The sequence below is a fragment of the Gossypium hirsutum genome, chromosome D12 (genome assembly GCF_007990345.1).
Source record: "Gossypium hirsutum isolate 1008001.06 chromosome D12, Gossypium_hirsutum_v2.1, whole genome shotgun sequence".
NCBI classification, from domain to species: domain Eukaryota; kingdom Viridiplantae; phylum Streptophyta; class Magnoliopsida; order Malvales; family Malvaceae; genus Gossypium; species Gossypium hirsutum.
Genome location: NC_053448.1, coordinates 60073331 through 60144279, shown reverse-complemented (window position 1 = coordinate 60144279; position 70949 = coordinate 60073331). Strand labels below are relative to the sequence as shown.

General features: G+C 32.5%; 7 protein-coding genes and 1 pseudogene across 16 annotated transcripts; 5 read left to right on the top strand and 3 right to left on the bottom strand.

The window, feature by feature from the left end:
- The first annotated feature begins 5684 nt into the window (after positions 1 to 5684).
- LOC107937280 (membrane protein of ER body-like protein) lies at positions 5685 to 11274 on the top strand. Of its 5 annotated transcripts, none has more exons than XM_016870133.2 (8): positions 5685 to 6342; positions 7024 to 7173; positions 7723 to 8370; positions 8638 to 9348; positions 9580 to 9801; positions 10011 to 10241; positions 10404 to 10465; positions 10615 to 11274. In XM_016870133.2, exons 1-8 carry the CDS (start codon positions 6006 to 6008, stop codon positions 11068 to 11070), a joined length of 2817 nt encoding a protein of 938 aa, XP_016725622.1. In that variant the 5' UTR covers positions 5685 to 6005; the 3' UTR covers positions 11071 to 11274. The 5 variants fall into 5 exon arrangements, with proteins under 5 accessions (XP_016725622.1, XP_016725621.1, XP_040963483.1 ...); XM_016870132.2 differs by having other exon boundaries at positions 10008 to 10241; XM_041107549.1 differs by lacking the exon at positions 7024 to 7173 and having other exon boundaries at positions 5737 to 6342.
- Positions 11275 to 12960: 1686 nt separating this feature from the next.
- Positions 12961 to 14757, bottom strand: LOC107937259 (probable receptor-like protein kinase At4g10390). Its single transcript, XM_041107547.1, has 2 exons — positions 13963 to 14757; positions 12961 to 13862 (listed from the first exon to the last, which is right to left on the bottom strand). Exons 1-2 carry the CDS (start codon positions 14627 to 14629, stop codon positions 13156 to 13158), a joined length of 1374 nt encoding a protein of 457 aa, XP_040963481.1. The 5' UTR covers positions 14630 to 14757; the 3' UTR covers positions 12961 to 13155.
- Positions 14758 to 29044: 14287 nt separating this feature from the next.
- On the top strand, positions 29045 to 32266 carry LOC107937286 (uncharacterized). Of its 2 annotated transcripts, XR_001694636.2 has the most exons (4): positions 29167 to 30633; positions 30717 to 31268; positions 31358 to 31728; positions 32094 to 32266. XR_001694636.2 is itself a non-coding variant. In XM_016870150.2 (3 exons), exons 1-3 carry the CDS (start codon positions 29686 to 29688, stop codon positions 31466 to 31468), a joined length of 1611 nt encoding a protein of 536 aa, XP_016725639.1. In that variant the 5' UTR covers positions 29045 to 29685; the 3' UTR covers positions 31469 to 31826. The 2 variants fall into 2 exon arrangements, 1 of the variants encoding a protein (XP_016725639.1); XM_016870150.2 differs by lacking the exon at positions 32094 to 32266 and having other exon boundaries at positions 29045 to 30633; positions 31358 to 31826.
- A 7154-nt stretch (positions 32267 to 39420) lies between these two features.
- LOC107937278 (trihelix transcription factor GTL1) lies at positions 39421 to 44074 on the top strand. Of its 2 annotated transcripts, none has more exons than XM_016870130.2 (3): positions 39421 to 40602; positions 41346 to 43038; positions 43147 to 44074. In XM_016870130.2, the coding sequence occupies exons 1-3, from the start codon at positions 40229 to 40231 to the stop codon at positions 43156 to 43158; spliced, it is 2079 nt and encodes a 692-aa protein (XP_016725619.2). In that variant the 5' UTR covers positions 39421 to 40228; the 3' UTR covers positions 43159 to 44074. The 2 variants fall into 2 exon arrangements, with proteins under 2 accessions (XP_016725619.2, XP_016725618.2); XM_016870129.2 differs by having other exon boundaries at positions 39422 to 40602; positions 43143 to 44074.
- Positions 44075 to 49350: 5276 nt separating this feature from the next.
- LOC121203347 (transmembrane protein 120 homolog) lies at positions 49351 to 53719 on the bottom strand (annotated as a pseudogene).
- A 3111-nt stretch (positions 53720 to 56830) lies between these two features.
- On the top strand, positions 56831 to 58820 carry LOC107937289 (uncharacterized). Of its 2 annotated transcripts, XR_001694637.2 has the most exons (3): positions 56832 to 57188; positions 58068 to 58379; positions 58625 to 58820. XR_001694637.2 is itself a non-coding variant. In XM_016870154.2 (2 exons), exons 1-2 carry the CDS (start codon positions 56970 to 56972, stop codon positions 58299 to 58301), a joined length of 453 nt encoding a protein of 150 aa, XP_016725643.1. In that variant the 5' UTR covers positions 56831 to 56969; the 3' UTR covers positions 58302 to 58575. The 2 variants fall into 2 exon arrangements, 1 of the variants encoding a protein (XP_016725643.1); XM_016870154.2 differs by lacking the exon at positions 58625 to 58820 and having other exon boundaries at positions 56831 to 57188; positions 58068 to 58575.
- A 5548-nt stretch (positions 58821 to 64368) lies between these two features.
- LOC107929599 (probable cinnamyl alcohol dehydrogenase 1) lies at positions 64369 to 66842 on the top strand. 3 transcript variants are annotated; one of them, NM_001419171.1, is made up of 7 exons: positions 64385 to 64497; positions 64827 to 64923; positions 65031 to 65144; positions 65235 to 65465; positions 65730 to 66015; positions 66110 to 66260; positions 66331 to 66799. In NM_001419171.1, exons 2-7 carry the CDS (start codon positions 64835 to 64837, stop codon positions 66525 to 66527), a joined length of 1068 nt encoding a protein of 355 aa, NP_001406100.1. In that variant the 5' UTR covers positions 64385 to 64497; positions 64827 to 64834; the 3' UTR covers positions 66528 to 66799. The 3 variants fall into 2 exon arrangements, with proteins under 3 accessions (XP_040962491.1, NP_001406100.1, NP_001314233.2); XM_041106557.1 differs by having other exon boundaries at positions 64369 to 64497; positions 64831 to 64923; positions 66331 to 66842.
- Positions 66843 to 67313: 471 nt separating this feature from the next.
- Positions 67314 to 68911, bottom strand: LOC107929586 (60S ribosomal protein L9-1). The gene is made up of 3 exons (NM_001419170.1): positions 68456 to 68911; positions 67712 to 67834; positions 67314 to 67615 (listed from the first exon to the last, which is right to left on the bottom strand). Exons 1-3 carry the CDS (start codon positions 68828 to 68830, stop codon positions 67529 to 67531), a joined length of 585 nt encoding a protein of 194 aa, NP_001406099.1. The 5' UTR covers positions 68831 to 68911; the 3' UTR covers positions 67314 to 67528.
- Positions 68912 to 70949: the final 2038 nt, after the last annotated feature.

Here is a 70949-nt window from a genome sequence, read left to right as displayed (position 1 = left end):
AATAAGGGATTTAAATTCTTTCAAGAGATGAACATGAGATTCTTCATTCGAACTATAAAGCAGAATGTCATCAATGTAGATTAAGGCATTTTCCATAAGGGGTTGGAAAATCTTTGTCATCGCCTTTTGGAATAATGAAGGAGCAGTCTTCAATCCAAATGGCATGACTTTCCACTGGAAGTGCTTATTAGGGATACAAAACCCCGTTTTAGCTCTATCATTTGGATAAATTTATAATTGCCAAAATTCTGCCTTAATTTGAAAATATCCTTGCTTTAGCCAGACTAGAGAAAAGAGAATTTCTATTTGGCAATGAAAATTTATCATCTTGAAGGAAATGATTAAAAGGTTGGTAATTAATTACCAATCTTAACTTTCCTCTGACTTGTTCAGATCTTTTGTTCACATAAAAAGCTTCACATGCCCATTGAGAATTTGATGGCTCAATCAAATCTTGTTGTTGTTCTTGACATTCTTGTTTTGCTAACAACAAGTTATCTGGATTCATACCCATATGGCTGGCTGTTCTGCTAACAACAAGTTATCTGGATTCATACCCATATGGCTGGCTTTTGTTGGGTTTATGTTTTCATTTTTCTTGAATGGGAGGGTAATGAAGAATTCAAAATTTTTCTATAAAGGGTTATGACATTTGAGTTGGAATTTTGAATGAAAGTTTGCACAAGATTTTTCTTTAAGCTCTTGAACAATTTGGAAAATTTTTTCTGACTGAATAGAGAAACGTTTAGGTGTGAAAACAAAAGGATGAAACAGATTCTTGAAACGTACTCCATCAGGAAGAATTCTTAAGTGTTGGGCTTTTGCATAGAAGTCAAAACCTACTACAATATATTTTTCAGGGAGTTTTGAACCCAATACTGTAGTTCTAACACAACAACCTGGAAAGAACTGAATGGTAATGGGATTACTAATCAAGTGAGTGGTAAAAGAATGGTCTACAGCAGAGTTAAAATACCTGACATGTAGTTTCTACCAATCTGTAGGTAGAACATTTGGGTTCATAATGGTTTCTGCTGCTCCAGTATCTATAAAGTCAATTATAATAATGGGTTTACTATATTTGTCTAAATAGATTTTAACAGGAATATGGGGAACTAGTATCCTATTGTCATAGTCCTTTTGAACTTGGGTTTACTATATTCATCTTTTTGTAAAATTCAGATATTCATATGCTACAAGCCCAAGTCCATACATCCAATCAAGTTTGAGTTTGTTGAACAACCAGATGAATTAAAATGGTTTTTATGGTATATCACTCATTTCTACCATATTTCCATTCAGTTATTTGTTCCTAATCTTCATTATTATCAGATAAAAGTTGTTCAAGGAAACATTGAACCTGAACATCAAAATTTATTTACTTTTATAAGCTGGTTTCATCCCTTAACACGATGGTTAAACATGATAGATCAGTCTTATCATGAAAAATCAAAGTGTTATATGGTAATTATTTTCTACAAGCCTCAATATTTCATGCAATGTGGAAGATCAATCCAACTAGGGTCTTTTCCTACCACTTGGATTCATAAAGTTTTCTCTGATGATATTCGAAATTCTAATACTCATTATAGAAAGATTCAGAAATTCCTTTGCCTACTCAACAAGGTCATTTCATTTGAAATATGGCCTCCTACAGATGTCACTGCTCCATGGGATACTTGGCCAGTTTAGCATAAACTTTATGATAAAGAAACCATTCAAGAATATTATGAGAGTATTCTAGATCCAACGGAATGGTCACAAGACTATCCTTGGCACTGTAGCCAAATCAATCTCTACAAAATAAGGATTCAAGATTCTCAGTCATAATATGAAGATAAGGATGAAGATTTTAATCCAGATGCATACCATGATGCTCTCCAGCTGGAAATTTATCAAAAAAAAGCAGGAAAAGCAAGATCGTATCATTGATCTTAACCTCACATCAGATGAGTACACCGACTATTATTAAAGGAGGAATCTTACTGTTGGCTTTCAATAAAGATGTCCTGTACTGTTCTCTTTTGTAATTTATAAATGTACTTTCTATAGATAATATAGAAAATTTGTAGTCTAAATATTATATATTGTAAAAAAAAGAGTCAAGAGTGTCTAATTTTATTATTGTTTTATTGTTCAATTAATCATATTTGATTGTTGATTTTTATGCAGATAACATATATATTTATTTAATTACTTAATTGCTACCATATGACTTTTTTTCATATTTATAAATATTTCTCCATATTATTTTATCATCACATTTACCTCAGGTAGATTTAGTTCTTAAGTAGGCTTCTATATGTATCAACATGTATCCTATTTTAAGATTAACACATGTTTTCTAAGTGTAAATTCACTTGCATGATAATGCAAACTCACCATGTGCGAACTCATATTGACGAACTATGCAATCCATCATTATAGGAGTAAAGGAGATTGAGTCGATCCCAGTCGAATAACCAAGTAGCAGGTTGATAATGGCAAACACCATAACAAGTATAAACGTAAAATGTTGATGTCAATTTATACCATTTCCATGTTAACACTACATATGGCCGTATTATCATTTTACTTTTTTTATTAAATAAATATGTTACAAGTTAATTACACACTTAGGTTAGTTTAATTTTTTATTTATAATTTCGTCCTTTGCAAGTTGTATAAATTTATCTTTTAGGTCCTTAATATTTTAATTTTGATTCAGTAATGTTTACTATAAAAAAATTCTGTAAAAGAAATTGTAATTGACGTTAATCAATGTTTGCAATACTAAGGTAGGAATATTACCTCTTTAAAGATTTCCATATATTTATAATGTAAAAGGTATGTAGATGTAAAGACAATTTTAATGGAGTGATTAAAGGGATGTTTTTGAATAAATAATTTAAAGAATGTATAATGGTGAATTTATTATATGGACATAACTACTAATAATTAGCTAGGAAAATTATGTTTTCTTTAGAAAAAGAAAACTATGTTATAAATACAATTTTATTTTATTTAATATTATTGAAATATTTAACTCAAAATTTATGGTAAAAGCTCATTTTTGTGTCATTTATTCCGTAATTCATATTGTAAAATACGTTTCTAAATTGTTTATAAACATTTTCTTTAAATTTATTTATTGCTTAATATTTAATATAACTTTTTGTATTGCATCTTTCTTTGTACATATATATTTAAATTTTTTATGTATTTAATTATATTGTAAGTAATTTATTGCTTTCTTTTTTTTTGTGAAAATATAAATAAATAATAACATCAAAATACTACGAAAAACGAAATCAATTTACTAAATCAAACTTTTAAAGCTATGAGCTCCTCGAGAGCTTCGTTGAAAACCTGAACACCTTCATTCCTGTCTGAAGCCATTTTAGCTAGGAAATCTACATTTTTATTCTCTTCTCTAAGAACATGCCTTAACCTCTATTGTCCAATATGCTCTAAAACTTAAACAATTTTCCTTACCAAGGCGGAATTTGAAACTGCCAATTGTCTACCTTAAATGGTTTTGATCGCCTCTAGGCTATCAATGTATATCATCACTTTATCAAGTTTTCGCCTATGAGAAAGAATCAAACCATCCAAGATCCCCCCACATTTCAACATCAAACACTGAGCACTCTCCCAAATAACGATTGTAGCCAAGAATTAGCTATCCATTATGATCTCACAACACTTCCCCTACAAAAGCAATGCCAACACCCAACTTAACCGCTCTATCGATATTCAAGTGATACCAAGTACCTGTATAGGAATGGTTTGAATCGGTTACATGCTGTCCAGATAGGTTTTTCATATGAGCCAAAGTATATTATTTCGCCCAACTAATAGAGACTTTTACAATCTCATGAGAGTTTCAAGTTATTCTTTGAAAATTGAATAAGTTTTTATTTTTCTAGATGCGCCAAGCAATCAACCCAAATAAACAACGACCAACTAATCCCCACAGTAGGGACCCAAAAGTGCTCATTCAAATTATTTTCCAACCAATCAAATAAGTTGTTGTAGAAAAAACTACTTTGTTTATTGTTAGGCACAATCTGGCTCCAAACATCTCTTACTGTTGCACAATCTCTAAATACATGTAAAATATTCTCTGCCTTACTTTTTCCTCATTAGTAAGGAGTCGTTGTTTGAAAACGAGCCAAAGGAATACCCTAACTCGTTGTAGTCCTTTATACATCCAAGGGACTTTCCACATTTTTCCTTTAGTGTTCCATGAAATCTCCCGAATAGTCTGATATGCACTTTTAACTGAGATTGACCTTGTTTGAGTATTTAACCAAGTGATTCGATCTGGCCTCGTTGAAGGATGAGGAGAGGGAATGCTCACAATTCTTTTAACAAAATCCTCCGACAGCCTAACACGAAACATCTTAAGATTCCATGTGTCCTTTGCTGTAACCATTTCATAAAGCCGACAATCTGATATAATATTTCCATGATAAGGTATTTGTTTAAGTGTGGAATCCAAGAATCCTTCCAACACCAAATAGAGCAACCATCTCCTACAGACCACATTAAATTTTCACAAAGTAGAGTCCATACATTAGAAATGACTTTCCAAATTAACTTAAATATAATATACCATAATATACAATCACCACTTCAATATGGATTACAATTGATCTGTGTATCGCACGAGAATGCACAAAAGTTAAAGTTTTCAGAGTTTATCATACTAAATTTTTTTTTCTCTTATTTTGCTTTGAAAGAGTTTTTGAAAATATATGGTTTCAAATTTATATGCTCTAACATGAAATTAGTTATATTTTAATAAAATTATAATTAACTCATTCTATTTAATTCAACTCAAATTTCATTTTACTCGACTTGATTTGAAAAAATTTCAAATCAAGTCAGGATGATAAAATGAGACACGTCGACTTAGTTAACTTAAAAATTTTTTACTTGATTCGATCGAACACTCACCCTAAATATGTAACTAATAAAAGGTAACTACTGTTTTTTTTTAAAGTTAACTTATTTTCAATAAAGATAAATAATTTATTTTTTAAAACAAAATATTATTTTTCTATTTACAAGTAAAAAAAATCTGGCTTCTCAGTTCTCACCCACATAAACGAATGGAAATTTAGTTATATATAATAATCTTAAAAGTACATTATTGATGTAATAATTAAAAAAATAAAAACATTCCTGGTCAAATGACACTACCATGTGAACAAGGCAACAATTATTCACCTAACAATTAATACGAATTAAATTTTCAAAAATTAGGAATTTCATTTTTGTATTTATATTTTCAGAAATTTAATTTCTTTATTTTAAAATTTTTTAAAATTTAGATTAATTAATATCTTTTCTAATTAGATAGTTATTAAGTGAGTATTTTTTTAAAAAATATTATAACAGTAAATTTAATAAAAATAATTAAAAGGGATAATAATTACACTTGAATTTTGGAATATGAAATATATAAAAATAGGGACCAAATTCTTAATCTTTGAAACGTACCTAGAATTTATTAGCAGGAAAATCATAATGAAGGCAGAGACAGAAGAAAATGGTGGATTGAAAGGCTGGCAATATCCAGTGAGATGGGACCGTACTAGATAGGGTTTTCAATAATCCAACGGCTCATAATTTAGGATCTAGATCAAGTTCATTATGAAATAAAAAGTAGGTGAGTGTGGCTTTTGCAAAAATGGCTACCATCTTGTGTCACAGTTATAAATATAAGCAAATAAATAAATAAGACACGCGATCCAGGTGGGTGAAAGACCATTTAAGTACCCCCCCAACCGTAGACTTTTCTTAAAGTCATCTTCCAATAGCCTCAATCTAGCTTACCCCACTTTAATTAATTTCTTTAATATAATGTATTAGGATTATTTGTTTTTCTTTGGCTATATAAGTCGTAGAGATAAGTATTTTGTTTTTCACAAGTACCAACTGAGGAAATTACTAGGTGAGGTGAATACTGTGTGTGAGTTGTGGTGGGGCTGTACCATTGATTACTTGGAAGTGAAAACATGGACATGATGGCTAAACCACAACAGCAACTTGACACAGAGTTTGTCAATAAGAGTTCGTGGCTAAACCAAGAGGATGAAGAAGAAGAAGAAGAGGTGGGTGTGAACCTGTTAACAAGGCACTCTAGCTCAAGCCATCCACCGCTCAATGGAGTCGGAGCTGAGGATGAGTTTGAGCCTGAGCCTGAGCCTGAGCCTGTCCCTGTCTCCGCCCCTACCAGTGGAACCACAAGTGAAAGCTCTGACCAAGAGGAGGAAGACAAAGGCGGTGTTCGAAATGAAGAGATGCGTGGTGAGAAGGGAGATGGAAACAGCATTTACTATGACAAAATTGAAGGTACCCAATTTTCACCATTCTCTGTTACCATGAATATATGTTGGTCTCATATACATAATCATTCTCATGCTTATTCCAACATTGGGTTCATCTCTTCTCCTTCCCCTGTTTAATTTTTAAGTTCTTCAATTGTTGTCATCCTTTTTGTTCATTGATTGTTGTATGCCCACAAAAAATAAAGGTTTTCTTGCCATTTTACTAGCAGCCTGTTGTTCACTGGTCAAGTTGGTGAGGACCACGAGGTTTTGGTTTCTTTTGCCTCCTCCTACACGTGACTAATTCTGACGCTCAACCTTCACATTTATTCACCATTCTCGGTTAAATTTTCATTTTCAGTTTATCACTCATTTCCCAGAGGAAGTAAAGGAACTAGTTCTCAGTATCATTGGAAATTTGCATAAAGGCCATTGAAAGATAGTTAATTGTTATAAGTCTTTGATTGGTGATTGAAGAGCTTCACTATAACATATTGCTACCGTTTCTCTTTGTTTCTTCTAGCCTCTGACGATAAAAACAAAAGAACTTACCTTTTACTAGCCATCTTATTCTCTTTGAGTTCACTTTAATTGGATTTTCTCTTTTTGTATTTATCTTATTCTTCCACTTGTTTCACCATCGTTATCCTCTCTTATATCTGTTATTAGTGAGAATGCAATTGGTTTTCATTGTTTGTGGCTGAAGGAACATGGAAATGTCGCCATTGCAATTGGACCCATCAAAATGGAAGTCCGTCTATAGTTGATATCGAGAGTCATGAGGGGTACTTCCACAAGGCAATGAATACAAAAACGTTAAACCAGTGGGGACCCTGTTTTAGTTTAGAAACTAAAGGTCAGTAGACTGTAGATGCCAAGATTAATGCAGGAATTGTGGCTGGTAGCTGCTGGTCAAGATTCCATAGACTGAACTGAACCTCGTCAAATGGGTTATTGTAGTGATTTGTGGTTAGATATTTTCTTTCATTATAGCTTAAAACTGGACCAGTTGCTTTAATTTTCCTGATGTTGGGTATCTCTTGTTAGATAATATTCCCGGATTAAGTTTATCCGACAACAAATGTCGAGCTTCAGTTTATAATGTTATGCTGATTCTGTGTGTTCTGCTGTGTATGAGTTTTTTTGTTTTTGTCATTGCTGGCTGGTAAATTCCTTTGCACTTTTGTTGTGTGTATAGATATATTTACATACTTCACTTTCCATCTATAAAATGTGACTTTTGGTGCACATTCTAATAGTCCAATTATCAGTTGCAAGTTTAGAAATTTAACTAGATCATGGCTTATTATCTGGACATTTTTGTTCAAACTGAATTGTTTCTTTATATAGAAGGTGCTTGACTGGAGTTGCATAACAAAGTGTTCATCTGCTTTCATGTTTGCAGGCGCTGAATCCATCGATGAAACTTATGAAATGCAATCTGAAATTACAAAAACCTTGACCATGGAAGTCAGTCATCAAACGGTGAGAAATGTAGAGGATCAGAAAGGCTTTGGTTTGAGCCCTGCCCCGGTTGAACATTTACATGAAGAAGCAAATGGAAGCTTCAAGCATTTTGAAAAAGAGGCCAAAGTAGATGCCAATGTTGACTTAAATGGAGAAATCAGAGAGGATTTGTACTGTCCAAATGGAAGTTTCAAGAACATTGAGGAAGAGACCAAAGATGCTAACATTGACTTAATCGGAGAAATCGAAGAGGATTTGATGGACTTAGATGTTGAAGGGGTTTTAGAGAAACAAAATACACATGATTTGTACTGTCCAAATTGCAATTCTTGTATCACAAAAAGGGTGATCCTTGTTAGAAGAAAACCTAAAGTTTCAATACACCACAAACCAAAGCGTGGCAAAAAGCCGGATCTGATTCCTGCTTCTGCAGGTTTTATTGTCAGTGGTGACACGCCTGAAATACATTCAGATCCTAGTCCAGCAGCAGCACCTGACGAGCAAGATGCCAGTAGAGAACAAGAACAAAAACAAGAACAAGAAGCATTCAGCTGCTTATCATGCTTCAGCCTTTTCATTCCTATAGGTATTACATTACTTATGTCACATAATCATCTAAGTATCTTACTGATCATTAGAGTAGAAACAACCAACGAAGGTGTAGATGCATTCAATGGTAACCTCACATGTGTGCAATTTCTATTTTCACGCATGCTTATATGTTACTTGTTAGTTCCTTGGTATGAGTTTCGAATCAAATCAATTTAGCTTTTTAACTTGACAAATTTTAGATCATTACCATGTAGGGTGTTTTATGTGCATGAAACCTAATTCCATTCTTTAAATCTTGAAGGAAATGGTTGTTTCAAGATCTTTCAGTTCTTCAGAGGGGGGAGACAGACTGAACACACCCAAAGTCTACAAGAGATAAGGCAGAGGGAACACTCAGAAAGTACCGAAGGAACCAACCTGAGTGAAAACAATCTAAGTCCACAAGGAACAAACCTGAGTGAAAACAATCTAAGTCCACAAGGAACAAACCTGAGTGAGAACACACCAAGTCCTTCAGAGATTAACTCGGAGGGAAAAACACAAAGTCCTCTAGAGATAAGCCCGGAGGGGAAAACACAAAGTCCTCAAGGTATTAGCCAGAACGAGTACCCAGAAACTCCTCAACTGATAAGCGGCAATGATGACACACAAAGTCCTCAGAAGAGAAGCCATGATGCAAACATGAGTAGTCCTCAATGTATAAACAATAATGAAGATGCACAAAAACCTCAAGATATAATCTGGAATGGAGGTACACAAAGTCCTCAAAAGAAAAACCGCGATGCAAACATGAGTAGTCCTCAACATATAAATCCTAATGAAGATGCACAAAAAGCTCGAGATATAAACCGGAATGAAGATACACAGAGTCCTCAAAAGATAAGCCGCAATGAAAATGCACAGAATCCACAGGATGTAAACCAGAATGACAGCAAGCAAAGACCTCAAAAGATACCTACAGAGAAAACAAATTGGATTTTATCTATTTTTGGATATTATAAGAGCAAAGGAGGTATGGTTAACTTTACAATCATTAAAAGATGAAAATCTGTTATGTCTATTTGCTATTACTGTCTTTGTATGTTTATTGTTTACCTCTTTCTCTTTGCTTGGAGTTCATAGTTACTTTGAAGGTTTCAGATTGCCTTGGAAGGGTTTAGATGAAAGCCTTGACCATCTTGGCTATCACCATCTTATCATTCTTACTAAGAGTGGTCTATTTGTGCTTGATATGGAATATTAGAATATCTACCTGTTCAAGCTGGTCATGCTGTATCAGTGCAAAGTGCTGCAGTGCCAACCCCATCAGTTATCAACGGTGAACATATAGATGCGACAGCTATAAAACTCAAAGAACCTGGAATAAGTGACATATTTTCTTCGACAGACAGCTCTCTACTTGGCAAGCTGAAAGGTGAATCTACAGTGCAGAAGCCAGATGCTGACTTGTTTCAGAGAAATATTGGTATGTGCATATTTGGGTGTATTTTACTGCTAAACCATCCTTTTCACATTTGATTTTAACTCCTTAAATTGTTTCTTTTAAACTGGAAAAGGATTGATTTCTCACTTGTATCGACTCATATACTTGATTGTCGTGGTGCAATGTATTGCATGTTAGATTCGCTGAAGTTTCTAATTATCTGCATCTTCTGCCATTGCAATATGAAGCAGGTGAGAATGACATAAAGGATATTGAAACTGGGTTACTCGAGCCATTATTACATCCCAGTGTGGAAGTGCCACCTTCGTCTCAAACAATAACAGAAACTGAATATAGAGGTACTGATGCTGGTGAAGTTCGTGAATGGGAAATTCTGAAAAGTATCGTCTATGGTGGATTAATTGAATCAATCACAAGTTTAGGGGTTGTGTCTTCTGCAGCCGGTGCTGGTGCCGGTACATGTAAGTTTTCTCTCTTTTTCCCCTCTCCAGATTATATCAAATAGTTCGAGTAGATGCATGTTTTGTCATATTCTCTCATCCCTTATCTTCACATATATATATAATGTAGAATATTTCCTTGCATGGAACATACTAGACCCAGTTTTTGCTTTGATATTGCAGTGAATGTTTTGGCTTTGGGAGTGGCAAATCTGATTGGAGGACTTATCATCATTTGTCATAATGTGAGTATCTTTTCCCTCATGAATAACATTCCTTGTTTACAATGATGCTTGATAAAAGTTGTCTATTAATATGTACATTGTAATCTGTAATAAATGCCTTTTAATTAATATATTGTTCTGCAAATCTCCTTTCACTTATAACTTTACAGCTTAGGGAACTGAAAAATGACCAACCTCGAGCTTCTGATGTTGAGGAAGATCGGTACCAAGTGCTGTTAGGACGGAGACAGAATTTCAAACTGCATGCATTTGTAGCTATTTTATCATTCCTCGTATTTGGCTTGGTTCCTCCTGTCGTCTATGGCTTCTCGTTTCGCAATAGCGATGATAAAGACTTCAAGCTAGCAGCAATGGCCGGTGCTTCTCTAATATGCATCATTTTGCTTGCACTAGGGAAAGGTCATGTTAGAAAACCAAACCGAGCTTATTTCCCAACTGTATTTTATTACCTCAGCCTTGGGATAACGGCGTCTGGCATCTCATACGTAGTTGGTCAACTGTTGAAAAAACTCGCCGAGCAGCTCGGTTTGTTTGACTCGAGTTCAACTGTCAGCATGCCGTTTTTGGAGACGATACCAATGGAGATGGGAAGGGCATCCTATTGAAAGTTATGGGATTGGATTCCGAAGGAATTTTGAAGAGAATGATGGCATGAGAGCATCAATTCTCAGTGAGTCACATAGCATGTTTTTAGCTTATTTCTTTTTTGTTGGTACATTTTATATTCTCTTCAGCGACTTGCATTTTTAGCTTTGAGGCGACGAACAAACTTATTGAAGAAATAAGTAAAATTTCCCGAAAGTTCTTCACGCCATTTTTTGCACTCTATTTTTTTTTGGTAACATGGCTTATATTATTCGTTAATAAATTATAATAAATACTTATTTTTCTTTTAATTTGCTATTAGGTCCTTTTAAATTTGGGTACAATAGACTGATATAATAACTCTTAAATTTTAAAATACATTTTCATTTCTTTTTAACAGTTAATGTTTTTTACACGGCATCACGCATTTCACTTTCAGTGATTTATAATATAAGTTTTTTCTTATATTTTTTATAAATTTATATATTAGAAAAAATTTATTGGCATACATATTGTTGTCAAGGAAGTGAGTTCGAATGCGTTGAAATATATTTTCCTTCTATTAATATACCGAAGAGTAGTAATTTTAGATATTTTATAAAAAAATAGATATGAAATTATTAAAAAATTTATTTGATTAAAATCGATCAAATCTTTTCCTTATCTTCGAATAAATAGGCACGCATTCCCGTAAGGATTAAGGACCGTAACGTCCCAATCACTGTACAGCCAAACACTAAAAAGTTAAAGGTTTAATATATAATCTGGTATTTGAGTTTTTGACTTTTTTTAATATGGTACATATAATTTTTTAATCAATGTGGTACTTATATTTGACAAAAAGTTACACGTATTGATACTTGGAGATAATGATGTTAATTTTTTAATATTTAATTAGGGTTTTAGAGTTGATTTGATAAAAATTTACAATTAACTAAATAATATTAGTAATTAACTTTCATTAAATCAACTTTAAAATTTGAATTGAATCACATCCATTAGACCGCATTTGACAAATTAAATACAAATTTAAATAAATTCATAATTGACATCAAATTTATTCTATTATCAAAATCATGATAATTTCAAATTTAATAATATTAGCAAATAATTTTTTATCAAATTAACTTTAAAACTTGATTAAACAATTTAAAAAGTTAACACTGTTACCTTTGAGTATCAAAATATGTAAGTTTTATCAAATATAAGTACCAGGCCAAAAAATAACACAAGTATTATGTTAGAAAAAAGTGTTAAGCTCGAGTACCAAATCATATATTAAGCTAAAATGAAATCATTTATACCAATAAATTAAATAATACTTTTAAAAATTAAATAAATAAGATACATGATAAATTTTTTTCTATTTTGCTTATGGAAATAAAAAAATTTCACTACTAATATATTAAATAAAAACTTTTACAACCATATAATTAGATAATATGACAAATGTTTCTCCTACTTCAACCAATGGTCGAGAGTCATTCCTCGTTTTAAGCATAAAGTAACTTTAAAAACTCATTTTTCTATAAAAAATGTAGAAAATAATAAGTAGATAAGTGTTACTTATCATTTAGTGTTAGATTTTAATTTTGATTTAAATTTAGATTACGATGAAATATTTAAAATTAAAAATAAAATGTAAAACATTTTTTAAAATTTAAAATATACATTTATCAATAATATAATTATATTTAGTAATTAAATTTAAATAATATATTAAATAATTTTAATTTTCAATATTTATTTTTTCAATTTATCACATAACTTAATTAAATTCGATAATTTTTAAACAAAATTTAACACTTAGAATTATACCAAATGGATTTCAAATTTAGTAGGGATTGAACAAAAATAAAAAATTTAGAAAAATAAAATAAAATAGTTTCCAGTTGCAGTACAATTAGTGATATGAAAATTTGAACCATCTTACATTTACTACAATAAAATAGTTTTTTGGTCTAATTTAGGGGCACACATTCCAGACCAGGACAGGCCCTAACTATCCTTTTTACCTACGCAAATTTACTTACAATAAAAAAAAGACCAAAGTATAAACAATTTTCACTTTGAACCCAATCGACAACTATGTTTGTCACCATCAATTAGTTTTTATGGCGGCAATCTTTGGCCGGCGACAAGAGTAAGTCAATGGAACCCATTTTCTCCTTCATTATTTGCATGATTTGCGAAGCTGATGGCCTAACAGTCGGCGACTGGTGAAGGCAAAGTCCAGCAATTGAAACCATAGCCTTAGCTTCATCCAAGTCAAATTCTGCACCCAAACGTGGATCCACCAGCTCCGCCACTTCCACCGCCGTCCCAACTTCACTAATGGCTTTTAAATTAGGCGCCATTATCGACGTCAATAATTGTCCCCTTTCGAGACAAAAAGCTTCCATCCCAGTAACAAGCTCTAAAATAATAACACCCAAGCTGTAAACATCGTTCTTTTTGGAAGCCAACCCGGTTCTCAAGTAATGAGGGTCGGTATAACCCGGTGACCCTATCATCACTTGCTTCGTCGTCCTGGAACACGACGGTGGCATCACCGTCGACGAAAAACCCATCTTCGCCGACCCGAAATCACAGAGCTTACAATTAAAACGCTCGTCCAACAAGATGTTTGAAGCTTTAATATCGCCGTGAATGATTTGGAGGGTACATTTTTCGTGTAAATATTCGATTGCTTGAGCGAGTTGATAAGCTATGGCCGTGCGGGTCTTCCATGGAAGTACTTCGTTATTCCTTTCGTGTAACTTTTCTTGTAAGTTTCCATTAGGAATGTACTCAAACACCATGGCCCCTTCTTCTGAAAAAATATTAAAAAGTTTTCAATTAATCCAAAAAAAAAAAAGAGACTTGTCCTCTTATCTTTTTGAAGAGTAAAGCAAAAGACTCACGCAACGCACCTAGATCATTGCAGTAACCAAGAAGTTTAACGATGTTGTCGTGTCGGAGCCGGAGCAAAATATCCAGTTCTTGTTTAAACACTTGGTTAAGTCGATCACCGCCGATGTGGACTTTAACTGCACCTTGTCTTGAATTACCAGACAAGTTAGCCAAGTAGACATTGCTAAACCCTCCTTGACCAATCACAAGTGAGAAATCTTTAGTAACATTCTTAATCTCATCCCAACTGAATTTCCTAACAAACCCTTCACTGCCGCCGCCGCCGCCGACCGAATCTTTTCCCTTGCTTTCGGTTTCTTCAGGTTGAGCGGCTGATGTGGGTTTACTTCGTCGGAGTTTCCTGAGTTTAAGGAATCTGAACAAGAACCCCATGGCAAACAAAAAGGCTAGAACCAAGACAAGAGAAACGGTGATGAGGATGTCGATTTGAGGGTGAGAGTGGGGTTGGGTTGTTTTAAAAGAGGGTGTGGGTGGGTCAGTGCCGGAAGTGTGGGGAAGAGTGGAAGCGACGCAGAAAGTGAGTGGAGAAGATGAAAGGAACAATGGTAGTAATAAGAAAATGGATGGGAAGAGACAAGAACGGTAGTACCAGCAGACAAAATTTGGAACACATAAAATCCATGTCCTTATAACCTTAGATTTGTCAGTAGTCAAAGATGTAGCCATGGAGACGTGCACAATCCGACAAAGCTCGATCTAATATTCCGATCTAGGACGAGGGAAAGAGAAGAGAAAGAAACAAAGGATGAAAGCCAGAGAGAGGTTCTTCTTTTTCAGCCTAATAAACCATTTGAGTTTGACCGACCGGCTATAAACATATTTTTTTAATTAAAAAAACACAATTTTTTTCCAATATTTTTAAAGATTGAGAATTCCTTTTTCCTTCATTGGTTTAATTTATAATTTCAAAAAGTTAATCTTTTATTTAAACATTTAAATTAAAGTGTTGATTTTGCTAATTTATCGTTTCTTGACATACAATTTAATAATAGCATTTAAAGTTTTTATAGTATTCTTATTATTACTCATAACCCCTAAACTATTAAATAGGAAGACGATTTATGTTGAAATTTTTTTTTATGAGCACAACAACACTATCAACTCAGAAAAACTCAATTATTATTTAATTTAGATTAAGGTAATTAGATTAAATTTTCAAGTATTTAAAATTTTTTAATTTCTTTTTTTACATTATTAATTAAATAATTAAGAAGAAAATGGCATAACAATCAAAGTAGTCAGCATTGCATCGATAGGTATACCATCTTCTCTACTAAAATTGGTACGTATCGATATCGGTCTATTTTGGTGTACCATTTTAGACTTATCGATATTTTAAAAAAATATTTAATATATTCAAATAAATTAGATTAAATAATTTCAAATATAAATATATTAATTAATTATATAAAATACTCATCAATAAATTTCACAAATAAAATTTCATCATTTAATAAATCTAAAATATATAAAGAAAAAAAAAACAACCCACACATTAAATAACAAAATTATACACAACATTATTTAAAAAAACCTACGATAAAATCACCTCATACTAAATATATAAAATGAAAACTTAATAAAAAAAGATAAACACAGAGTTATGTTCCGAAAGTTTTAGAATTTTTTCTTTCTTGAGTTTATTTGTTTTTTTAATTTTTTTTACTTATTAATTTTCGTTAACCTTAGTTAAAATTAAAGTTTAATATTTAAATTTTAAATTTGTTTAATAAAAAGGTTTTAAAGTTGGTAAGAAATAATTTTTTAGTATTATTTATGCATTAGTCGATGTGAAATGTTTTAGTCAGCGTAAACTATACAAATCAAAATTTAAATCGGTGTAAGAAAAATTTTTAGTTATTCTAATTTATTACAACCTACTACATTAATTAAGACCAAGGGCTAAAGATGATTCCCGCGTTGTTACGATATTTGCCGCGGATTAAGAATTAAAACGTTAACAAACCAAAATATTCAATCCATTAAAGCAAGATTTATCAAAATATAATTAATTTCTTTTTAAATTAAATGAAAGGATAATTAAATATAGAATAAAAAGAATCTTATATGTTTGTCTAACGGTTAAAGTGTTTATCGTGTTAAGTATAATTTAAATTCAAATCGTACCAATCGTGTTGCTGTATAATTTATAAAAAAAACATTGTTAAAATAAAATTCAAATAATCATTTAATCCATTAATTCACGTAAAATTAACATTAAATCTTTTATTTTAATTAATTGAAAATGGAAACCAACCCCTCTACTCCGTGTATTGTTGTAATCCTCGATCGATTAATAAAATTTTGTACACCTAACAAAAATAAATCAAATCAAAGCTTGCTTAGGAAAACAACTTTTGAAGGGTTTGTGTTAGACCCTATAACTCATTTTTCATGTGTGTATGTATGTGTGTCTATGTATTTTTTTTTCTTTTTCATTTAATTGATATTTTAAACTCAAACTTGTTGAAAAAAATTAACTATACATGTTGTTCATGCTTGGTTATTATATCGTATGATATAAAATAATATAATCAATGTTAAATCAGTTGTTACGAAAATTAATTTAATCAAAGATTTCACATAAGTGTCCTTATCAATCTAACAACCCAAGCCTCTTTTTTTTTTTTTTAAATAATATCATAGTGTACGCATTATTTATGATGTCAATGGTCGCACGGGGGAATTGGTCATAATGTTTTCCCTCAATCATTTGGTTGTTGTCTTTTATAATGAAAACGCAATTACAAGTCACTATTTTCCCAGCAGCCGTCCATAAGAGTTAATTCCAACAAATGTCCTTAAATTATGATTCCCATTCTAAATTCATCCTTAATTTTCAAAACATTTTAATTACATGTATAAGCTATGACCATTTAGGTCCAGAATCTCTCTTTTTGCTTTGTTTTTAGTAGTTTTAAAAGTTTTCTTTAATTATTTCATTTTAAATTATGTCGCATAAGATTTGGTGTGTTGTTTATGTTGAATATTGACAATATCCCACATTAGGTAAAGATAGAAAGGGAGGGGGTTTTGGTTTGTTATATATAGAACCCTTCCCCCTTAGGTTTCATCATCCCAAAAATCCAAGTAGCTAATTGTAACTTGGTGTTGATCTTCTCTATTGTAATATTTCTAGAGGAAATATTAATTTGGTAGTGTCCAAGGACGTAAGCTAAATTGGTCGAACATCGTTAAAACTCTGGTATTTTATTTCTTATTTGTTTGCTTATATTTATTTAGTTATTATTGCTATAAATATCTAAGTGAGTTCTGTCTAGTTGTTGGGTTTTAAGCGGGACTATTTGTGACCCCTCCAATTTAACTGGGAATTTTCTTAGTATAATTGTTGGCATAATAATTATCTAAATATTTCTGATAATATTGTTATTAATATTATCGTCGCTTCCGCAACAATTGGTATCCGAGCCAAGGTTTTGTAGTATGCTCTGTGTTTGCAGCTTAGTCTGATCTTACACATCAGAAACATTTCCTAAAGCTTGTGGGTATTCCGCATTTGGTGGCTATTAAATAGAAGCTATGGCAAAAATGACAGAAGAAAAACCATCCATATCAACAACTTCCACCTCGTACATTTTGTCGAGGGTTGGAACTGCAAATACGAGATTTGCAGTGGAAATTTTTTATGGAACAGGTCATTTCGGCATGTGGCAAAGCGAGCTTCTAGATGCCCTCTTTCAACAAGGTCTAGATATTGCCATTGAGGAAGAAAAACCAGAAGGGGTTGATGATAAAGAATGGGAGACCATCAATCGATTGGCATGTGGTACAATTCGATCATGTCTTTCCAGAGAGCAAAAGTATATATTCAGTAAGAGACTTCTGCAAGTAAATTGTGGAAAGCATTGGAGGAGAAATTCCTGAAGAAGAACAGTCAAAATAAGTTGCATATGAAGAAAAGACTGTTTCGTTTCAGTTATGTTCCTGGTACCACGATGAACGAGCACATTACCAATTTTAATCAGCTGGTGGCTGATTTGTTGAATTTGGATGTGACTTTTGAAGACGAAGACTTGGCGTTAATGTTGTTGGGATCGCTTCCAGACGAGTTTGAGTACCTTGAAACTACTCTACTTCATGGAAAGTCGGAAGTAACTTTCAATGAAGTAACTGCTGCATTGTATAGCTATGAACTACGCCGAAAGGATAAGTTGAAAGGTTCAAGTGAAGCAGCAGTGGAAGCATTGGTAACAAGAGATCGTCAGGAAAGTCAGTCTAAGGGGAAGAGAAGAAAGTCCAAAGGTCGAGCTGTTGCCAAAGATGAATGTTCCTTTTGCAAAGAAAAAGGACATTGGAAGAAAGATTGTCCAAAATTGAAGAAAAAAAGGGAAGACTCCGCAAGATGCAAATGTTGCAGAATGCAATAGTGAAGCAGAGTCAGACTTTTCTCTTAGTATGACATCTTCAACATCACATGCAGATGAGTGGATCATGGATTCTGGTTGTTCCTATCATATGTGTCCCATTTGGGAATGGTTCTTTGAATTTCAAAAACTAGATGGAGGGGTTGTTTACATGGGTAATGATAACACATATAAAATAGCCGGGATAGGTTCAATTAAACTGAGGAGTCATGATGGATCTACTAGAATTTTACGGGATGTACGACATGTCCCAAAGTTGAAGAAGAATCTCATCTCTTTGGGGTCGTTAGAATCTAAAGGCCTAGTGGTGACAATACGAGATGGAGTTCTTAAAGCAACTTCAGAAGCATTGGTGATGTTGAAAGGCATAAGAAAGAACAATCTGTATTACTACCAAGGTAGTACAGTGGTGGGGACAACAACAGCAGCAATTTCGAGTACCAAGAAGGATGCTGAGGCAACACAGCTGTGGCATATGCGTTTGGGCCATGCTGGTGAAAAATCCTTGCAAACTCTAGCCAAACAAGGATTATTAAAAGGTACAAAGACTTGCAAACTTGAATTTTGCGAGCATTGTGTTCTGGGAAAACAACGAAGGGTGAAATTTGGCACTGGGATTCACAATACTAAAGGTATTCTGGATTATGTGCATTCTGATGTATGGGGACCGTCCAAGACTCCATCACTTGGAGGAAGACGTTATTTTGTCACCTTTATTGATGATTTTTCCAGAAGAGTTTGGGTGTTTCCTATGAAGAACAAAGATGAGGTACTTGAAGTTTTCCTCAAGTGGAAAACTAAAGTTGAAAATCAGACAGGAAAGAAGATTAAGGTTCTCCGATCAGACAACGGTGGAGAATATAAAAGCGATCCATTCCTGAAGATATGCCAAGATTGTGGCATAGTAAGGCACTTCACCGTAGGTGGAACACCGCAACAGAATGGGGTGGCAGAGCGTATGAATCGAACGCTTGTGGAGAAAGTTCAATGTATGTTATCTAATGCTGGATTAGATAGAAAGTTTTGGGCTGAGGCTGTGACGTACGCTCAACATCTCATCAATCATTTGCCATCATCTGCTATAAATGGCAAGACTCCTTTGGAGAAATGGTATGGAAAACCTGCTACTGATTATGACACATTGCGTATTTTTGGTTCTATTGCATATTATCATGTGAAGAATCAAAGTTAGATCCAAGAGCAAAGAAGGCTCTATTCATGAGCTTCAATGCTGGTGTTAAGGGATATCGTTTGTGGTGTCTAGAGGCAAAGAAGACGATAATCAGTAGGGATGTTACCTTTGATGAATCTGCCATATTGAATAAGGTAAATCTAGAATGAATGAGTAGTACTTCGCAGCAGGTGAAGTGTACTCCGCAGCAGGTGGAGTTTGAGCAGAGAGTGGTAATTCCAGCAAAAGGTACCACTAGTGATTCTTCATTGGCAGATGCAGAGTCAGATGAGGAAGAGGTTTCTACCCAAGAACCTCAACAGCAATTAGAGCCAATTGCAGTCAGAAGGCGGAGACGAGAAATTCAGAAACCTGCTCGTTTCACTGACATGGTAGCTTATGCACTTCCAGTTGTTGATAATATTCCATCCACTTACACCGAAGCCATTCAAAGTTTAGAGAATAATAGATGGTTAGGTGCAATGGAAGAGGAAATGCAATCTCTAGAGAAAAACAAGACGTGGAAGCTGACACAACTACCTAAAGGGAAGAAGGCGATTGGTTGCAAATTTGAAGACACTATTGAAGTTTGTGTTATGAGAAGATGTTCGAAGATGTGGAATATCGCCAAGGTGGAGATTTGTTGAATATTGGCAATATCCCACATTAGGTAAAGATAGAAAGTGATGGGGTTTTGGTTTGTTATATATAGAACCCTTCCCCCTTAGGTTTCATCATCCCAAAAATCCAAGTAGCTAATTGTAACTTGGTGTCGATCTTCTCTATTGTAATATTTCTAGAGGAAATATTAATTTGGTAGTGTCCGAGGACGTAAGCTAAATTGGCCGAACCTCGTTAAAACTCTGGTATTTTATTTCTTATTTGTTTGCTTATATTTAATAGCTTTATGTTGGTTATATTTATTTAGTTATTATTGCTATAAATATCTAAGTGAGTTCTGTCTAGTTATTGGGTTTTAAGCGGGACCATTTGTGACCCCTCCAATTTAACTGGGAATTTTCTTAGTATAATTGTTGGCATAATAATTATCTAAATATTTCTGATAATATTGTTATTAATATTATCGTCGCTTCCGCAACAGTTTAATTGTTAAATTGAAGATTTTAATGATGGAAGGACTTAATTCATGTAACCTTAATAATTTTAAGATGTAATTAAAATGTTTTTGAAGTTCGGGGGTAAATTTAAAATAAAGGTTGTGGTTTGAGAATGCTAAATGCAATTAACAACTTCTTCTTTTTTTTGGACAAATCACCACTTTAAAAATTCTTATAATTATTAAACATATTAGATAGTACCAACAAGTGTTGGGTGTAATGGTAAGATACATTGCACTCTCAATGAGAAAATATAATTTCAAACATTAGAGACAACATTACTAAAAATAACAACCTCGAACATAAATAATAATAAATATTTTTAAGAAAAACATACTAGATAAAAATAAGTATTAATCGTTGCAAGATTCAAAGATGGTATAAAGCTCATAATAAAAATGACATTTATTTTGAAAATAAAAAAGAGAGCATAAAATAAAATAGTGGATAATTTAATAACAAAAATTTCGTCAATCAATGATTACCATGTTCAATTTATTCCATAACAATATCATATAATTTTATTAAAAGTAATTGGGTGGATAAAAAGAAGGATAAACTATAAAAATAGTCACTTTTATTTGTTTTATATTATATTTTAGTTGTTTATGTTTGAAGTGTTACGTTTTAGTCACTTACGTTATTGTTTTGTTACGAAATAGCCACTCTACCATTAAACTTCCTAACGTAGTCCTACGTGGCAGTCCAAATGGATTTTAAATACCAACTTGGATGTCCAGTTTCTGGGATGAAAATAGGTTTTTAATTTGGACTGCTACGTAGGACATCCAAGTTAACATTTAAAACCCATTTGGACTGTCACATAGAACCGCTATTAGGGAGGTAACGAAGCTTAACAGTAGATTGATCACTTCATAACAAAACGATAACATAAATGACTAAAACGTAACATTTCAAACATAAGTGAATAAAATATAATTTGAGGCAAATAAAAGTAAATATTTTTATAATTTACCTTAAAAAGAAACATATGATAGAAACCTAATAAAATGGTTGAAATATTTCAAAAAAAAGTAATAACATGGTTGAAAAAGTTACTCTCTATCTCAAGCATTTATTTTCTCCCTTTTAAATTAAAGAAAATTATTCCTTCCTGTTTAAATTTAAAAAAATCTAATAAGACTTTTTTTTTCTTTAAAAAAGAAGCAAAAAGATAAAAGCTGTCTATTAAAATAATATTATCACAAATAAAGTTAAACCTTGAATTGTTCAAATTAAAATATCGCTTATTAGTAATTAATTTAATATTCTTAATTTCCACTGTATTTTGATGTTGACCTAATACCATACACTTCCGAAAGGCGCAATACGGCAACGTTTACGTTTACCAACCAAATCCCTACGAAGAGATAGCTGTTTAAGACCACCAACAGACAATAAATAAGGCAGGGCGCAAGGGACCCTTTTCTTTATAATTCCCCCATTTACTTGAAAATGTTCAATGTACGTAATTAATACTAATTAATTTAGAAATTATCCCCAAATCCATGGGATAGCTCAATTTAGAAATAAAAGACGTCGATGGGATTTTGATAATATAACGAAAGGTCGAGGTTCTACGAATTTAGATACCTCGATTAAAATCGTAACACCCATAAATATTATATCTAAATTATCTCATATTATTTTAAATTTAAGATTGATCATGTATGGAGCCTAACAAATGCAATCATAGTCACCACCATTCCCGGTGTTCATCTTTATTGCTTAAGTTTTGTTGTTGTTTTCCTTTTAATTGTGGATAATTAAGCATATGAATATGAGCACTTAATTTCTCCATGATGTTCTGCTAATCATTGTCTTTTAAATGTTCCATTGTGGATTTAGGTGGCTAAGTGTTTTCTTAAACAGTATGATATTGCTATTATCATTTTGCATTAATCCAATGATAAAATGGATCTCTTTTTAATGCGCATCACTCTAATTGGACTACGATATTGTTCCATTATTTTATTTTATTATTTGTGTTTTTATGCAATTAAAGTTTATTATAAGTCTCTATATCATATCAAAAAGTTTATCTTAACCCCTCTACTATAAAAAGAAAATTAGTTCTTACATGTTAATTTTAACTTTATTGTTAATGAAACATGACTTAACCGTAACTAACTTGACATTAAATTAATGATTAAAATCAATTAAAAAGCTAAACAATAGTTTTGATTCAAAATATTCTGTTTTCGATTCAATTTTTTACACATAATTGTTGTGTTTAAATTGTTTGTCACCGTTAAACCATGTCATATAATTAATGGTAAAATTGCTGTGCAATGAATAAAATATCGTTATTTCAAACGTAGAAGGACTAAAATGAATTTTATAATATTATATAAGTACTTGTATTTAGAGGTGCTCTCGGCCCGATGGCCCGCTCGAAATATGGGAGGGTTTGGGTAAAAATATAGGCCCGAAATATGGGCTTGGGCAAAAAAACGAGGCCCGTTTAGAAAATGGGCCGGGCCTCGGGCACCACTTTTTCGGCCCGGGCCCGGCCCGATATAATAAATATATTTATTTTTTAAATTTTAAAATATTTTTTACATACTTTTTTAATTTTTTTAATTTTAAAATATTTTAAAATACTTTTTTAATTTTTTTAATTTTAAAATATTTTTAAAATAAAAATGGGTCGGGCCGGGCCGGGCTTATGATTTTTCCTGAGTCGGGCATGGGCAAAATCTTAGGCCCATATTTCGGGCCTGGCCCGGGCCTAGGATCCGGGCCGAAATTTTTATGGGCCCGGCCCGAACCCGTCCCGGCCTGGCCCATGAGCACCTCTACTTGTATTAAACTTTAATCATTCTTATGTTGTTTTAACTTGCAATTATTTAGGCAATTCAAAAATTAATTAGAATTATTTTTATTGAAATATATAAAGTTAAAGGTGTCGGCCCATTAAAATATTAGGTCGTTTGATCCTGATGACAAGCGTTTAAGCTTAGATTTTCTTCTTTGGGTCTCGGCCCATTAATATTAGGCTATGGTTTACCATATAGATCGGTGTTATAATGTGCACAATCGAGATCATTAAAGAAAGCCTATCTAGCAAGAAATTTAACATTCAGTCCAACAACTTCTTATTCAGTAATAAGAGTAGTAAATTGTAAAATATAAAATTCTGGGTTGAAACCAAAAAAGAAAACCAACATTTAGATTTGTGCAAAAAAAGAAGAAGATAAAAGTAATGACTTGGAGAAAAAAATTGTCATTCAACTTGTTAAATTATTTTATAATTAGATATTTATCAGATAAAAGTAAACCATTTAAAATCACATTCCATTCTCAAATTAATTGGATTTGTAAAATTTAAAATATACCAATCGAATACTAATTTAATTGATATGGTTGCTATTACAGTATCAATTCTCTCTGTAACAATCACATGTTATAATAGCATTTCGTTATAACACTTAAGTTTCTAGAAAAACCAGTTTTTTTATGTTTTATTTTAACCACTTATGACAGCAACATCCATAATTATGAAGTGTGTTCTTTATTAAATTAGTTTTCTATAACAACATATGCTCTAAAATTTAAAGTAAAATTATTGTTATTATTTATTAAATAAAAATTATCTTAATTAAAATATTATTTCAATAAAATGGTTAAATTTCATGTGAAGAAATATATTAATCATATTTCATTAATCGAAAACAATCTACAATCAATGAAATTAAAGATATCAATTCAAGAAACTATTAAGTTCTCTAATTAAATATTTTACCATGGATTTGGAACAACATAGACTTATAAATTACTTACTTGACTTTACTAATTCATTATAAATTAATTAATTTAATTTGATAACTCAAATTGATTAATTAAACTTATTAGATTTATGAACTTTATAATCAATCACGTGAAAGAACGTAAAATAAAATATGCATAAAAGCAATAATACATGCGCATGATATGCATTTTTGAATTTTGTTGATTTGATTCTTACTTCTTCTTTTTTTAACATAATTCTTACATTCTTTATTTGATGAAGATTCACGAAATGAATTCTATAATAAACTTACTACGATTATCTTTTTATTATGCCATTATATGTGTATAACAACTACATTTTTTATAATACGTAAAATCTGAACAAATAAATGAAACTGTTAGAGGAAATTTTTTTTGAAGGATAAGGATTGAAATCTGCTGTAATGAACGATAAAAGATTGGATTAATGAAATAAAAACAAACTCATTATTACTTGTTTTTTAATAAATTATTTTTCAAATCTAATTAAGTTTTATAAGAGAGACAAGTAACATTTTAGGATAGGGCTGGCAGACTTGCGGGCCTTGTCATAAAAGATGATGGGCTTTTGAACCATGCATATATATTAGGGCTTTGGGCGACACAATCAACACGTCATAATCCCTAGCACGTGACTCTGCCGAGAAAAGGAGTAAAAGGCCACGGGGAGCAGCACAGACCACTGACTCAGCCTCATGCTTTAGTAAGTTTATCTTTTCTATTTTTTTGTTTGGGTAAATTCCAGTGCCAGTCATTTAATTATTATAAGTTTTTCCATCATTTAATTATGTGAAGGTTATGAAATAATCCCCAAATTTTTCTTTGTTAATTCGAAGTAGTTTTTGTGACACAAGCTGTGTGTTTGGAAGGAGTGCTTAAGGGAGTGAACACCTTGTTCAAGTACTGCGATAAATAGAAATAAAATAAGAACACAAATGTTTTTTTTTTTTTATATTTGCGGAGCCTAGTTCAATGAGATATAATCTATCTTGAACACTTACGACAAGTCCTGAATTTATCACCCGTGGCAATTTCTTCACTTTTGCACTTTTAAGATTGATACTTTCACCACTAAATTTACCCCATGAACTTAACAAGTAAAATTACAACACAAAATGTTTTACCATCAAAATGCAATCATAAAATGAAGTTCATCACAAAAACAATTAATGCTCTATATACATTTTCAAAACATTATCTATTGATTATATAGAATATTTCAAGACTTGCTAACATAAGAGGATTTATCACAATACCTATAAAACAATAATAAAAAAAGATCTATCACAGCCCGTATAAAATAACAATAAGATAACATCTATCACAATCAATATTAAACAACAATAAAATAAGTTGAATATAATAAAATAATAATAAACAAGCTAAATATGGATTCTTGACAGCTAAGAATGTAACGTTTCAATTTAATCCAATATCCACAATTCAAGAGATTAGATAATGGTGATATTTTTTTTTCTGATCAGGCCCAAAATGGACTTTAGCTCAATAGGAAATATATATTTTTTCTTAGCAAATATACAAAATTTGATTTAAAAAGACATATATCCTGATTTTATTTGATTCCAAACAATTTGATTTAATTACTCATTATTCAGAGATATTTTCAAATCGAATCAAATCAATTTGAATAAAATAAAATCAAATTGTTTGGAATCAAATAAAATCAAGATATATGTCTTTTTAAATCAAATTTTGTATATTTGCTGAGAAAAAAAAATATTTCCTATTGAGCTAAAGTCCATTTTGAGCCTGATCAGAAAAAAAAATATCTCGTCCCAGTTATACATCCAAGTTAGTATTTAAAATCCATTTGGATTGCCACGTAAAATTGTCGTTAGGGAGGTAACAGAGCTTAACGGCAGAGTGACCACTTTATAACAAAACGACAATGGAAATGACTAAAACGTAGCATTTCAAACATAAATGACTAAGATATAATCTGAGGCAAACAAAAATGATTATTTTTATAGTTTACCCATATTTTTTTATATAATTCACGCATTTTATTTCTATAAAAATCAGAGTCAAATCATGGGAAAATTTACATGTGAGCATAAAATTAACAGCGGAATTTGCATTCCATAAGGAAATATTTCATTTTCATGGGGAAAAAAAAGAGCAAATTGCAAAATTTTCCTATCAAAGCATGCAAAATGCATATAAATATATTGAAGGGATTTCTAGTACTGTATTGCTCTAAATGCTCGACTTTAGTATGGATTATTTTATTAATAAAATGGAATTTACGAATATTAAAAAATCTATGGGATAATGGTAAAATTTATCCTTGTACTTTAATAAATCTTTCAATGTGGCACCTCTATTTCTAAAACGGTCGATGTGTTACTTGAATTCCGTCTATTAAACTAGTACCTCACTCTAACGGTGCTAAAATCTTATTTCATTTGACACGCGATACTATGTCAAGTATTAAGCCTCTTCTTTGCATGACATGTGAGATTTTATTAGGTCCATTCAAGTGATCTAATCGTTGCCTGGTTGTTAGATCCAATAATCCAATCGTGGTTTGGCTAAGAAATCTTTACATACACATGTTAAGACTTTGGGGGTGATAGAAAGCATTATAAGAAGTATGTTGAATGATTGAAAGAGGAGGCAAGCTAGTAACCTAACAACCTAGCTTTCAAGAAACGAAATTGTAAAGAGACAATAAAGATAGTTGAATGGTAGAAGAGAAAAGAATGTATGATAATAACAATGTTGAATCGTAGAAGAAGAAAAAAAAATGGAAGAAAATGAGAAGCAAGGAATCTCTAATGGAACTACTGATTGTTAAGAGCAGTTTCTTTGTTATTTTCATCTATAAATGCACCAAATAGACAACGTTTAAGAATAAGCTCAAATAATAATATCAGAAAGACATCCTTTCTTTCATTATTTCTTCAAAAATTCATTATCATGGATGAATTCTCACATGAGGACGCTTTATCTATAAATATCCCCTCTTTCGTCATAAGAGACAATACCTTTTTTTTATGCCAAAAACACTGCTCAACTGTCTGAAATAAGTCTGACTTTCTGCATTATCACTTCTCTTCGCCATGTGATCTGTTGTTCTCTCATTCTTTGCCTCAATAGTAACAAATTTAAAACCATTGCTTTACTAGGATTAAATTAATGAAAAAGAACTAAAAATACTCTTGAATAACAAAATAAGGAAACCCATATGTTAAGAAAGACAGGCCTAAAAAAAAAAAAGTACCTTTGAAGGTCCTTACATGCTTAGCTAAAAATATGGTTAAATGGTTCAAACATAAAATATAATGATAATATACCATAAATGGACCATTTCGAAACATTAACAAGTTCTTAAGAGATTTTTCTCGAAATCAAAGCAAGTAGCGAGAAGTAGAGGAAAGGGGAGAGATGTTGCGGGGAACAATGACGGGAGAGCAAAATTGATAAGAAAAGGAATGATTTTGTTTTTAATTTTTATATTTTTCTTTTACAATCTTCTAATCATTCAAAAAAATGATAAAAATGATATAACGTATAAATGGTGAGTGTTGTTTTTTATAATTAAAATTAGATCGATATAATATGTAAATATTAATGGTTAAATTTACTATTATACTAATTAAAAGCAAGTCATGTTTCAAAATATGGATTGAGTTATAAAAATAGATAAAATTGAGAAGATGAACAAACATTTCATAATTATATAATTTAAAAAATATTAATGATTGAGGGACTATTTATGTAATTTTTTTCGATAAATTAGGCCATTAGATAGTTAGTAATTTACACTTTAGTCACTTAATTTAAAAAAAAATTATAAAATGATTACTGAACTATTAAGATTTTTTATTTAAGTATGAGTATTGTTTATGTTTTTTTTTTTAAAGTTTGATTGGTAAGCTTCAAGTAACGATTTGATGATTAGTACGATAGAATAATATCCACTAACAAATAGATAAATATACCTTAGATTAAAGTCAATATGGCGATCGACATTGAAAATGTGATAAGAAGAAAGTCATTCAAAGTTTGGTTAATAGATTTATGACGTTCAAGATTGTTTCATAAAAAAAAACTAAACCGTAAAAAAGGAGTGAAGTAGAGCTTCCAATGGTGCCAATGATGCAAACAGAGAAAACCATATGATAATAATTTTAACAATCTAATAATTTAAATAAAAATTTTCGAATAACTTAATAATATTTCATATCTTTTTAAAGTTAACCAAAATGTAAATTTATAGTAACATTAAATGTAATTTATTATTTATTATTGAAAAAATCTTTGATAACAAGTAGAATTTAGATGATGACAAATATATTATAAAATATTATAAAATAAATATAAAAAAATTAAAACACATTATAAATTTTTAACTCTTTTCTCGTGTTAGTACCAAATATTAATTTTTTTTTTCTATTATAAATCTTAAAGAAAAGTTTAAGAAAAAAAAAGCTTGTCACAACAACCGAGACCAAACTATGGTATTGGGGGTATATTGTAGACGCGTGTCTTGGCTGCGGTCAGGGGTGGGGCCCATTTCTCGCAGTTATCCCGTTGAAAAATTCGAATTTGCATGGGTGGGAACTGTTTTTCCCAACTAAGAATTCCGGAAAGAAACCAAGTCCCTCGGATATGCTTTGCTAAAGACAAAATGAATCACACAAATTTCTTGTTTACCATTGTGCAAGAATTGGTTCTTTGGTAATTACAAATATTTTTATACATAACAAAGCCAGCTACACCCAGATAAGATCGAGGAAAATAAGCTTGGATTCCAAGAAGAATATTTGGAAAATGATTTCCTATTCCTAAAGAACAACAATGGACAGCCAACCCAACAGAGTGTAAAGCTAAGCAAAGAAGCTTTAACTTCCAGTATAAATTAAAGCTTACAAATACGCAACGGCTCTTTCCTAACTATTTTTTGTTCGACGGTCCATTTCCCTTTGTGCGTTTTTGTTTTTGTTTTCGTTTCAGATTTTCAAATTAGCGTAGAACGGACTCTAATAATTATTTTCAAAAAAAAGAGAGAGAGTAAAGTGCGGAGGAGAGAGAAGAAAACCCTTAATTGGGGATTTGGATTTACCTTTTAGATTCAAGTTCAATTACGCCCCCTTTCAACTGGTCTGCGGCATCTTTTACCAAATCTTAAACCCTTTCAAGTACGTAACACTATTGCTTTCTCCGCTGCCGTTTTACTCTTTTTTGGTCTTGCCGTTTTGGATTAGGCGGTGGCGGAAATGAGCGTTGAAGGTGAGGCAACTCAACTTCGCGATGCTGCCTTGCCATAATAATATCTCAGTAACCAATGAACGATCTACACGTCTCCCTCGAAGTCGATGTCGTCGTTGGCGTCAGAGCCGTGCCGGTATTGCCTTCGTTGCGGTTGCCGCGTTGCTTATCTCTACTGTCGCTTGGCTTTCTCTTGTTTTCTCCGGCACTACCACTCATCGGTGGCGTCGTTTGAAGTACTGGGAAGGGAGTCCACATTCCCTTTCCGGTTCCATACCCTGGTCTTCTTTTCCTGATCGGTTACCGATTCCTCCTCTTCCTCCTTGGTTTGATTCGTCGCAAGACACTCCTCGTAACCGCAGTCTCTCTGAGCGTGGAAACGGAAAACGAGAGATTTCGTTAAACGACATCGTATTCGGTATAGCGGGATCCTCGCATCTATGGAAGCGACGGAGAGAGATAGTTAGGCTTTGGTGGCGACCTTTGGAAATGCGAGGTCACATTTGGTTAGAAGAGCAGGTCCCTACAGAAGAAGCCGACGATTCGCTTCCTCCGGTCATGGTTTCTGAGGACATCTCACGTTTCCGTTATACTAACCCGACGGGCCACCCCTCCGGTCTCCGAATCTCCCGCATTTTAACGGAATCCTTCCGCCTCGGTCTGCCCAATGTCCGGTGGTTTGTTTTGGGAGATGACGACACGGTTTTCAATGTAGACAATTTGGTGGCAGTCTTGAACAAATATGATCATTCGGAGATGATGTACATTGGATCGCCCTCGGAAAGTCACTCCGCTAACGCGTACTTCAGTCACTCCATGGCGTTTGGCGGCGGTGGCATTGCCATCAGTTATCCTCTCGCGGAGGCGCTCTCTAATTTCCACGACGAATGCATTGAGAGGTATCCGAAGCTTTATGGAAGCGATGATCGTCTACACGCCTGCATTACTGAACTCGGTGTTCCTTTAACTAGAGAACATGGTTTTCACCAGGTAATCGGAGGATAAATTTTTAGAAATTCTCCTAATTGATCTACTTAAATATGATAGACTAATTGCTTTACTTGTTTTGATAGTGGGATATTAGAGGAAATGCGCATGGTCTTTTATCTTCTCATCCAATTGCACCATTCATTTCAATTCACCATGTGGAATATGTGGATCCATTTTATCCTGGATTAAGTTCGTTGGACAGTTTAAAGCTTTTTACGAAAGCTATGAAAACTGAACCCAGGAGCTTTCTACAACGATCAATCTGTTACGATCGTGAAAGGCATCTCACCTTTTCGGTTTCTCTTGGTTATGTTGTTCAAGTGTTCCCAAATATCGTGTTACCTCGTGAGCTAGAACGTTCAGAGCATACCTATGTTGCCTGGAATAAATTAGGACATCCCCAAGAATTTGATCACGACACTAGGAAGTCATACAAATCTGTTTGCAAAAAGCCAGTTCTGTTTTTTCTCAAAGATGTAATGAAAGATGGTAATGCTACATTGGGTTCGTATTCCCGGGCCAAAGCCAAAGATGATCTGAAAAGGAAGGTTTTCTGCTTTCCGCATCCGCCTCCATTGCAGTATGTGCAGAACATCCAGGTTTTAGGGTATCCTCTTGGAAAGAATTGGCATCAGGTGTGTTATATTCTCATACATGTTTTCTAAGTTTTCCCCCCGTTAGGTAGCCTTTTCGGTTTCATGATGCTTTGTATGTACTCTGGCAGGTGCCGCGTCGGTTATGTTGCAAGGTAAACAATACTGGTGATGAAGCCTTTCAGTTGACGGTTGGGCAGTGTGAAAAGGGAGCACTCAGTTCTTTTACTGATTCTCTGTGAACGATTGAGTTATGCTGTTGAGTATGTATATTCAGGCTTCAAGATGGGACCTCAAGCTATCTTGTGCATTACGCCTTTTAGCTGCATTGAAGTTTTGGGCTGTGCCTTGAGATCAACATTTGGCTTTTTTCTTATTTCTTACCTCCTATATCAACTATTGGAGTGGTTTGTTGTACACACTACACAGTTGATAGAGTTGAAGATTTAGGTTGCAACTTCAGCTCAGTCATTCAATTCTTGCCTTCATTTTTGTTCAGAAGGTAATTCATCGTATACTGATAGCTAACATTGTGAGCTTGTTGATGCAGTGAAACTGGTAGTTATTTGTGGATAACAAAGATTAAAGTAGTTAATTTTATTTCCAGTGTGCCTCAAGATCCTCGGTGTTGTGTACAACTTCATTAATTTTTATTGTTTTTGGTTGAACTTGCATGAATTGAAAAGAGTTGTTAGTCTGGAATAAACCTAATCGCCCATTGGTCTTGTAAACTAATTATGATGGCAGAATGACTAGCTCTGAAAGTGAGGAATATTCCATTAAAAATGATCAATCTTATACCAAAATAGAATGAACAAAATTTATCAGTAAAATAGTTTTGATTTCCTTGTCTATTTTAAATTGTAGGCTTATGGATCTCGAGCTCGACTTTGCTAAGAGCATTCTCTGTTTGTGGTTAGCTGCACATCTCTGTTAAGTTACTCCTAGTTTACCATTTAAGGCAATTGTATTGAACTAATACTTAGGTATATCCTATGAGCTTTTTGTCTCTCCATCAAGCAATTCCTTTCCTTTCTCTATTTCCATTGTTTATTGTTTTACCATGACCAGATATTTCCATTTTATTTTATATCGCTGTTGCAGTGCTTTTTCAAAAATGAATTCTGCATTGCTAGTATTTGGACTGTGAAATCCTAGATTCTGTTAATTTCTTCGTTATCGTATTACGAAGTTGCATATTGAGAGGAGGTTAAGAAAGGTACAAAAAAGTGTTTTTAAATTAAAATTGGAAATATGTAGCAACTAGGATCAGGGCATTCTATATACTCGTCATTTATCAAGGTGAGCCTTTTAGTTGATCATGATTGATTCTATGTGACTGAACTAATGCCTCGTATACTTGAATTACATATCATATCCATAGTTGCATAATCCTTAGCCCTGTGGTTGCATATTGAGAGGAGGTTAAGAAAGGTACAAAAATATGATTCGTGAACCATCTTAACTTTTTAAGCTGCGCATGTATGATTTCTGTGGATCTATTTGTTTGCCTTTTCTTCTAGTGCTGTCAAGTTCTCTTTTAAAGACATTCCACTTGATCTACTATTTTCTTCTAGTGCTGTGTGATTTTCAAAACTGTAAGAAACATTTTTCCATTTCACTTTTCTATTTTCTCAATCAACGGTTGTTATAAATAGTTGAAATGAGGACCATGGGTGGAAATGAAACTGCAATGTCTATCACTAATATTATGCCATGAAATGTACACCAATGGACAATCAGTTTCTCTGTGCTGAGATCATCTTGCTTGGTACAACACATTCCTTTTTCACTATTTTCTTCTAGTGCTGTGTGATTTTCAAAACTGTAAGAAACATTTTTCCATTTCACTTTTCTATTTTCACTGCAGTTCTATACTTTCCTGTGGTCTGTGATATGCATGATCTGGCATTCTAATGAAAGAAACCTTTTGAAAATGTGGCATTAGTCAAAATATTCTCCTTTTTCCTGTATCTTTTTTTCTTTGTATTATATATCTCGTTGATACACTGTTTGGTTGAAAAACAAGATTAGCATATACAATATATGAAGTAACTGTTTGGTTGAAAAACAAGATTAGCATATACAATATATGAAGGTAATGGAACAAGTATAGCATATTATCGACCTTACTGCATCAACCCCTCTAAACAGTAGGAGTTTATCCTTCTCAGATTAGTAACTCTATCAAAGTTAACTGATGGTGACGACCTGTGTGTGTGAAGATGGGTGAAACTAGGATTTAAGAAGTCAAGCTATCTAATCATTGCAGTCGATCGCACATTTGTGAAACTGTAGGTGTGTAACTTGGTCACTAGCTAGAAACACTAACAACTGCATATTAGATGCACCCTGTTATGTTTGTCTCTTGGATCATAGTTCCTTATGCTTTTGTTATGAACATTTTAGGACATGCTGAGAATTTTGATTGCATCAAAATAGGATTTTTTTATTTATTTCCTTGTTAGAAAGAAATATGCCTGTTTTTGATCTTATGGTGACTAAAAGGAGCGAGTCTTTGATAGCTAGGATTGCATTTCTCACCTTTATTTTAAGGAAAAGATTGAGTTTGACTCACTGTGTATCTGCTACTTCTCTTTGTCAATGCATATAGAAGGCAGAAAATTTTGGAAAAAGATAGAAGTATAGAAATATTAGTTATTGTAAGGAAAGCTCTGATATCCTATGTTGCTTCGACTCTTTTTTTTTTTTTAAATACATTTTTGCACTCATTCCCAACACATGCAGACACATAGGTACAGGAATTTAAACTTGTATTTAAAGCATACTTGCATACGATATTCACACCCGTACTTGACATCTGAAAATTTCTGATCTCAACCAACCCTTGAAAACATTCTTTCAATGACCCCCCCCCCCGCGAAAGAATTGTACCCTCCATTTTACAGAAGTCACAGGGAAGCAGCCATTATAAAGGTGTACTTTTAGCTGATATCATTTCCTTTAAACACTTGTTAGATCCTCTGGAGGAAGTGTTCCAATATTCCTTCCTCTCCACATTCCACCAAGGTATCAAATTTTCTTTGAAACATAACTTGGTTTGACATATGGTCCTACTACTCTGCCTGTAAATGTTGACTTAAAAAGTTGTTGCTTAACGTTGAGGCAATTATTTAAAATTTGGGATTTTTTACCAAAGGAACCGCCCATCTCATTTCTTTCCCGGTTGCCAAATATTACTATGATTGATTTAAATTTTAAGTGTTTTTTCTTCCTTTTGCTTATTATTACTATCACGCGGTTATCTATTGGCCAACCATGTGATTATCATGGAATGAAAATAACCCCCCCCTTGCCCCGCTTTTTTTGAAAAATATGAAAAATAAGATAAATATATATATTTATAGTTGGTACTTGGTATATACACTGACAAGTCAAATATTACTTTTTATTGTATAGCATAAATATATAAAAAAATATTTGGTACATTATCTCGTAAAATCAAAATTCAACAAAATTAATGTTTACTGTTTAAAAATATTATTTATTATTTAATATACTTTTTTAGAAAGCATTTTATGATTTTATAAATGAAATATTTTATTCGGAGTTGAAATATAATTACAAATTTTAAAAAATAATAAATGTTAACTCTATTATAATTTAATTTTATTTGAGTTTTTAATAATTAAAGATTAAATTGATTTTTTTAATAATGGAAGATTTAATTTAATGCGGTGCATATAATTTATTCAAAATTTTATAATTAAGTAATTATTTTATTCAAATAAATAATATGTGACTTATAATAATAGATGTAATTTTAAAAGTGAAATTCATAAATATGTTACTGATTTTTTTCCGTTGTGTGGTTTATAATTGCGTTTGAGACGTTGAAAGCACTCACACTGTTTACAGTTCACGCCACCTTTTGATGTTTAAAGTATTAGTGACATGCGCCTTGGTTTTTATGATATTTATTTTTTTTCCATACCATTTTTTTTAAACTGTTGCTTTCTTTAAACTTGTTTCAATACCTTACAAAATTCCCACTAATGGTTTTATCTTTCTCTTTCAACAAAAAAGAAAAATAAAAAAAGAGGAGGAAATTTTAGTGCAATTATTCTAAATTCCCAACTGACTATTTCAACCCTGCCTTGTATCACAGAGCCTATGGCTAGGGAAAATACCTGTTTTCAAGTGGCGGGCCAAAGTCAAAAGTTTTTTTCAACATTAAGTTATATATTTTTAGGAGAGGTAAAATATAATACTTTTTAATGTATTGATATATATATTTATAGTTTTTAAAAATATGAGATCAAAATTTTATCATTTTAGAGAGGTCAAATTATTATTTTATCATTTATTTACTTAAAATTTTATAAATCTTGTAAAAACACAATTTTTTATTTTAAGGAGGTAAATGACATATAAATCAGATGAGGCAACATAACCATTTAGTTAAAAAAAAGTTTAGATTTAAATTTAGTAAGATATGAATGAGATAAACTTATTTATCAGTTTATATATTAACAAAATATTAGAAACATATTTGATATTAATGATTATATGTTTTTATGATTAAATTTAAATTTAAATTGAGATATTTCTAATTATTTAAATCAAATTCGAGCAACACCTAATTGTTTGAGATGAAATTTTTTTCACCCAAACTTATCTGAATAAATCTAGGGTGTATTTGGAAAATCACCAATTAACTCGATTTGAATGGAATTACTTGTAATTATATGTTTGTGGTATATTCTTTGGCAACCATTGTAATTAGTTGAAAAACTTCAATTACGCTTTCCAATTAATAGCGGTTAGAGTAAGAATTGAAGTAATTATGCAGATAATTACAAATAATAATACTTAAATCCAATTACCCTATATTTTTTCAAACATGACGTACATGATTTAAGTTATAAAACTTATTTTTATACAATAATAGTATTTTAATTTTAAGACATGTTTTTATTTTCAGAATATAATTATTAGTTATTTTACTGATATTATTTAAATAATCTAAAAATTTTAATGACGACAAATAATTTACTATACATTTTGACTTACTAATTAAATAACTAAATTAAATAATATTTATTATTAAATGATACATAGTTTTTAACCCGAAAAATATGAAATGCTCGAATAACTAAATTATATAGAATATTTATTTTTGTTGCTAGTTTATTATAATTGAATACTTTCTTCTACTAATGTATTATGTACGATGATTTAATCGATTTAATTCAATTGTAGAAAAAAATAAAAAAATATATTTTCATTGTTGAAGCACATTAGTAGTTTTATAATTGTATTTAGTTTCTTCAGTGGCTGACAAGAAGTTACTAGAAGAAATCAACAGTCTACATTTGGAACACATTTGATTTCACATTGCTTTCAGGCTATCCCTAATTTAAATAATAAAAATAATAATTAAAAAAAAAAAAAAGGAGACACCATCTGATTCAGATGTACTGGCATCAAGAAAACTTTAAATAAAGTTTAAAAACCTCACCACTTCCCACTTGGAATCTATGATATAATAAACCCCTTGAATAAATTACTTCTATACATGTACATATACATTATTTGCAAACTACTACTACCATTTTTAATTAATATTTAAAGAAAAAAAAGTGGACATATACCATTACCAACAAGCAAAGAATAATTATTGTTATTATCATAAATCAGAAACCCAAAGTGTGTACTTTCTTCATCACCTGTCTTTTCTTTGTTTCAGTGAGAGTGGAAATTGAGCTGCAATTTAACTAATGACAAAGAAAGATCAAATTTCAGGGTTTAAATCCCAATGTTTTTTTTTAATTTAAAATTTTAGTATCTATAATTATTATTTCAATTTATGATTTTTTTTCATAAGAATTATATATATATGAAATGATTGGGTTAGTGTGAGACGCAAGTAACTACATGTGAAAGTGAAGAATGTGTGAAGGGATGAAAATGAAAAAAAGAAAAAAAAAGAGAGGCGAGGGGCATGTGCGACTGTTTGGGCATAATATAACGGGGGTGGATCAAAGGAGTAATTGCAGCCGACTTTCCTCCTAATTTTTTATTTGGTTTTTAAATTTTGAAATAGTTTAATTCAATTTCTAAAATTATCGTTTTTTCATTCTCTTAATTCAGTCTTCAACTTTAACCTTAATTATATAATTATTGATTTGTATGATAATAATTCGTAAATTTTTTTTTATAAAAAAAATTAACATTAAATCTAGAAGTGCTCATGAGTCAAGGTAAGAATGACAATGGGTAAAATGGGATAATTTTATGCTTACCCGACTCTGATCCGTGCTCCGAACTTTATATACTATTTTCATCTCTGATTAAGAAAAATGATTTGCCCGAACTCATCTTGAAATTCTAAATATTGTTTTGTGATATACTAATCTTTAAAACTTTAAATCAAATATATATTATAAAAGTGGACAATATAACAAAATATATAAATATTTTTATAAAATTAAAATATATTATAGATTATTATAAAATAAAAGAACTAATTTAAATGTATAAAAATAGTTATGAAATTATTATAAAAGTATTTTTGTAAATATATCAGGTAGGTGGGTTAATATCACCTAAATTCGACCTCAAAAATCTTAGTAGAAAAACCATATTGCATTATTTCAGAACTCGATTTCTAGAAGAAAAAAGAAAGCTGCCTCTAACAAGTTGGGGTAGATTAGAATTCATTGGGTTCGGTCTTTCTTTTACCATCCCTAAGTCAGAGGCTGGGTCATACATGGTATCAGTACCATATACAGTTGCCCAAGCACTCAACCCAACTTGAAATATGGATTTTAAATTTTGCCTTAGCTTGACAATATATTTTAAATGACTAACTTAAGCTTATTTTGGTTTGCCGATACTATAATTTTTATTTAATATTTTTAATTATATATTTTACTATCATTATATATGTTTTTATTAAATTTCTAAACATGAACATCTTAACCTACTTTTAATATTTACATTATAATGTAACATAATTAATTTTCATATGATATAAATTATATATAAAATAAAGAAACAACTCATTATAAAATTAAAAACGAGTTGGGCTGGATTGTGCTTGGGTTTGAATTTTACTTACTACTCAAGTTTGCTTATACAATGAAAAAATGTTTTTTTGCCCGAACCCCTCTTTCGAGTCTAATATTATTCTCTAAACCTTCCCATATTTCTCTAATCCTTGAACCAGTCTAATCATATCCAAGCTAGCATTTAACGATAAACCCGATTAGACTGATAGTTTAGCTTAAGGATTTAATTGGACCGTTTTGAAATTTAAGGATGAATTAAAGATCAAAGTCATTGTTTGGGGAGGTATAGTGGAATTATGCCGAAAAACGAAAGATGGATGGGTGGTGGGCTAATGGGATTGGCTGGCAGATGGGGGAAAAACGCCACGCACGTTCTTACCTTAGCACCTCATATGTATTGGGGCCTTTGACAGCTGTGTCAATGTGATCCTGTCCTGTACCTTATTATCCTCACTTGTAACTTCATATCAATATATTCAAATTATTACATTATACTCTTCGCTTACTATTTTTATGTAATAAAAAATCTAATTAATTAATTTAAAGAAAAGATAGGTAGCTTAAAGATGGAGATTAGTATCTTACCAGCAAATATTACACAGATATTTGAGGTTCATGTATTTAAAAAAATCAAACGAAACAGAGTGGGAGGCGATCCTTCAGGGTGATTCTTAATATTTTAATTAATAATAAAACCAATGGCCCCAATCACATGCAACTTACTAACACCGGACCCACGCCTTTGTTTAACTAAAGTAAATATTGTCTTTTTACTACCATTTGCCCACAAGGTAGATCTATTGCTTTCCTTCCATTTTTCTTTTTAATTAATTAATTTTTTTAATCAAAATTAAAGTAGCAATTAACCCAAATTTAAAAGCGCAGCACTAACAGAACCCAAATGAACGTAGAAAGCATGCAGACTCTGCTTTAACAACTTCAAAAACCCTAATTTTTCTGTTTTCTTTTTAAAAAAATATTAATTATAAATTCAAATAAGGAATACTTCGGAGTGTATTATTATTTTAAAATAATACATGAATTAATGAAAAAAAACCTAGAGTAATAATTTTTTTTAATTTAATAAAAGACATATTGGGGAGGGCGGGGGGGCAAAAAGTGGTTTTTAACAATTATTAGCTGTTACTCAAAAAAAAAACAATTATTAGCTGCAAAGTGAAAGCGGCTGACAACACAGCTCTCGCCTTTGTTTTATCATTTCATATTTTTTCATTTCACCATCTTTCTTTTCTTTCTTCTTCTTCTTCTTCTTCTTCATATCTTATTCTCCCTCTCTCTTAATCATCATCATAATCCTCAAATCTCCATCCATTTTTTATCTATAATTCTCTCTCTCTTTCCTTCAATCCCTTTGCTTTATTCTGTGTAAAATTTATGCAGAGGGGTTCTGCAGCTGTTTTTGTTGATAATGATTATGCCCTTCTGTTATTTGTTTAATTTTCTCAGAGGAAAAGAAAAAAGCTTTTACTTTATAAAGAAATGGAGAAAACAATAAAAATCTAAGCACTAACTCGTAGGAATTCTCTTTCTGGCTTTCAGTCTTTCCAGTTGTCCTTCTCTTTCTCCCCCTCTCTCTTTCAGTTCCTTCTTTCTTTTTCTTTTGATTTATTTTTCAAAAGAACAAAGAATTCTTCAATCGTATTTAACATCAACCCATATTTCACCAAACTTTCTCGAACTTACTGTTTTTGTTTAATTTCTCAATTATTAGTCTCCATTTTCTTTGGTTTTTTTTTCAACATACCCATCACCCCCAAAAAGAACACCACCGATCCCTCCCTCTCGGTGTGCGGGAAGGACGAAATACAATTCAGCTGAATTGTGTACTAACCATTGATGAGGAGGAGGAGGAGAAGATCTTGATACACCATTGATCAAAGAAAATTAAATCGAAAGATCATTGTTCTTCAGCTTTATCGACATCACAATTAAATTATTGAAGGGGAGATGCAGCAGGAAGGTGGTGGTGGAGGAGGAGGAGGAGGGCAGCAATCTCAATACGGTGAGATGACGACTGGTCCTCCAACGACTGGTGCAGTAAGCGAGGCGTCGGAGCAGTTAGTGGAAGCGGCGTCGCCTATAAGCAGTAGACCACCAGCTGGGAATTTAGATGAGTTCATGAGGTTAGCAAGTGTTGGCGGTGGAGACGAATTAGGATTAGGGGACCGACATGGTAGTGGCGGCGGCGGAGGAGCCGGTGTAGCAAGTGGCAATCGGTGGCCACGTCAAGAGACTCTTGCTCTCCTCAAGATTAGATCAGATATGGATGCTACTTTCCGTGATGCCACCGTCAAGGGCCCCCTTTGGGAAGATGTTTCCAGGTAAATTGAATTAACTAAAACCCATAGATCATTTCTTCTTCTTCTTCTCCAATTCAACAACAAATAAAAATCATATAATCATTATCACAGATTCATAACAAGCATTGCTTGCTGCTCCCACTGAAATATTAATGGGAATAGTTATTTTTTTCTCTCTCAATCTGAAATCTGAACTCCAAACAAACAAACAAACGCACGCACATGGTTTCTATCTGTTTCCATCACGAATCACGAGTTGGGGGCATCTTCTTTCTTACAATTAAGAAATGGCCCAGATCCACTGCAACTAGTCTCTAGCCAATCCTATCTTTTCATTTTTCCCCCTTTTTTTAGACATCTTATTCTCCTTTATTTATTATTTACTACTACTTTACCCATCTAAGTGATTTAAATGCCTATCTTATTTTATCACTTTGAAAATCCCGAGAGGAATTCTTTTTTTTCCCCTCTACTTATTAAACTTATCAGTCGCCATGGAAGAAAGGGCCTCCCACGCTCTCCCGTTTCACCCCATCAACCATTTTTAATTTTATTCCTTCTTTTCTTTTTTGGGTTTTTTTTTCAATCAATAATAAAGGTTATCATTGATTATTACTATGGAAAGTATAGATGAGGTCAGTTGGTAACTGTGTGAGAGCATTTTCATATTATATACATAACTTGTTCCATTGAGAGTAACCTGGGAAACAATACCATAGATGAATTATATGAAAAAATAAATAACGACGGGCCTGGTTTTGCAGGAAGCTGGCGGAGCTGGGTTACAAAAGGAGTGCTAAAAAGTGTAGGGAAAAATTCGAGAACGTCCACAAATACTACAAGCGAACGAAAGAAACTCGTGCTGGGCGTCAAGATGGTAAGAGTTATAAGTTTTTCAGCCAGCTAGAGGCGCTTCAAACAACTTCCGGTGCCGCTCCTGGCAACGTGTCAATACCGGTGATTCCTGCTACTGTCGCCGTTACCGCCGCCAGCTTGGACGTGGCTCCTGTTTCGGTTGGGATCCCAATGCCTATTTCTTCTGCTGCCAGAATTGTTCCACCTACAACAGCTGTACCAATGTCTTCTTCCTCTTTCTTAGCCATGCCTGGATCTGCTCTTGCTCCAGTACCTGTAGCAGTGCCAGAGCCAGCGACGGCGCCAGCGCCAGCGCCTCCTGCTGCCACCACGGCGGCTCCATTTGGAATTAGCTTCTCTTCTAATAGCTCTACCTTCTCTCAAGGCTTTGACGATGATGAGGAAGACGAAGATGAAGTTGGAGTTGGAGGAGAACCGTCAAGCATGGCTGGCACTAGCCGTAAACGTAAAAGGTCGTCGTCAAGAGGAGGGGGTGGTAGTTCGACGAGGAGGATGATGGAGTTCTTTGAGGGTTTAATGAAACAAGTCATGCAGAAACAAGAAGCCATGCAACAAAGGTTTTTAGAAGCCATGGAGAAGAGGGAGCAAGATAGGACGATAAGAGAAGAAGCTTGGAAAAGACAAGAGATGGCAAGGTTAACTCGTGAACATGAACTCATGGCTCAAGAACGAGCCATTGCTGCTTCAAGGGATGCTGCTATTGTTTCCTTTTTGCAAAAGATTACTGGCCAGACCATACAATTACCCACCACCGCAACTGTTATTGTACCCGCAGCACCACCACCACCTCCACCGACACAACCGACCGTCTCCGTTGTTCCACCGGAGGTCCCTATTGCTCCACCATCGCATCAAACACCGACATTACCACAACAAAAGCAACAAGAACAACAACAGACGCATATATCTCACCATCAACCACCACCACCACAACAGCAGCCACAGGTTGTTCAACAGCAGCAGCAGCTTCAACATATGGAACTTGTGAGGCATCAACAACAGCCCATTACTACAGAAATAGTAATGGCAATTCCGGAACAACAGGTCCCACCACAAGAGACTGGTGGGAGTGGGAGCTTGGCGGAGCCAGCCTCGTCTAGATGGCCTAAAACTGAAGTTCTTGCACTTATAAACCTGAGGAGTGGGCTTGAATCCAGGTACCAAGAAGCTGGGCCTAAAGGTCCTCTTTGGGAAGAAATCTCTGCTGGTATGTCCAGGTTGGGTTACAAGCGAAGCGCCAAACGATGTAAGGAAAAGTGGGAGAACATCAACAAGTACTTCAAAAAGGTCAAAGAAAGCAACAAAAAACGTCCCGAAGATGCCAAAACTTGTCCCTATTTTCACCAGCTCGATGCCCTTTACCGTAAGAAAATACTTGGTGGTGGGACTAGCAGTGGCAGCTTTAGTGACCATAATAGACCCGATGAAGAAACGTCACGGCAGCATCATGACCCCACACTAAGCACGGCAGCACCGCAACCATCCCAAAACGAAAGCGGAGCTACTGCTGATGTGGTGACAAGCAAAGAAGGCTTATCTAGTCATCCCTTTGGAGAAGGATACGGTGGAGCTGCAAAGAAGGTAAATTCATATTCACATAGTTCATTAATTAATAATTATCATTGCATTTTGATTAGCAATCATTGTCTGATGCGTATTGATTAATTGTTGGGTTGGTATTGAAGCCAGGAAGTACCGTGAGGGAGCTGATGGAGGAGCAGAGGGAAGGGTTACACCACCAACAACATCACCATCGAGGACAATCCTTGTTGGTAGATGGGTATGGTAGGATCGATGAACCTGATAGCGATATTATGGATCAGGAGGTTGATGAAGATGACGATGAGGAAGACAACGATGACGATGATGATGAAGAATTGGAAGAAGAACGAAAGATGGGTTATAAGATAGAATTCCAGAGACAGAATTCAAACACTCCCAATGGAGGAGGGAATGGGGCACCCTCCTTTTTCACCATGGTTCAATAACAATGGCAAGCAGTGATCAGTGTTCACCCCATCACAACAAAAAAGAAAAAATGTACCATATGTACCCCCGCGCGTGCAGAAGCTCAACCAAAATACCCTAACAAATGTGTCCTTTTTCCCCATTTCTCAGTCATTTACCTCGTATACCCTTTCTTTTCAAACCATTTCATTTCAATAATTCAGTATCACCTTCTTCATGAATCTCCTCATTGTTTTCAAATTAGCTCCAGTCCCATTAGCTGACATTGGCAGAGACGCAGTTCCGCTTTTGCATTTATTGATTTGTTGGTGAATAAGGAAAATCCCGTTTTCAAAGGAAAAAAACGGGATCAGAGATTGAATTGAGCAGCGAGAACAAAAAAAAAATAAGCTTGGGTAAATTACCAGCAACACCACCAAAAAGAAAAAGGCACAAACAAAGCATAGAGAGAAAGAAAAGAGATTAAAAAAAAGAAGAAGAAGATATTTTTATACATTTCTCTCTTACTTTGTTTAGTTCAATTTAAGAGTTTCATGTAAGAATATGAGTTTGTTTCCTTCAAAAGTTTCCTAGAAAATTCTTTCTTTTTCCATCAACTCTGTACTGACTTGTTTCTCCTTTGTTATCAAATTCTTGATTTATAATTTTATATTCAGGTGGTAAGGTTTTAGCAGTTTCAGATTTTCTCTTTCTTTTTTGGTTTCTCAAAAGAGAATCTCACAGAACAAGTACCGATGGAATCAGTTAAATAGTTACTACTTATAGGAGAAAGGGTTGTAGTTTTCATCCATCGTCATCAATCCCTTTTTTTCTCCCACTTTTTTCATCCATAATTTATACATAAAAGTCTTTGCTGTGTCAAGGTATTAAGTGTTCGTCTTCGTGACCATGGAATTCAGTGACTGGTCGCCCCTCGCCACCTTGTCATTTCGCTACTGTGACTGTCAATTAATATTATGCTCGCGTTTTATTAATTTTTTTATTTTTTAATCGAAAAATCCCTAAATCAAATCCGATATTAGTGTTATAGTAACAACTTTAAAATTTATGATAAATATTTATTTTTTTAATAAATTTATAAAATACGAAAAATTAATTATTATACTCGAAATGATAAACTCTTCGAGAAATAAAAAAAAAAATTAAAAAGACAAACGTAACAAACTGAAAGAAACATGACTAACTGTATTGGTATTTGGTAATCATAAATAATTCTTTCCAAAAGAAAATCATAAATTATTTGGGAAATGGGACCACTCGCCACTGCTCTGTGCTCACGACTCACCAGTCGTTTGAAGAGAAATTACAAATAATAACAGAAAAAGATGGCATTTTTTTGGTCATTTATAGCCGTTAGATATACATTTCAATCGTATCTATAATATTTGATTGTCAATGAATAATATCATTAAATTAACATAATTAAACATTAAATATATCTATTATAAATAAGTATTAAATAATTTTCATATTCAATATCTTTGAATCAGGGTCTAAAGCCTTAACATTTTTTTATAATTAATTACTATTTAATTATGTTCAAATAAAGTTATTAGTATTTATTTATAAATTTTTTATTATTTTTTTATTTTATTTAATGATGAGGTGTGATGTTATTATTCATCGATAGTGTATGGAACTTCTGCATCGACAACGCATCAAATATTCTCGCATATATTAAATTCCTTATTGAATTATTGTTACAAGCTAATCTAATACCAACTTGATTAAATAAATTTATTTTTATATATTTATATTTATATAAAAAAATAAAAAAAATATGGAATTTGAACATAAAATATTATATTTTTTCAAGTTTTTAACTTTGCCATTTTAAACTGAATTCTATTTTGTTTATGTAATTTCTTTTTTCAACCATAAGTCGATGTCACACTCAAAGTTTTGGGAATGTTATTTTGTAATTAAAATATGTAATATTTTTAAGGATATTATAGTATTTTCACTTTTAAAAAAATTAATAAAAATATTCATAAGGTACAATTTAAACCTACGCCAATTACATTAATAAAACCTTAAATTTACCATTTAAGTAAAACTATTTTTATATATTTTTATACATTTTAATTTTATTATCCACACTTTATTACCTACATAAGTTGTATATATTATATTAATAATGTATCTGATTGAGTTGGCGTCACAAGTTAACTTGGCACCGCCTCAAGATTGATGACAATACAATAATAAACAATTTAATATAATATTTTTCATTTTAACAATGTACATATTCTAGATGTTATTACTAAATAGTTTCAAACCATACGTTTTATTATTTATTATATGTAATTTTAAAATAAAATATATTTATATCCAATCTGTAATTTTCACACTCATATATATATACATCTCAAAAAGGAACAGGAAATTTCTTTATTATTGGTATTAGTTGCCATTTATTTTATTCTATTTTTTCGTGCAAAAGCCGTGAAAGTAATTAGATTTTTCGTCTAATAAAAAACAAGTTTCATTATAATTTAAAAAAAAAACTTAGGGTAAATTAACAATATTATTTAATTGGTATCAAACTCAATAAACTAAAGTTTTAAATAATTTAAAAAAATTCTAATTTTTTAAGTTTAGATCAACTAGCATTTACCAAAATTAAATTTAAACCTAATTCCTTTTCCAACTAAAACCCCATTTGAAACCCTAATCTACCCCCCAAAAACCTCAACATATGCCCCCCCTAACCATGTGCATGCAATTTTACTACCACCACGAACTCCCCCCTCCCACTTGTTTTCATTTATTTATTTGCTTTTTTTTTTAATTTCCATCTTTATTTATCAACTTACTAGTAATCCTTCTTCATGTGCCTCTGTTTCTATAAAGGAAAGTATTATTATATATAAATAATATTAACATGTAAGTATATGTATGTGTATAGTATTAATGGAAATGCGTGGCCCAGCAGTGCTAAGTGAGTGACCAATAAGAATACATATATCATGAATTAATAATAATAATCATATGATTATTGGAAACTACAGCGTAACAGTAGTTCCATGTGGGTGTGGGTGCCTTTTTGGTTGGTGATGGTAAAAAGAGAAGGGGAATACACATTGGGCTGACGCCAATGCCAGCAAATACACTCTTTAGTCCAACCCGAATTATATAATGAATACGAATAAAAATCGAGAAAATTGGACATAAATATTTATATAGAAATTTTTTTCCGGAAAAGATAAAAAATCACGGGTAAGGATAACTTCATTAAACCGGCAAAAATCGGAAATGAGAGTACAAGATGGAGAAAGAAATAAACCCTAAACTCCGAAATATAAAATTTTTTCGAGATTCTCACAAACCCTCCTAATTCTGTTGTTATTATTCTAAACTATCTAGGGTTGCTAAGAGCCCTATTTATAGGTTGAATCTCTTGTACAAATATGACTAAAACATCACTCGAATCATTATAGTTAGACTAGAAAAAGGTAACAGAGTTTAACTAGGAGAAGAACCCCGGTTGGTAAGGAACACGTCGCCACGTCGCTATCGACTCATTAGGACATTGTGGTCGCATCATCGGAATAACGACTCTTCCTCGGTATGACATCAACTCTGTTTCGACCAAAATGTGAGACACACTCCATATATACTATAATTTACGCTCTTAAATTCATATTTTACAGTTATATATCGAGAATTTACATGTATAAATATCCAAACGATGCACAAAAAGACAAATAAAAAAATATGAAATTTTCTTTTCACGATAATTATGTATAATCAGACTAAAATTATACATACGTCGATTTTATATGGTATTACTCAAATTTAAATACTTACAAAATTTAAGATTTCAACAATTATAGAATGTGGTTAGGAGGGGACATAAATTGATGCAGCCATCAAATCTCCCACTAAATAATTATATCTTATTCTCTTTTTATTTTATCCTTCTTTCACTTAGCTTTTGAATTTGGGATTGGGAAATGAGAATCAAAAGCAAATATAACACTGAGCACATGGGGAACGGACAATGGGAGGACATGACGCATGTGCAATGCGCTACTGCCCTTATAATGCGATTGTGAATGAATGAAAGACACACACCCTTCAATTATACCTATCCATCCTTCTTCCTTTTTTCCCTATAATTAATATTATAAGTAAAACCTCTATTTTACATTCTAACTCGCTAAAATTTAATTCACTCAAATCTAAAATAATATAATCTTAAAACAAATCGAAATAATCCAATTTCAAATTAACAATTGAAACTCTACCGACTTGATTCAAATTAACTTAACCTTAAACTGATTCGATCTTTGTCACGAGTTAATTGAAACAAATATAACTCTATAAGTCTACACAATAATATTTAATCTTTCAATTGAGTTGATGTTATGGGTTAATTAAAAATTAATTTAATTAGAAAATATAAAAAGATCTATTTTTTAGATAAAATAATAAATTTTTTTTTGGATTTTTATATTTTATATATTTAAAAAAATCAATTTATAATTAATTTAGAAATATAAGTACATATGTGAATATGAAAAACCATAAATTTTAAAGTTCAATTGTAACTATATTTAAATTTTATATAATTAATTAATATAAACTAATCAAACCAAATTAGAAAATCTTAATCTCAATTAACCCAATCAAAAAAAAACATTCACAGATTTTATTCCCCTATAATAATTTTCATCCACCACCACTTCCCTTTCGATTTTAATACCAGTTTTATATCGATGTTTATGATCTCCACTCATGTATTTTTCTTTTATCTCCCTCCAAATATTATGTTTCATAATGTGTAATTATTTAAATGATTTTCTCTTATTTTATACATTATAAAAGCTGCATTTGCATATCAACTAAAACCCAACTCCACAATAATATTGATTTAACCTCCAACCAACAAAAACCTTCAAATTTCTAAACTTATTCTTTAATTTAATCAACCAATAAAGACTATCTCAAAAATAACTTACATCAAGGTAATTTGATCTTAAATATCATATACAGTAAAAGAAAAAGTAGACCTAAAATTTAAATGCACCTAATTATAATCGAAAACACATCTGTCAATTCATCACATTCATAACAACTATGGACCAAAAAAATATATAGAAAAGAAAAATGTAGAAGACAACTCAAATGGGGTTGATTAAGTTGCCCCACCTCTAAACAGTTGTGTATTAATTAATGTATGATGTCCATATACTATTGCAATAATAATAATTCATCTCCATATGATGAATCTGGGGATCCAACATTTAATAATGGAACAGTTACATGTGAGTTAATGATTAACACCACCCTTTTAAGGTACCCAGTAATTGCTACAATTACCCAATTTTACAGATCGGATTAAATTAAACTTCACGCTTCTCTCTTTCGAGTAATTATACTTATTTCCAATTAATTTAACACGATTTAAATTATGCATTAATATATATTTAATCCACTTTTTTTTTTACTCCAAACATGTGACATAACAATTAGAATTGTTGAAAATCAGGCCGAGCGCGAAATTGTTGAAAATCTGTGAGTCATCTCTGTTCATTCCATAGAATAGGATTGTTTAGTTAACAATTTATTAAATATATAATTTTGATAATTAAATAGAGTACTTAGTTAATAAAAAGTATGGATTTGACTTAATGGTATTATTTTTAGCATATAGATAATTAAGGATAAAATATTAAAATTTCAAATTTCATCATTAATTTTTTAATAACAATAAAAAACAATACAAAGCAATGTTTTTGTTTCATGGTTTGATAAATTGTAATAACGATATGACATTATTTTATACATTGGACACATTTTTTTATCTATCTTTTTATTGATTGGACAACTTTTCAACCAATTTTATGTATGCATTAGCCTAAACTCTGAACCAGTCCTAAAACATAATCAATGTTTTATTTTATGCCCTTAAAATCCTCATTAACATAACTCATGAAAATTAGTTGCATAACAAGCCAATTATTTGTGCCCAAAACAGAAGCCAATCCTTGGGCTTGGCAATATCTTATAGAGTTACAAAATGGTGAAGAACTTCAAGCCCAATAAGGGAAAAAAAGAGAGGAAATGCCAACAAATATGGACTGACCTTCACCATTTTTGGGTCCAGGAAGCTCCCAGATTTGAGATTCCCTTCCAGCCTTTTCGCAAATTTAAGTGAGAGTTCTAGGCATTGCCCGTTTCCATTTACACAGGTGAACTGGCCATTACCTCATTTAAACAAACATGTTCAAGACACCGTAGAACATTAGAAACAAAATGAGATCATAAACGCTATGTTAGGATTGAGCTAACAATTACAAACACCCCCTCTACAACTCTTGCTTGCCCTTTGTTTTTTCCATCTTTGCCTTAAACCTTGACTTGGCCATGAGTTCTGTACCGTGTTTATAAAGTTCCCAACAGCCATAACAACCAAAAGTAAGCCACAAAAATTTATCTACCAAAACCCACATTTTTCTATCACTGATTACATTATTTTCTAGCATATATACAGCAGTAATACTTGTTTTCTGATTTTGATATGTGTTTTTTAACAGCATAAATGAATGAAGAGAGAAGCTTTGAGAAGTGAACCTACCTGCCATTCAGGAACAACCCAAAAAAATGCTGTCTTGAGCAATAGTACTCCAACATATGCCTCGAAACCCTAAATTATGTTCACAAGCACACAAGAATATGATAAGGTTTGATTGATCCAAAACTCATCAATTTATGAAACGCATAGAAGGCAAGAACGTACTCCACCTCAAAGTTGTATGGCCACTTCAAAAAAGTTAAACAGATTACTTATTAGTCTAAAAGTGGTATGCAACTCAAAATACCGACTTATTTGTTGACTTGAACCATATTAATCTATGGAAATCATAAGGACAGTTCCAGAAGGTTTTAGACCCTTTTAGTAGAACTACATAAAATGGAAAATTTCCCATCTAGACATTCTTACCAATTAGTCAAAAGTTTGCTTGTATTACCTGCATAAGGAAAAGTATTGGACATAAAACCCACAATTGACTATCTAGACCAGCCGTTTCTCCCCAGACAACATCCATTCTCTTAGCCTGAAATCAACAATGTTAAAGATTAGAACCCAGAATCGGTTCTCCATATTGCAAGGATCTGATGGAGGCATAATAGCCACTACTCATGGCCAAGATTTTGTAACATGTAAAAACAAAAGGGGATTCAGACCAAGGTTAACTAGTATGCAAAAACAATTAATGTTGATGAAAGGGAAAAAGATGTTCTTGATGCAGAAAGAGCAATAGCACCTTTCCTAGGGCAATACGAGTATAAAGTCTTCGGCGCTGATATCTATTTTGAAGAAGCATGGCAACCCCTAGCATCATAGCCCATTGAAGGAAAAGTTTTACACCCCTCAGCACAGGATTGAACAGTTCGTTAATCGATGACACAAAATATAATTCCTGAAAAATAGTACAAGAAGGACCTGCTTCTGAGTACAATTAGGCTGTCCTTTAACCTCCCAAGTGATACTAACTAGGCCATAGCCATGGCACAATAGTGATGGTATATCCACCTGGGAACGTGTCACAGTCAACAATTCAATTGCAAGACTAACCAGGAAAATATGATTCACAAACACAAATTACAGATAATAACTGAAAATGAACTTTAGAAGTTTTAGAATAGATAACTAACACATGGGAACTTCATAATGTAGGTAATAAATTTAACTGCAAGCTGCATAAGCCACAATCCAAGAAACATGTATCCGCACAAAACTGAGAACATATTAAATCTAGACTATATAAGTAATTTCCACAAAATCATAAAATCATACTGATAAAGAAGATTCCACAAGGTACTGGAGGCTCCATGGCTAGACCCAGTTACTGAGTGGATTCAAACAACTTCAAATAACCCAGATAAAACCATCATGGATAAAACCTCTTTCCCACTGATTTTGACATGTTGAAGTTGTAATTAATGCAATTCAACCCAAGCTAGAAGGGCTTATATAGCCAAGCAAAATGCACGTACACAATCACAAGCAAGTCTACACACTCTCACAAACAGATCATGCAATGTAGCCAAGACAATAAATCAAGAGGTTTACAGAAAGAGCAATAAGAGACTGTTCCAAGCACTAACAGCAATCGATCTAAAACCAATTACCTACTTGAAGGTCTAAATATTTGATTCCAACCAGGCAAGGAGTAAGATATAGATAAACCATCTACAGCACGAGAAATGGTTACAAGTTACAGCCAGTACATAACATCAGTTCTGATGAAGTAAACAAAGGAGAAATTTAACATTGAAATAGGCACCATCCATCTATGTCCTAACACAAACAAATAAGAATATCCCACCCCATACTGGTGACCTCTCACCTTCAAACTCTCCTGTGACGATCTTATGACATCTTATTCTCCCTGATGCATTTTACTCACTAATTTCTACTTCTCCATTCACCCAGGTACTCACACACAAGCAGGAACTCTGTAGAAAGCAAATATCTCATCCAAGTGGTCCTATACAATAGCACAAGTTCACCAACCTAAGCATGGGAGAGAATTACAACATGAACTTGATTACTCCAGAATGAAAATGTGATATGGCAGGATGATTGGTGTTAGTGCATAAACATCAACCAGAACAATGACACCAATTGCTTAAATCTTTCAAGCATCGTACCTTAGCTAGCATTACATCAAAACTACTAAGATATACTTAAAAGCTTGTTAGTCACCCTTAAATGAGAAACAGGAAAAAGAGAACCATCTGATAGCTAGGAAATGAGCTTATCTTCAAATATAATCTTGGCCACAAGTCGCCATTTGCCTGAACTTAAACTCACCTCCCAGGTTATTTTAATCTCAAAAGTACTGCATATCACAATCACATTTTTCATGACAAAGTCCCATTTTGACAAACAAAATCAACACTAGAGAGCAAACAAACTTTGCTTTGAGGAAACTCTAGATAGAAGATGACATGCAATTACCATGGACGAATATCACTTCCATTTGACCGCAATATGTTCTCTCGTAAAGCCAAACCAGTGTAAAGGAACAACAACCACGCCTGACAAAGCATACACTTGGCATTAAATCACAGAAAATAAAAAGGAACTTGGATTAGATGCAAGAAATGAACTAAATCCCTGAGAACAAATCAACAACCTAAGGAAAAACATGTATAATACCTGGTACAGCTGAACTGGAAATGCAGGTAAGCATCCTTCCCAGATCCAAGATCTTAAAATAAGCAAAGTTAGTGGGAAGAGAAGAAACAGAAAGGCAGTCCTGTCCTGTTGAAGGAAATAGTACTTAGTAAGTAGAAATACTTAAATCTCAAATATCACCACGTTTTTTCCCTTCAAAAAGCAATAAAGAAACCATGAATCCAGGAAATGCTACTACTAAAATTTGAAGTGTAAACATAAAGTGGTAAGCGGTGACTGAAATGTAAAATCCACATGCATGTGCATATCGGGGTAATGACATGCGATTGTGAAATTGAAGAACATATCGAATGCCAAGCAAAACACAATCAAATAAAAGAACTTCTTTAAAAAAGAAAAAGAAAAAAAAGAGTTCAAGAGCATGCTGCTTACCCTGTAGCTGTTATATTCCTCTTTAACTTTCGAGATGCACGCACATTTATTGGTCCCAGAAACGTCTTCAAAAAATTTTCTGTCATCCCCAATTACAAATTCATAACATCAGGAACTTCAAATTACTTCATTCAAAGTACAAAAAAAGAAAAAGAAATTACAATACCCTGATATTTGGCAGGAAGAAAAGCAGCGGCCTCTCCATCGGTTACAAAGCATCTGGCTCTCTCTAAATCCTCTTCGAGCTGTTTCAAATCCAAAATTTAATTAATTTTATTAAAAGATGAAACAATAAAAAGGAAGGTGCAAGCAATGTAGGGAGTTTCTTTTAACCTTGTCGGCGAGCTTGGGATCCAAAAGCTTTTGAGAGAGTAGGGAAGTGATAAAGGAACGGAGGCGGCGAATAGATGATTCGAGGGAATTAGCTCTTTGGCGAAGGGATTGCTCCTCATTGGGTAGCTTCCATAAAAGCGAAGCGCCTGATTCTTGCAACTCCCTCGCTTGCTCCAGCACTTCTCCTACTTCTTCCTCCACGTTACTCGCCGATTCCTCCACCTTCTCCATTTTTTAAAAACTTGTTTTCTGCTCAGGTTTTCAATGTAAAAGAACAAATACATATATATATAGTTGGATGCTTTGCTCACTACTATACTATGATAGCACTCCCCACTTCTCTGTTTTTTTTCCTTTAAACTTTTATTGCGGAAGACGAAAGGAAAAAAAAAAAGATACATTATGATTAGAGGTGATCATGGCCGGGCTGGGTCGGGTTTGGGCCGGGGCGAAATATGGGCCTGAGATTTTGCCCGAGCCCGGCCCGTGGAAAAAATATGAAGCCCGGGCCTGGCCCGTTTATTTTTTATTTTTTTATTTTTAAATTTAAAATTAATTGTTATTAAAATTAATTATTATTAAAATTATATAAAATATCAAATTATATTTTTTTTTTGTATATAATGAACAAAAAATAAAATAAGATTACTTATTTGAATAACAAAGTGCATAGCTTTCATGTTTTCTATAAAATAAAATAAGAATTGGTGTTTGCAAACAAATATACCTGTTCCATCAAGAGAAAAAGAAACTTTTATTGGTCGAAGACACTTCTTTACTAACAATGCAGTGCCTGCATATTTTGTATCAGCCAGAGACCACCAAACATGATAATTTCCAAATGGTGGACTAGAAAGAGCACGCATCAATATCTGCATGGTTTAGAAAATTATAAGTAGATCACAAATAAACCACATGCATTACACTGATGTGAAACTGTTCTGTAACAGGCTATTTAGGCCCTTCACTTTTAAGGAAAAAACACTGCCTTTTTTGGAGCCTACCTGAAAATGATATAACATGTAATAATAAATTTTTAAAATAAAAAATATATATTAATTATTTCTGGGCCCGGGCCGGACTCGGGCCAAAAAATCTTGCCCGAGGCCCGGTCCATTTTTAAAATGGGCCTCGTTTTTTTGTCCAAACCCATATTTCGAGCCTATATTTTTATCCGAACCCTCCCATATCTCGAGCGGGCTGTCGGGCCGGGCCGAGCCACCCGGCCCATGAGCAACTCTAAATTATGATAGGTAATAAATCTCTTAATCTTGTATTGTTAGAATATGCTATATTAACTCCCTCAACTCTTTAAATATTTGGAATTCGTCTTTATATTTTTATTTTTAAAAATTTTATCTTTCTATTTTTTTAATTTCAAAAAAAAAAAATCTAATCTACCAATTACACTATTTGAAGCTTCAACTTACAACTGAATTAATAAGTATTCTTACACCAAATTATTCAACTAAATAAATAAATAATAATTTTGAAACTGAAAATACATGTTTAAAATTTTTTAAATTATTAATTTATAATAAAAAATTCAAATTTTATAATAAATTAATTTTCTATTGAGTTAAACCATTAGAGTTAATTTTTTTAAGTTAGACCTTGAATTTAGTAATTGTTACTATATTGGGACCTATACTAGACAACTATTTACACGTAGGGGTGAGCAAATTTTGATTTGATTCGAAAAACCCGATAAAAAATTTAAGTTTTGAATTAAATAGTTCGAATTATTCGGATCAACTCAAATAAAAAATTATTTTTTTATTTAACTCGAATATGAATTACACAATTTGAGTTATCTGAAAACCCGAATAAGAAAAGGTAAAACTACATTATTTTGATAAATGATTATCTTTTCTAAAGTTAAAAGTCAAAACCATTAAGTTAAAAGGTAAAAGTACGTCATTTTGATAAATGTTTACCCATTAAGTTAACCATTATATTGTTTATGTAGTTAAATAATATTGTACTTTATCTACTAGTTAAGTAATCGGTCCATGTAAACGCAATATTGAGTATAAATAATAGGATTCGTTAACTCGACTCGATTCGAAAAAATTTCAAATTGAACTCAATTGTCAAAATAGGATTCGTCAACTCGACTAACTCAAAATTTTTTAACTCAATTTGACTCGATCGAATACTCACCCCAGTTTCACATTAGGGCTTGAATACTTTTTTATCTAAGTTAATCCCTAAACTTGGCAATTGTTCTTATATTGGGGCTTGAACTTGACAATTGTTCCCACATTAGGGTCTATACCATGCAACAAATCTCACAACAGGGCTTGAACTTTTTTGGGGTTCAAATTAATCCCTGAACTTGGTATTATTTTTCCATATTGGGGCATGAACTTAACAATTATTCTCACATTGGGGCATGAGCTTAAATAAAAGAAATTTAAACCCCAATATGAGAACAACTGTCAAATTCAAAGCCTAATTTGGACAAAATAAAATTCAAATCCCATAAATAAATTCATGATTTAACTTAAAAAAAAAGTTTAGACGCAAAAAATAATTTAACCCTTTCTATATAGTTGAATCATAGTTCATTATAGTGGCGTCCTGTGCTCTCGTTGTCTTTTCGAAAACATAGCCTTCAGAGAGTGGGGGCCTTTTTTCTATTAACGGTATTGTTATACGGATCACATAAATGCAATATGAAACATTATACGAGAAAATGATGAAAGTATACAAAATTATAGAATATTTTTCTAATATATCAAAATTTATATATGATCTTATAAATATAATGTAAATACATAATATTTTAATGTTCAACATCGCACAGATCATTTTTTTTTGTATTTATTAATTTATAGATGATAATAACAAATATTTTGTATTGTTTTTGTTGACATGAGTTTAAATTTGGACCATCTCTTTAGTTATTATTGGTAAAAGTATAATTGAGAGAGGGGCAAGGACCACTTAAACTTTCCCAGGTTTTCCAATTGCCAATTCACATTTACATATACAAACAAATGCTTTATTGGGTGTAGATTTTACGTATTTTCAATTTTGTTACTATTATTAGTTTTTGGGTTGGGGGCAAATGCAATAAATGGAAGGTAGAAACTAGTCGAACTTGATTACCATGTATTCACAACGGAATAAGATAAAGTCGAGTGAATTAGAATCAATTGAGGTATTGATTTGATAAAAGATCAATTGAATCGGATTAAAACATTGGTTACATTGATTGAATTAAAAAAACGATAATTTAATATGGTGTGATTTCAAAAATATTGCAGACAGTAACCTTATATCCTCACCCAATGCCAACAACCTGCATAAAGTGAGTTTCGTTGAGGGATAAAATTGATTTCGATGAGATTAATTGCGATGGAATATATATTTAAAACATTGCTGGTCTCTAATAATTAATTCTAGAGCCCAAACATCAACCCACAAGTGTGTAGAAATTTTCAAGTTGATAAAGCCCATTTAAATTAACAGTCAAAGGCCCACTAGTTCCACGTAACAACACTGCCGTCTTCTCTCTGGGTTTCCTAAAACCCTTAAAATCAAATTGGGGAAGGACAGAGAAAAGAAGACTTTGGGGAAGAAAGTTAAGCTTTGAATACCCAGAAACAGAGTGGAGAAGATGTGGTTAGCGGGGTTGGTGAAGAACAACGTAAAGGGAGGGAATGGCGGCGTTGGGAGTCTACTGATTCGATACATGTCGAGAACTAGGGCAGTAAATGTGAGAAAGATCAATCCAAAAGTACCCATTCCGGAAGCTAAATCCATCGCCAGTTCCCTTTATGACCTCATCAAGCAACGTGGTCCTCTCACCGTTCCCAACACTTGGACTCTCGCCCAGGTCTTCTTATTCTTGATTGTATTTTTTTTTTTGTGATTATCATTTTTAAAAAATGCCGATCGCCTTCACTAATTTGTATTATTTCTCCTTTATTCTCATTTGTTTCTGAATACATAAGTAAAGGTCTTAGCTTTTCCTTCAATTTCATCTTGCATTTGTTGCCTTGTTCTTACAGTATTGTCTTGTAGGTTTAGTTTATGAACTTAAAATCTGTTTTTTAAATTATCATTTCATTTATTGATATGTCAAAGATTTATAGAATTATGTGTGTACAATTCCATAGGGTTTTGAATTAAAGAGGAAAAAAAACCACTTTAATTTGTTAAAAATGGATTATCAAAGCTAGATTAGATCACTGCATTCATTTTCTCAATATCTCTTTGCCATTTAGTTGCATTTTGTTTCCGATGAATCTAAATGAATTGCCATAGTATTTTTTACACCTATTACTAATAAAGATGTAATTTTCCTTTTTCTTTTTAGCTCTAATTTGCATTCTGTTCTATCGATCAAATGGGTTATGTCTCTGAACATTTTAGCATGAATATACTGGTAAAAACAGTGAGAGCTCTTTAGATAGTCAATATCCTTTAATGACTTCTACATGCTGAAAAGGCTTACTATATGTGCTCCGCAATGCCAAGCAACACGCACCAACTCGACAATTAGACATGTATCATGATGCAGTACTACGCATACTATAAGTAGTTGTCTTCATTTGGATGTCATGCTATAGTTGATGGTTTCTACTTAGGCGTTCTTTGTGCTGGTTTACTCAGATTCTGCATTGCATGGCATTTTTTTTTTGTCAACTTCAATCTTGGTGTATTTATACTACATTCTTGTTTCTAACTTTAGTGCTTTTCATTCAAATGAAAGGAAGCTGGAATTGGTGGATTAAACAGCAGAACACACATGAAGATAATGCTCAAATGGATGAGGGGAAGAAAATTGTTAAAGTTGTTCTGCAACCACGTTGGGTCCAACAAGAAATTTTTGCACTGTACGCTTCCAGAAGAACCTCAAACTGAACAATTAGAAAGCCTTCCAGAGCCTGTACTGCAAACAAAGAAGAAGCCTTCTGCTAAGAGAAAGAAGAAAACTAAAAAATGATTTATAATGGTTCTTTTGCATGCAATCAAATTTGCTGCTATACAAAGATCCTGTGGGAATTCGAGTCTTACGTTTTGGGTGAATGCCTCTATCGTATTTTATCTGCTCCTTTACCTTACTTAGGCATTTATTTTGCAGGTTCCTTCTTCCTTTTTCTCATTAGAATCTTCTGAAAACAACCATGATGAGTTTTAATCGGATCTGATGGACTGAAAGATGTTAAAGCATGTTTGCCTGGTTAATAATGTTTATGTGCCTGCTGACTGTCATTTGATATTGGGTTGCCTATGTTGTCTTTAAACATTAACTGGATTTTATGACAGGTTTGTAGCTGGAGGTTTTAGACAACAATTTGATCAGACAACATGCTGAAAATTGTGTTGTGTTGTTAAGAAGGATACTAAGAATATCAACTAGGAATTTGTTATTAACTTTGGTTGATTTGTGAAGATACTTGTATTCCAACACTTGATGATGCTTAATTAGAGTGCAAGAAACGATGCCAAAGTTAGTACATAATTATATTGACCTTAATTCCCACGGTTGTCTGCGTTTAGTTCAATGGTCTAAAGGGCAATTTATTTTTATTTTTGGGGGGCGGGGTGTTGAAGAGAACTGGTTAGTTGAATCAGGAACCGATATTCCGAAATAATTAGAATTGTTTCGAGCTAGTAAGAAATCAAAATTAAGAGCTGGGAAATTTTTTTTAAAAAAAGTGATTGTTTATTTTTTATTTTTTAATAACAAAATATCGGATGTTTTTATGTTGTTTGAGTTCATTTTTAATATTTTATTTGTGAATATTTCATTGGATTGAAGTGAAAGCTGGAAGTTAGAATTGATTTGATTTTCATTGCAATTCCTAAAAAGGGTCAATGTATTTGCAACAACTCCAAAGCAGTAAAACATGATTTTCCATCTCTGAATCGAGCTCTTTGGCTAGCTTTATTTATTTACCATTATATCTTTAAACTATTTTCTCATACATATTTTTCACGATAATTTGTTTTTTGGATTCAATTACTTTTCAATGACTTGCATCATAAATATACTGTATATAATGTATATAGAAAAGCAACATGTGCATACAGATCTTAATATGCTACGAAGATCACTCAAATGTGCATCAAGTTCTTTTAGAAGGGGAAGGATTCTGCAGCAACTGGTGCTAGAGTTTGTTGGCAATTGATCTGTTCACCAAAGGCAAAAGGAGGCTTGGGATTGAGAAATCTGGTTGACTGGGATAAGACTTGTATATTACATAAAATCAGAGCCATTCTTGTTGGAGAAGGCTCCCTTTGAATTTCATCACTCAGAGTATATGTTTTGAAGGGAAGGAGCCACTGGGATGCTACTTGTCATTCCATAAGCAATTGGAATTGGAGGAGATTTCTTAAGCTAAAGGAAATTGTTGCTAGGTCGTCAGTTGGTAATATCATCACTTCAAAGATTTTAGAGGACATTGGAGTCAAGAATAGCAAAATTTCTTGGCACAAACTGGTTTGCTTCACCTTACATATCCTAAACACTACATCATTGCTTGGTTGGTTGTGTTAAATCGGCTTCCAACTAAAGATAGACTTATTTCTCAGGGGCTCAACGATGATGCAACATGTTTGTTTTGCGACAAGGATGATGAAACAAAGGATCATATCTTTTTTGAATGTAGCTATTCTAAAAAGATCTTAGAGATGGTTTTGCAACTTTGCAACATTGGTAAAGTTGTTGGATCTTGGAGTCAAGAACTGGCGTGGGCATTTTTACAGTCGAATGATAAGTCTCTTATGGTTGCTATACCCAATCTTGTTTGGAATGCTTATATCTACACTTTATGGAGAGAGGGAGGGGGGAATAGAGTTGTTCATGAAGTAAAAGATTTAGGCCCACTGTAACAACCCCATACCCGGTCCAACTATATGGACCCAGTATATGACTTACATTTGGTGCCAAAGCGATTTTGGCTAGATACTCTATAATTCAATCATTCATATATTGTGTTTTAACTTATTTAACTAAAAAAAATATTAATATAAATATCCGAGGTTATTAATGGATGTTTGTTTGCGTTTGGAAATGATTTAAAATTTTGTTTTTTCTCAAAACAGGGGCAAAATATCTATACCGCTAAACAAAAACGATACCAAAACTGCTCTCAATTTCTCAAAAAAAATTATTTTTAGATCAATGTATCGATACCTTTTTCCTCAAGTATCGATACCTTGGGTTATGATGACACAAAAACAGTTTGGAAAATTGCTAAAAAGCCCCCTGCACTAATTCAAAGCATTCAAACACTTCCAAACCAATTCAATTACCCTCAAACTCATTAAAATTCACCACAAAATCTATATAATAACATCATATATGCGTGCATATGTTAAGCTATTATAAATTACTTTCAAAAGCTAACAAAATATACCATTAGATCACCAAAATAAAAAAGTTTCCAAAGTTTGAATTTTAGTCCATCTAACATTCACCTATACCAGAAACCCATGTACATGCTATACTAACCCCAAAATTCATACATACAATCTTGCCTCTTGGAATGGTGATGAGTTGAGATTCACACGACCTCAATATTAGCCGAAACGGATCTACCTCACCTACGCGTTAGAGAATTAACGCCGTAAGTCTTTGAAGACTTAGTAAGTACTTCAAGATTTTTAAAATCTACTGTTATTAATAATATAAAATAAATTTTTATCCATTTTATATACATATAATTCTCATCAAATTAGTCCCTAAAGTTTAATATATTTTTCTTAAAAATCACACTTAGCATTACTTACCGTAACCCATTAATTGATAATAACCGAAGTACGACACTGTAGCCTAATGTAGACTAGCTGAACACTTAGGATATACGGAAACAAATTGATAATGCATGTCACATATTACTAAGCATGGAGTGCAAATAACGATAAGCACCTTTACGATAAGCACCAAAGTGCATATTTTACAATGATAAGCACCGAAATGCGAAATAATATGATAAACGCGCTAATTTTCCTTAATGACATGCCATCAATATCCCAATAGTTCGGGACTCGTCTATATGAGCTTTTCTTATTATTAAATCTTTTTATTAATTCACTTGACAAAAAATAATATAACTTTGTATTTTTCACAATTTAGTCCTTATCATAATAATAACACTAAAACTTGTAAATTCTCTTCTTTTTTTACCACATAAAATACTATAATATTTTACATCACTTCATTTAAACTCACTTTCCATATATTCATAATATCATAACATATTTTAATTTCTTTCAATTTAATCCTTTTTCATTATCACCACAATACATCATATAATGGTACACTAAAGTAACATTTACATTACTTACCCCTACTAACTTATTATGATATCATTAATTTAATAATTAAACTACTTAATTAACATAATTATTTAATTAACATAACTTAAACAAAATTACTACTTGAAGTACTTACAACCAATATTTGGATGATGAGTTTTTCTTCCATTAAAAATATTTCAAAGAAAATAAACGTTTTGAGCTTGGACGGATTTGGGGAAAAGTGAGTGACGGTTGGTGTGTTAGGGAAAATATGATACCTTTTGATCTTTTCTCCACTTTTCTACACATTTCCATTAAAAATATTTCAAAGAAAATAAACGTTTTGAGCTTGGATGGTTTAACAATGGAGGAAGGATATAGAAGGAAATAATAGAAAAGTTGGACAGATTTGGGGGGAAAGTGAGTGACGGTTGGTGTGTTGGGAAAATATGATACCTTTTGATCTTTTCTCCACTTTTCTACACATTTTCATTAAAAATATTTCAAAGAAAATAAAAGTTTTGAGCTTGGATGGTTTAACAATGGAGGAAGGATATAGAAGGAAATAATAGAAAAGTTGGACGGATTTGGGGGAAAGTGAGTGACGGTTGGTGCGTTGGGAAAATATGATACTAGACCTGTCCATGGGCCGGGCCCAGAAAAATTTTTTGGCCCTACTCAAAATATGAGCCTGAAATTTTGCCCAGGCTCGGCCCGGCCCGATTTTTAATAAACAAAAAAAATATTTTAAAAATAAAAAAATAAAAAAAATATTTTTAAAGTATTTTAAAAATAAAAATAAAAAATATATATTTATTATATTCGGGCCGGGCCGGGCCAAAAAAGTTAAGCCTGAGCCCGGCCCATTTTTTAAACGGGCCTCGTTTTTTTGTCCAAGCCCATATTTCGGGCCTATATTTTTATCCAAACCCTGTCATATTTCGGGCAGGCCGTTGGGCCGGGCCGGGCCGAGCCGCCCGGCCCATGGATAGGTCTATATGATACCTTTTGATCTTTTCTCCACTTTTCTACACATTTCCATTAAAAATATCTCACTTTTTTTATTAAATGGTCAATTTGCTAATAAGTCATTAAGCCATCCATCTTTACACTTTTACCCATATCATTACACCTTAAAATATTTACTTGACTATTTACCATTTTATCCCAACTCATCTTTTATAATTCCTAGGAAGACTCATATTTCACTTTGGTTAAATTTCTTTTTAATCCTTCTCTCCTTTTTACTATCACTATGTATCTCCTAACTTTCTAAATTCCTACTTCCACCCCAACAATTCTTATATTATTTCAATTTAGCCTAAGCTTCTATTTAAATCTTTTCTATTTCAGAAATATTTTCTAATCTCGGGTCTAAATACTTCCTAATTTAATACTAAAAATCTCTATTTAGTAAATTTCAAATTTTATCTACTATTTCCTGACCTGGTCCATCACTATACCTAACTCCAAGTTAAAATGTGGTCGTTACACCAGTTTTCTAGGCCTGAACCTGAAAAATGAGTCTAGAATTTTACCCAAGTCTAGTCGATATAAAAAATAAAACCCGAGCCCGGCCCAACCTATCTGTATTAAAATTTTTCATATTATTATTTTATATAAAAATAAAATTAAAAAATATAATACATTAAACAAATTAAAATAAATGTTTTTCAACAAATAAAAAAATTGCTGGTGTCATTTTTTTATCTTTAATTTTCGATGCAAGATAATTGAGTTTTCTAAGAAAATAATAAGAACACGATGAAAGATAGCAAAAGGAAATAGAATATAATTCAATCATCGATAAAAAAAGTAAATCACGTTTTTTTATTTATTTAATGCATTCATTTCATATGAGTTTAGCATCACGATTTCTAATTTTTTTATACAATGTCTAAAATTATCCATAGCTCTTCCCCAATCATTAAATAAAATAATAATGCGCTTCAGCAGATTCGAATACATGTATTCTTGTATTGAAATATTAAAAAGGTATAACTTTTTCTAAGTCCCTCTGTTTAAATAGTTGGTTTTTTTTCGATTATGACATGTGGTAATTCATGATCGAGTCACGGGACAAATAAGGCCAAAATTTAACACCATTAGTCAAAAGCATCATATTGATAAAATATACTGTTATCCCTACTAAAAGATTTGATAAAATATACACTTATCCCTACAGATATTTTGACTGTTCTCCGAAGATTTGATAATTTGATGACAGTGACGATGATAGATAAGAGCACCTTAGCAAATATCTGCATGAGTCATGCTTACGAGAGTATAGTTTTGGTTTAATGGAATTAAGGATAGAAAGAGTCAACATACATTAGATTACAATATACTTATTTATATATATTTATGAAAATTTTATGTAAAAAATAATGAAGTTGAGATTTAAATGGTAAAGTTAAAAGTTTAAATATATATGTATATCTATATATTATTATTGTGTTTATAACTTCAATATATATGATATTATTTAAATTATTGGTTAAGTTAATTTTACGAGTCATTTGATTAGAAAAATAATAAAATATTTTTTTGCAATTAAATTAATATATATTATTCGAAAAAAATTTAATCTTTTTTATTAGGGTGTATACGTTATTATTAATTAATTAATTTCAAATCATATTTATTATTATTTATTATTTTTAAAGACATGTATATATTTTAAACACTTAATTTTGATAAAATAAAATTTTAGTTGTTAAAATAAAATTTTTAAACACGGAAAGGTTATTTATAAAAGGTTATTATCACTGCGATTTTGGTGGAGAAGAAACAAACGGGTTACAGATTTAAAAAGAAACCAGTGGAGGAGATTTTCTCTTTGGTCTTTGCTCTTTGGACTTTCTACACTCAGATTTATTCTTGGAAATAAAAGGGTAAGCTGCTTCTTCTTTGTTCTTTTCCTTAAACAATCCATTCATAGTTCATATGTCTGTACGCTGAATCCCCACACGAATTATCCATTGTTTCACTTTGTAACCCAAAACCATAAACTTCATGTTCTCCACCCATCATCATTCCTTTTTCTGAATGTCAAAATGGAAACTAAATTAATTCATCCATCCATGGATGCGCCCACCTGGAATCTGGGTTTTGGATTCTGATCGAACACCATCTAACACAAGATTTGTTCCCTTTTTTGTTTCTTTTGTCTTTTCATTGGGGAATAGAATACTGAGTTTGTATTTGTTCTATGATGGATTAGTTAGACCAATGGATTCCCAGACCAAAACAGAGAATTGCCTTGGATGGGCTGCTACAGATCCAACTGGTGTTCTATCACCATACAAATTCAGTCGCAGGTGCGTTTGGATTCTTTTTTTTTTCTTTTACCCATTCCACCGCACCATTCATTCATTGGACTATCTTCAATATCATCTTTTTCTTGTTGCTGGTAAACTGTATTCAGGCCTCTAGGAAGTGATGATGTTTCCATAAAAATTACTCATTGTGGAGTTTGTTATGCTGATGTTATTTGGTCGAGGAATATGTTTGGAGATTCAATATATCCTTTGGTGCCTGGGTATGATTTTTCTTTCATTGTGAATTTATGAATGCTTTCTTAAACTTGATCTTATACTGATTTGGTTATTATAATTTCCTTCTGTATCAGTCATGAGATTGCTGGTATTGTGAAGGAGGTCGGTTCCAATGTTCAACGCATCAAGGTCGGCGATCCTGTCGGAGTGGGAACTTATGTCAACTCATGTAGAAATTGTGAGTATTGCAACGATGGCGTTGAAGTTCAATGTGTAAAAGGGCCGGTTCTCACCTTTAATCATATTGATATCGATGGAACAGTCACAAAAGGCGGATATTCTAGCCATATTGTTGTCCACGAAAGGTAAGCATTTCTTGATGCATAAACCATATGGCCTCTTAACCCTTGTAAAACCCTTGTGTGATAGCTTTTAAGGATAGTACTTGCAATGTATACCCTTGTAATTTGGAGGCTTTTGCACCTTTACATGATAGTGAAGTTGAAACTTAAATGTAATCATCTTATAATTGCTAAGTAAAAGATGCTATAAAACCAATGCTGGATTTGATGGTGTATGATAGTTTGGTTTCTTCTTTTTTTTTTCCTGCAATTTTAATGTTTCAACAGATACTGCTTCAAAATACCAAACAACTATCCATTGGCTTCAGCAGCACCTCTGCTTTGTGCTGGGATCACTGTTTATACACCAATGATGCGCTATAACATGAACCAACCTGGCAAATCTTTAGGGGTAATTGGGCTCGGCGGTCTTGGTCACATGGCAGTGAAGTTTGGGAAGGCTTTCGGGTTGTCAGTAACAGTTCTTAGCACGAGCATCTCTAAGAAAGAGGAAGCTCTGAGTCTGCTCGGTGCAGACAATTTTGTTGTCACATCTGACCAAGAGCAGATGAAGGTATAGACCTTAAGGAATCTCAGCATCTTAGAAGCTAATATTTATAATAATTCTGATCATTGACCTTGTTCTGGGGCTGATGTTTTCGGTGCAGGGCCTATCAAAATCATTGGACTTTATAATCGACACTGCATCTGGTGATCATCCATTTGATCCCTACTTGTCTCTCCTCAAGTCTGCTGGTGTTTATGCCCTCGTTGGGTTCCCGAGTGAAATTAAATTTAGCCCTGCAAGCCTTAATCCGGGTACGTAACAGTATTCAAACCTGTCAAAGCGTAAACTAAGTTGCTTGAAAATGACCATTTGGCTTGGCAGGTATGAAAACATTCGCAGGAAGTGTAACAGGGGGAACAAAAATGATTCAAGAAATGATAGGTTTTTGTGCTGCTCGTAAAATATACCCACAGATTGAGGTAATCCCTATCCAATACGCCAATGAAGCTTTGGAAAGGCTGGTAAAGAAAGATGTTAAGTACCGATTTGTGATCGACATCGAGAACACCCTGAAATGAGATCATGCCAAGAGAAAATGAATTTGTTTTCTACGATACATAGCTTTTAGTTCCGCCTATTGAAAACATACCATGACTAGCATAGATCTTGGATGGTGGGCAATGCACTTATTATACAAATATTAAGGCATATTTGTTGAAATTTTAGACCTTTTCCTTTACGTTCTTTGTTGCTCTTTGTAGTAGTCTTTTTGGTGGTAATAATTAGTAAAATAAGTTGAAATTTTAGACCTTTTCCTTTACGTTCTTTGTTGCTCTTTGTAGTAATCTTTTTGGTGGTAATAATTAGTAAAATAAGTTGATTTACTTTCTCAATGTATCGTCTTTCTTGTTATAGTTTGTTTAACCACTCTTAATTATTTAAATTTCTGTTTTGATTACTGACTATTAAATTACCAAGGAAAAGATAATTTGACAGATTTTAAAGTTTGCATAATAATTTTAATTCTTACCGTTTATACATGGGTTATAATTTAATTATTTCTCTTTATAGATTATTTATAGATCAATTTTAAAAGAATAATAAATTATAAAAAAATATTATTTTAGATTTTTGGGAGTTCATTTTTGGCTTTTTTTTTTATATTTGGTTGGAAGGATAGATATATAATGTTGAAGCTTAGTTTTTCTAAAATCAAGATTAAATTGATATGCTGAGGGCTAAAGTGACTATTATACTAATTTTAAAAGCAAACATATTTGATAAAAAAATTAAATAGTTGGGTGACTACAAATGTAATTTAACTACCAAGCTGAAGATAGTATGCTTCTATTGACCCAACAAGCTAGGAAATAGAATTGTAAACTTCACCCGTTTCATTTAGTACTAAAGATCAAACAGCAAGTCAAAATTTTCCAAAACAACAAATAAAGATAAACATCCTTCTACTCAGCAGCTGTAATCCAAATAAAGAGGTAAAACAACAAAAAACCATGCTACCAAAGAAATTACCATAACAGAAAAATAACATGGCACCCATAACTATGACTTGAGATAACAATCATTCCTCTTCGGCGATCCTGCCCTTTTCGCTAACATAGATACCGTCGAGAAACTTTCTAATATCCTTGTTCTTCACATGACATTTCTGTTCAATAATGAAAGGTCAGACAGTCAGGTCATGAAACATACAACATTGGTTAAATGTTAGCATAAGGTGGGCAAGAAGAATGTTTAAACACACCTGGTTTATCAAAGCTGCTGAACGAGACACGAGTTCAATATCATTACCATCCAAAACGATCTCATCCTTGACCTTCTCGGATCGAGTAATGGCAACCCCTTCCAACATATCCACCTTACGCACCTGATGTTTGTCAACAAGAGAATGGAGCAACATAAATATAATGTTAAAAGAAATATCAGAAACATCTTGACCTTCTTAAATAACAACAGGCATACAAATCAAGAGTGAACATGGTTCCTTTTAACCCCTAAACAAGAACAATTTGGTTGAAAACACAATACCTGACAATTTCTATACATCACTAAATCAAAATCGTGAAGAATTTCGAGTTTTCTTAGCAAGTTCTATACTAAAATTAAAGCAAACTTGAACGAAAAAGATACTACCTTTTTAGTTCATTTGTTTTAGCATAAGAATGTTCTATATAAGTTATATTAGGCATCCAAAATGATAAGTTTCTAGTGGAATTCATTGGAATTTGTCATTTTTCAACAATTTTCTAAACTATTATACAACGTCATACACAAGCAGAAGAAACTTTAAACCCTAATACCGAAGCATCATCCAACAATCGTTTAACAAATAGAGATCAGATGTTCATACCGTAACAAAAAAAGTACATTCCTTAAATCAAATGGAAAAAAAAGATGAAACGAGTCGGTAACAATCAGAGTTAGATTCACTAAAAATATGCAGCAAAATATATTAAACAAAGCAAGGAACGAGATAAAGATGGGGGACCTTCTTCTCGCCAAGGAAGTTACGGATCTCGATGGACTTGTTGCCGCTAGTGATGGAGGCGTTGATCGGAAAGTGAGCGTAGACGAACCTCATCTTGTACCGGTAACCTTTGGTGACACCGGTGATGAGATTCTCGATGTGGCTGAGGGCGGTACGGATGGCAGCGCTGGTCTTCCTGGTACCGAACCAGGCCTCGATCCTGAGCTTACGCTTGCCGGTCTCCTCGTCCTTGGTGAGGTGGAAATCGAGGTTGAGGTGCTTGAAGTTACGAGTGAGCTTACCCCTGGGACCTTCAACCTCGATCATTTTAGCCTTCACTTTGATATTGACCCCATCGGGGATATCCATGGTCTCTGATGAGAGTATGGTCTTCATTTTCTCTTGCTCTCTGTTTCCCTTTCTCGACTCTCTCTTCGGCGGCTTCGAGGGGAGGAAGAATCGAATGCTCTGTAACCCTTACTTAACCTAAATGCCTCCCTATAGATACGCACGTCTAGTTGGAGTCCTGAATCTAGGGTTTTGGTTGGGCTTCTCCTTGGGCTTAAAAATAAAAAGAAAATGGACCTCAAGATATAGTGAAATGTTAATTAATAATTAATATTACTTTTTTAGGCTATCAATATATATTTCATGTATATAAATAGGGTTAATTTAATCAAACGAATTATGATTTATACTTTAAATTCGCGTGTAAATTTTATAATATTGTAATTGATTTCGTAAAATACCAATATTATTATATCAATTAGGTCATTTTATCAACTTAACACCAGTTTGGACATTAAATGGTTACTCGAACATGATATACAATATATTTAAAACACGTGATTAAAATTTAAACAAATTTATATTTACTCAAACAATTTAAATCTAACATGTTAAAAAAATATGATTTTATTAAAGTTTAAAAGGGTTCTTTCTTCTAGATTTTTAACAAGTAAAATTGTACATACGATAAATACAAATGTGTTTAAAACTTCAGCAATATGATTTATGCTCAGTCCAATTCTAGCTAAAATCTGATACTTGAACTGATAGCTTGACTAATAAAATTTTTTTATTGATATGATACTAATACTTTAAGGATTCACTTAAAAATTTCAAAGTATTATAACTGATTTCAAATATCAATATGAGTTAACCCTCTATAACTATTTATTAATTTTAAAAAATCCAATTTCGAATAAAAAATGACTGGTAATAAATATATACAAATGCAGCATTTAAACTTTTCTCTCCCAATATCAAGTGTATTGCAATTTTTTTAATTAAAACTCTCAACTATTTATTTTCCCTAAAAAAATCCATATAAAACTTAATGAATTTTAAAACCTAAATTTTTATTGGATCCTTGAATATAAGTTTATGGATGATAATAAGTCGATGGAAGACGAGAATTTTGTACTGTCAAAGGGAAATATCATGCATAATGCATTATTAAATTATGAACAATGTAAAAAGACAATAACATCCGATCTCCCCACCGGCAGGGACTTTCCCATTACAAAATGATATATATGCCAATTCAGAAGTTACATGTCCAAGGAGTAAAAGAGAATACTGATATTCAGCAAGAGATAAAAATAAGTAAAACCACGAGGCATTAAACAGAATGATGATCATCATGAACTCCGTTAGCTTTTTGGTGACCTCTGACTGGATGAAGTCGTTCTATCGTATCACCATTTTCAGCTGGATTTTCCGCAACGGTCATATCGATAAAAAGAAATTAAACAGTGGAAGAGATGCTGCCCACAAGCCGATTTAAAATGATCCTAAGTTGAGCTGGTAGTTGTAACCAGATTTTATCTTATATAAAAATCACAAAAGAAAAGGAACAGATAACAGGCTACCATGTTTCTGTTTCTGATTGCCTAGCAGAGAGTTAAAGAAAAAATTAAACTTCACAAGCTATAAATAGTTCCTAAATGGCTAAGACAAGAAAGAACTCTTATTTAACTGATTCAATTTTCACTAAGCAATACTGGTGATATAAATTAATTGAATGCCAAGACGAGAAATTTCAGGTAATGATAAGTTCTTGTAAAAGATGGTAGTTTCTATCTTTATCCTTGGCGTTGGAACCATCACCTGAAGTTTTGCCTAAATGAAAAGGTTGTTCCAAAGAGTCAGCTACGAGCAATCAAAAAACAAATGCAATCAGACCATTCAAAAAACTAAATAAGTACAGAACTCATATATTTGAAAATAAAAATCATCACAGCATTTTCCCAATGCAATATTACAATTGCACCAGAAAAGTGACTTTCCATGAGATGGCAATAATAATCACAGCATTTCCTTGCAGGCAATCTGATCCACCTTTGTGAAAGGTATTGAGAAGTCAATAAGGGTGACATTCTAACAAGAGGAGGTTTGTCAACGACCTGATATATTTATTACCAGTCACCCAATTAATACTATTATGTCTTAAATTACAACAAATCATTGAAGATACTAGCATGAAGAGAGAGATCTAAGTAAAAAACAGCTA

Bases quoted from the DNA above. Each gene is read 5' to 3' on its own strand.
- LOC107937280 (XM_016870132.2), top strand. From the start codon at position 6,006: ATGGACATGATGGCTAAACCACAACAGCAACTTGACACAGAGTTTGTC. The intron at 9,802-10,007 runs GTATGTGCATAT...TGCAATATGAAG, and splicing joins CTTGTTTCAGAGAAATATTG to CAGGTGAGAATGACATAAAG. The intron at 10,242-10,403 runs GTAAGTTTTCTC...TTGATATTGCAG, and splicing joins CGGTGCTGGTGCCGGTACAT to TGAATGTTTTGGCTTTGGGA.
- LOC107937259 (XM_041107547.1), bottom strand. From the start codon at position 14,629: ATGGCTACATCTTTGACTACTGACAAATCTAAGGTTATAAGGACATGG. The intron at 13,863-13,962 runs GTGCGTTGCGTG...ATATTTTTTCAG, and splicing joins TGGTTACTGCAATGATCTAG to AAGAAGGGGCCATGGTGTTT.
- LOC107937286 (XM_016870150.2), top strand. From the start codon at position 29,686: ATGCTGCCTTGCCATAATAATATCTCAGTAACCAATGAACGATCTACA. The intron at 30,634-30,716 runs GTAATCGGAGGA...TTGTTTTGATAG, and splicing joins GAGAACATGGTTTTCACCAG to TGGGATATTAGAGGAAATGC. The intron at 31,269-31,357 runs GTGTGTTATATT...GTACTCTGGCAG, and splicing joins TTGGAAAGAATTGGCATCAG to GTGCCGCGTCGGTTATGTTG.
- LOC107937278 (XM_016870129.2), top strand. From the start codon at position 40,229: ATGCAGCAGGAAGGTGGTGGTGGAGGAGGAGGAGGAGGGCAGCAATCT. The intron at 40,603-41,345 runs GTAAATTGAATT...CTGGTTTTGCAG, and splicing joins CTTTGGGAAGATGTTTCCAG to GAAGCTGGCGGAGCTGGGTT. The intron at 43,039-43,142 runs GTAAATTCATAT...TTGGTATTGAAG, and splicing joins ACGGTGGAGCTGCAAAGAAG to CCAGGAAGTACCGTGAGGGA.
- LOC107937289 (XM_016870154.2), top strand. From the start codon at position 56,970: ATGTGGTTAGCGGGGTTGGTGAAGAACAACGTAAAGGGAGGGAATGGC. The intron at 57,189-58,067 runs GTCTTCTTATTC...TTCAAATGAAAG, and splicing joins ACACTTGGACTCTCGCCCAG to GAAGCTGGAATTGGTGGATT.
- LOC107929599 (XM_041106557.1), top strand. From the start codon at position 64,835: ATGGATTCCCAGACCAAAACAGAGAATTGCCTTGGATGGGCTGCTACA. The intron at 64,924-65,030 runs GTGCGTTTGGAT...AACTGTATTCAG, and splicing joins CCATACAAATTCAGTCGCAG to GCCTCTAGGAAGTGATGATG. The intron at 65,466-65,729 runs GTAAGCATTTCT...ATGTTTCAACAG, and splicing joins CATATTGTTGTCCACGAAAG to ATACTGCTTCAAAATACCAA.
- LOC107929586 (NM_001419170.1), bottom strand. From the start codon at position 68,830: ATGAAGACCATACTCTCATCAGAGACCATGGATATCCCCGATGGGGTC. The intron at 67,835-68,455 runs GTCCCCCATCTT...GACAAACATCAG, and splicing joins ACTTCCTTGGCGAGAAGAAG to GTGCGTAAGGTGGATATGTT. The intron at 67,616-67,711 runs GTGTGTTTAAAC...ATTATTGAACAG, and splicing joins CAGCAGCTTTGATAAACCAG to AAATGTCATGTGAAGAACAA.